This window comes from Coptis chinensis, chromosome 3, assembly GCF_015680905.1.
Source record: "Coptis chinensis isolate HL-2020 chromosome 3, ASM1568090v1, whole genome shotgun sequence".
NCBI lineage: Eukaryota > Viridiplantae > Streptophyta > Magnoliopsida > Ranunculales > Ranunculaceae > Coptis > Coptis chinensis.
The window spans coordinates 2,303,531-2,375,619 of NC_141458.1; the positions used below are offsets into that span (position 1 = coordinate 2,303,531).

Sequence of the window (72,089 nt, forward strand, 5' to 3'; positions counted from 1 at the left end):
GTGGTTTTCATGGTGCAACATTAATGTTGAAGTGATATTTCTCGATGTAACATTCACGTTGCAGTGGTTTTTATGGTGCAACATTGATGTTGCAGTGATATTTCTTGGTGCAACATTCACGATGCAGTGATTTTCATGGTGCAATATTGATATTGCAGTGGTACTTCTCAATACAACATTATTATTGCAGTGGTGGTTTTTCATAGTGCAGCTTTGATATTGCAGTAACACATCACTGTGTCGGTCAACTGTGTCAAATTCTTTGTGTCAATATAGAATTATTGAGAAAAAAATCCCAACGAACACTTGCATTGGTGGGATTCCAACTTGCAGAGTATACAACCAATTGATCTAGAAAAGTTAAGCCATTACTAATTAGTCAGATAAGAATACACAATGAGCAAGTGAGAGATTAAGGATTTATTTCAATGGGCTAAATAATGCACAAGTGACACAGTGAGCTCTTAAAGTACACAATAATATATTTTTTGACTTTGCAAGTACGTACAAGCGAGGAAACAGAAGATAGACCAGCCTATATGTATCCCAAGCTTAAAATCCATAGACTGAACCATATTAATATAGTAAAACGGAGATCATCAGTGTCATAGAAGAGCTAGCTCTCGATCTATTTAATTAGAAGCATGGAGCGATAAGCATCATGGAGAAGTTGTTTGGCGTGGCGGTGCGACACAACAAACACAACATGCTCCTCTTCCCCTAGGGCAACACGAACAACCAGGGCAGCTCATCTGGAGGAGCTCTGCACTAACACCATGGCAAAAGATTATAAATGACAACAGCAGCAGGAAGGAAAAATATAAATTACAAGTTAATAAAATGTCGCCATCCCATGCATGAAAAATGTTAATTTACTAGTAAAGTACTGAGATTTGAGGAGGTTCAAAATCAAACCATAATTCTAGTTACTAGGAGACAATGGTGTAATTAAACCAGCTCACCTCTTTGACCAAACCGAGTAGCATTACATGGAAATACTGGAGAGAAAACAAGGCAAAATATCAGAACAGTAGCAATGATGAATTGAGTTTCCATTCCAGTGAGAATTACTATGGCAGAACCTGAGAACTATAAATGAAAAGATACCGTAATTCGAGTATGAAGGCGAGAGAGGTGAGCTTTATAGGCTTTGAGATCAGTACCACATGCCTTGCTTAAATTTTCTCTCCTATCTTGTCCAGGAATTGTCAACAATAGGGGCGGCAGACTTGTTTGTGACTTTGTGCAGTGTACGCGTGTTTTAATTTTTCAACTAAACGCTAACTCACAAGTGAATGGCAGCGAAGTGGAGTTGGCCCATATTTGGCACAAAATTTTTATTGTTTGATTTTAAATATTAGAAAATTTCGCATTTTGATTATTAAAAAACTATTTTAAAAGATTATTCTTTTCACTCATAATTTTATGACCCATTTGTTTTGTGGTTAGTGTGAGCCTGTGTGGTGTAGGCATAGTTCGTGATTCCGAACGAAACTCCGGAATTCCGCTCGGAATTTCGGTTTTTCAAAAAATTGAAATTTCAAATATAGTGTCAAAATAATTGAAATTCCGAATTCTATAGGGTCGAAATTTACTGGATTTCGGTTTTTGGATTTACCGGAATTCCGAGAATTCCGAAATCCCGAACTATGGGTGTAGGTTCTTGATAAAATCAGCGCATGGTGTCTATGAAAACCCTATTTTTAACCAAGTGATCTACATACAGTTAGGACTACTTAGGAATCTGATTAGTTGCCAAAAATACGTTAGGAACCAGGCATACCATTAGAAAGGTAGGCACAACGGATTTGGTGCCCATCCAGTTTTGCTGTCCCAAAGGAAGCTATCCTAGCTGTCCAACCAATAGGAATTAAGCATTTGAGGAGGTCTTAGTAAATTAAATTTCTATATGCATGTTTACCTATATTCAGTAAAAGCCCCTTCTAGTTACACCAAATCTTGCGAGATTTTCTCTCAATGGTTACCAAAAAAAACCAAACTCAACTAAGAAATTACGAGTGAAAGAGGATTCTCACCCGAATATTGGCACGAGATTTTCTTTTTCCTTGAAAAATAAAACAAACAAACAAAAAAAGGCTCTCTAAGAGAATCTGTCTTTTCCAAATCTATTATATGGTGGAACAAATTGATGACGAATCAGAATATAATCTTAACGAGGAGGAGCATATGTTTGATGAAAATGGTATTGAGTCGGGTGAATTTTGTAGACAAGATGGTCTTGACGAGAATGTGGAAGACGAAATGGGAGAGGATGTTAGTATTCAATTCGAAATGATTTTCCAATAAGAAGAAGATACTTACGAGTTTTACAACTTGCAATGCGTCTTGACGTTGTACAAGTAAAAAAGAACCCCAAAAAAAAAGCAGTCAAGACTGGTTGTCCAAATTATACTTGAGATCAAGATTAGAGAAGATGGAAAATATCACATAACCAATTCATTCCGGTCATAATCAATTTACTTTGGTCCCTCCAACTAGAGTTCATTTATTAAAATCACAAAGACGTGTTAAGCCTACTCAAGCTGCTTTGATGTCAAATATGCGTCTTTTGGGGATAAAGACAGTGAAATTCATTCTTACTTTCGCAACAAAGCTGGAGGATCTCAGAATTGAACTTTAATTTTATTTAATCAGCTGTCAAAAATTATGTAACAAAAGTGCATACTACATTCTTAAAGAAAGGAGATGCTAATTGTCTTCTCGATTATTTTTGCAAGAAGAAATGAGTGAACAAACTCAACTAAGAAACGAACAACGAGTGAAAGAGGATTCTCACCCGAATATTGGCGTGAGATTTTCTTCCCAAAAAAAAAAAAAAACTCTAAGAGAATCTATATTTTCCAAATCTATTACATGGTGGAACAAATTGATAGATGCATTGTGACTTTGCAACTGATTCCATGTTTGTAAAATTTCCCAAGTACACCTCGCATTGCACAAAAGATTATTAGTAGGGATGTAAAACGGGTCGGGCAGGGCCAGTTCGGCCTCAAACCATAAAGCCCATATGACTTGAGAGGAGGGCCGGCCCGACCCTCTCATGAAGTGAGGGGCGGGCCTATGAGGGCCAATACTAAAATTGTGAAGCCCTAACCCTCACCTTAGCCATCTCTTTAGAAAATTGAGGGTCGGGCCAGAGGGCTGGGTTTGAGGGTCAGGCTAGAAGGTCGGGTTTGATTACTCTCTTAAACTCTTTATTTACAGTATAATCTTGCTAAATTGATATGCGATAAATTAATTATCACGTTTAGATAACATGTTTTTCTCAATCTTGACTTTGGTTAACATACTTAATTAATAATTTAGCTAAAATTTGTAAAATAATAAAATTTGAAAGTTTCGTTCTTAAGTTTGATGTGCCGATGTATTATATGAATCAATAAGAAATGTATATGAGACTAAAAATATAATGTGGTGTTGTAGGTTGTAGAATAACTTGTGTTTGATTAAAAACTTCACTACCATGTACAAAGGATTATATATCACATCACTCTAATTTATATTTTACTAGTATTTGCCCGTGTCGTACGACACAGATATGTGCGCCTTCTGCGCCCCCGACGAGTATCTGCCCCCCGGTATGGCACAGATACGCGTGCCTTTAGCATCCCCGACACGCATCCCCCCCCCCCGGTATGGCATAGATACATGCGCCTTCTGCTTCGGCGCCCCTGACGTACATCCACCCTCCTACTCATGTTTCCAGAGTACGACACGATATCATACGCCTTCAAATACTCGACGCATCATCCCCCTAGTGACATTATTGCATACCGCGCCTTGGGCATCCACCCCCTCTACTCATGTTTCCAGAGCCCAACAGCCCATAAAAATTCAATCCAAAAATAGTCCAAGCCTTTTTTGGGTGGGGTGGGTGAGGTGAGAATTTTTTTTAAACTCACCCAAAAATAAAACTTGTTAACTCACCCCAGAAAAACATTTGAGTGACTAGGATTAGGGGGTGGCACGACCAGGTATCACCTTGTGAGGTAAAATTTGTCCACCCACTCCACCCTTCTTTGTTGTATAGATTCTTGTTTATATATGGTGAAGTGACCCGGGTTCATATCATGACAAGAGAACAATTTGTTATTTTGAACTAGATTTTTCATGTAACGTTGGAGGAGCCTACACAAAGCACTAATTTATGTAAAACATATTTTTCATTTTGCTATTTCATTTATACAATTACATACTTTTTAACAAAATAAATAAAATTACGTATAAAAGTTGTGAGGGCCTTAATGTGGGCCTTGTGAGGGCCTTTGAGGGTCAGGCTGAGGGCTGCCCTCATGCTTTCACATCTAGGCCCTTACTCTCCCCTCAAAACATGAGGGTTGGGCCGGGCCGGCCCTCAAATTGCATGAGGGCTTAAATTTGAGGGTTTTTTTTCAACCCATGGACTGGGCCGGGCCGAGCGGGCTGAGGGCTTGAGGGCCTTTTTTACACCCGTAATTATTAGTGGATGAATGTGTTAAGTATCCTTGCCCAAGTATCTTGTGTTAATACCTGATTTCTTTCTTTTAATTTCCTTTTGTTCTTCGAAAGAACGTAATCTATAAAAGCACATAGAATGAACAATGAACAACTACTCCAAAAGAAATACAAAGACACAGACTAGACTAAGTACCAGCAAATGTGAAAAATGGGTTTAAAAAAAAAGAAAAAAAGAGTACGTTGGATGCTTGCAGTTAAAATACGCAAAAGATTTTTTAATTGCTATTCCGATGGAGGGACTTGGACAACGTATGTCACCGGTGGAGTATCGCTCTATTATCTGATACCGTCTCATGATTTCTTTGTACTATGATGGTAGTCTATGTCCTATTTGCAAAATTAGTAGACTAGATGCTTTCAGGGACCATGCAACACATTGTAGACATTTTTCAGATTTCAAATACCGACATGATCATGTCAGAGATATTTTATATGATGCATTTTAGAGGGCTAGGGTACAAGTGAAGAATGAGGCTCCCGTGAATTTTCTCACTGATCTGAATGAGGGAAGATCGACACTTCAACATGCGGATGTATTGATCTACAGTTGGTCTGAGGGGATGCATGCATGTGTTGATGCAACTGGAGCCTCTCCGTTGGTAGGGCTTGGGAATGGAGTATTTGAAGTGGGAGAAACAGCTAATAGAGCAGCAGCATCAAATATTTTCGAGCCTTCATGACACAACAGGGCCAGGAACTTAACACTCGCTAAGTAGGAAAAATTGAGAAACACAAGGAAGCTTGTAGAGTTAACCAGCATTGTTTCATTCCGTTCAATTTTGACACTTTTGGTTTTTTGGCACAACAGTCTGTTGAGCTCTATAAGAGATTGCAAAAAGTTATGGACTGCACGTTTTTCCTAATTATTTGTAAAACTTGTTATCATTATATATAAAAAAAAGTCCACCGATGAAACTGTGAATCCCTAATTATTGCTACACAAATCCACTATTGCTAGCTCGATAGCTCTTCAAGTGTTTCTGACCATGTTTGTAGTAGTCTATCCTTTTGCGCCTATATTAAATAAATTGACGAATACCTTAGTTTTGAGGCTCCGATGGCCTTGGAAATAATAGTCTACGAACAGGGCGCAATTCAAACAACACATTATTTCATTTTAACAATTTCAATTACTTTTTTTCCCATCCCGTAATGACTACGAAAAACTCATCAAACATGTATGTTGTAGATGATGTTGAATTGCATTGAGGACAAGGGAGAAGGTACATATTGACGAACTGGGTGACTTTGATTGACTGAAACTCTCGGTTGTTCAACGCCATTCATTGCAAGAAAAGACCCAAGTTGTGCTCTTCCATTATTTACTAGTACATAAACAATAATAAAAAAAAAAATGTGAACTAGTATTACTCCCCACTAGATGAGCCAATTAGGATCCCCCCCCCCCCCCCAGATGGGAAATTAGGGTCTCCACCCAAAATACACACAAAATGGCCAACCCAATTTGACACAACTCTTTTTTTATTTTGCTAGTTCGGTCTTTTGGCTTTTTTCTGGTCTCGCATAGTGATATGGGCAGAGGGTTCTTCAAAGCTCTCTCTAACTGTATTATATATTTCCACAATTTCGAGAGCTGCTTTGTTTATGCCTTCTCATATTAGGACTAGGAGTGGACTCTATTATCCTCATTTGTTGAAGTTCTTCTTTGCCTGTTTCTGTCAACTCTAGAGTTCTTGCACACTTGATGGCCACAGCTAAAGCAAGATGAGATAGGTCACTATATATTGTCGTAAAAAATGGATCCAAATCTACTATAATTGGTTCTCCATGAGCATCAAACACCTCCCTTTTGCCTATAAAAAAAAACACCTCCCCTTTTGTAGCATCTTTTGACCACCTCTTCAAATAGTACTGTGACGGTAAGCTTTTCACGTTTACCTCACGAAGCACTTTAAGAGCATGTGAACATAATATCCCATCAAATTCAAACTGTTTGCAACTGCATATGATGGTATTATATGAAACAACATAAGTAACCTTCCGTTCTCGACCTCGTACAAAATAGGAAATGGTGTACGATTTACTAGTGTCATCAGCTACATCAAGAACTAGCTAGCCTCAACAATTTTTAGGTACTCCGGCCTGTTGAAATTCTTCAAATATTTTCGTGGTATATACTTTTGAAGCTTCATGTTTGACTTCCCATCCAGAATGAACATTAGGTATTGTTTGCATTGTCCAATTTTCTTCATATAGTTCATCGTCATTTCGATTTTCAATTACCTTCTCGTACTGATCTACTACCTCCCGTAATATTAAGTCCTTCGTAAAATATCTCTTCAAATAATGGTTCACGCTTTCACTTCTTTGGGTAGTTGCCATTCTAGCACAAAAGTGTTCTTTGCGATAAACTTGCGCCCACTTGTCACTTATTATATACAAAGATAGCAACCATTTATTCTCATGTAGATCGTACTCTGTAAGAAACTTGTCCCACCATGACTCAAACTCCTCTACGGTTTCAGGATTGTAAATGCAATTTCTAAAATCATCTGGGAGTTTTGATTGGTTGGTGAAAAAATGAGGCAAGTGTTTTTTAGCATTCTGACATATGTGCCACAAACATAATATATGATGAATTCCTGGAAATACTACATAGATCGCATTAATAATTATGGATTGTACCTAGTCAGTGAAGTAACCTTTGGCTTTTTACCACCCATTGATTCAATGAACCTCTCAAATAAAAACCACACAAATTAAGCTACTTGTTTTCTCATTTGACAATAATGCAACACCAAAAAAAAATATGTTTGATGATGTGAATTAACCCCAACAATTGGCGCAAAAACGAAATTATAACTATTTGTGCCCAAGGTTGTGTCGAAATAAACAACATCACCAAAAAAATGGCAATCTAACCTTGATTTTGCATCAGTCCAGAAATACGCACAAAGTTGATTATCATCATTGTGTTGCGTAGAGTAGTAAAATGATTTATTTGTTCTCTCGTTTTTTCTTGCAAAAATAATCGAGAAGACAATTAGCATTTCCTTTCTTTAAGAATGTAGTACACATTTTTGTTACATGATTTTTGACAGCTGATCGAATAAAATTTAAGTTCTAAAATCCTCCAGCTTCAAGAATGAATTTCACCTGTCTTTATCCCTGCAGCGCACATATTTGACATCAAAGCAGCTTGAGTAGGCTTAACACCTCTTTGTGATTTTAATAAATGAACTCTAGTTGGAGGGACCAAGTCGTGATTGTGACCTGGAATGAATTGTGTTATGTGATATTTTCCATCTTCATCCTCCAATCTTGATCTCAAGTATAGCTGGACAACCAGTCTTGACATTGCTTTTTTTTTTAACTGGAGTATTTTTTTTACTTTGTTTGCCTTCAAATGAACGACATAATTGTCTTCGAATCAACTTGCCATTAGGAAGTTTGTAGAACTTGTGTCGCCTTATACTGAAACCAACGTCGCACGCGTACAAGTTGTAAAAGTCGTAAGCATCTTCTTCTGATTGGAAAATCATTCTCAATTGAATACTAACATCGTCTCCCATTTCGTCTTCCACATTCTCATCAAGACCATCTTTTCTACAAAATTTACCCTAGCTACTCAATTCCATTTTCATCAAACATATGCTCTTCCTCGTTAAGATTATATTCTGATTCGTCATCGATTTGTTCCACCATATAATAGATTTAGATTCTCTTAGAGCCCCTTTTTTTTTTTTGGAAGAAGAAAATCTGAATATTCGGGTGATCCTCTTTTACTCGTTGTTTTTTAGTTGAGTTTGTTTTTTTTTTTTTTTTTGATAACCATCGAGAGGAAATCTCGCAAGATTTGGTATAATTGGAAGGGGGGTACTGAATATAGGTAAACATATAGAAGTTTAATTTACTAAGACCTCCTCAAATGCTTAATTCCTATTCATTGAATAGCTAGGATAGCTTCCTTTGGGACAACAAAACCGAACTCCCCATTTTGCTAGGAAGAAGTTTGGAGTACTATAATAGGCAATCGAGTTGGTTATGGTGGTCTTTATGGTTAAGGGGTGTGAATGTGTGATTGAGTGAATCTTTCTCATGTCGTTGTGTTCATGCTTTATATACTAGTATAATTACATAGTAGTGGGTTGGGAGTGAGTGGAGCCCTTACGTATGCCATGGTTAGGCGACAAAATTTACAGATGGTTGGAAGAGCGAGAGAAAAGGCAAAAAATCATAAGAAATCGTAATATGAACTAATTAAAACAATCACAACATATGAGAATCATAAAACCCAAATGGCAAAGAAAACTGCTATCCAAGATAACCATTCAAGCGGAAGAGATACATAATACATACGCATACAAGTTGAGCATCCCGAAGGCTCATCAACTTGAAGTACAAACAACTATCAATTACTATCCATCAAGACTATGATGCAAATAACCACAATATGTACACCAAGTGGCTTCAAACTGCTGTTGGGACACGAGAATTTCACTACCAAATTAGACTACTAGCTAGTGGAAGAAAAATACTACTGTCATCACTCACATTTGCATGACCTATACTAATTCACACCACCAAATTAAAGTGCTATTCAAGCAACCTGTCCCTACACTACACAAAGTACCTAGTGTAAATGCTATTGTAAACATTTCATCAAACAACTTGCAGCCAAGTTCAATCAAATACCAAATAACACAGACTAACTTCTATTCATTCTCAAACAAAACAAATACCTCAACAAAAGCCCAATAAGAACTTACTATATTGACCCCAAAACAAAATGCAAATCAATAAGAAAGCAAATAAGCCAACACAATTTTCTTCACAAATAACAAATCCAAGTCGTGCTTTGTTGCTCCAGAGGAACAAGTCTTCATACAAACGAAGTGAATGCGACTGAATCAAACTTCTTTCAGCAATTTTTTTGCAATTCCAATCAAGTGTGCTATCCCTTTTGCAATAACCAGGACCAAAACTTATGCTCTTGATACCATGTTGGGGCGTTTCTCCATGAGACAAAACAAACCCGAGAGAGAGAGAGAGAGAGAGAGAGTTTGGCATAGATGAGGCGAAATTGGAGAGAAGAATGCAGAGAGTGAGGAGAAATTTGTGCGGAGAATGAGGACCAAACAATATTTTGGGCCTCATACCCTCTTTGCCCAGAACTTTCACTCCGCTCACTTGATTATACAATAAAACAAGTACAGTACCAGTGACTCTTTTGTGGGATGGGTGCCCAAAATGCATCCCATGACCCGATTTATAAGCTCACTACGGGACCTTATGAATTGTATCTAATGAACTTTTAGTATGGGATTTATTCTGTGTCCATATTTTCCTCTATACCGTTCTTCTCATAATTGGGACAAAATTAGTTCCATTTTTCTTATTTCCATCTTACGGAACTGGACATTATTATGCCGTATTATTATTATTATTATTTATGGTGATGCCGTATTATTTGAAGTTTTAGACATAGAAGTTAGTTCGAGAGCATGTCCCTTTCACCCTTTGCAGCACTCATTCACATACTTTCTAGCTCAATAGGGGAAAAATGAGGAGCAATCCTTTAAAAGCACGGAGTACTCTATAGGGGAGAAAAATTAATAAAAGAAGTTGCACACTTTCGTTGTTTATACCATTAGAAGAAAACAAGCATACACAGAGTTATGGAACCAGCACAATATTACAAATCTAAAATACTGGACTCTTTATTTATGCGACCATAAAAAGCAGATGTTATGGAGAATTCGTTTGAATTTCTACCGATGGAGATGAAACTAAATCACATCTGCAACAGCTTCCCGCTGGATAGGGTGCTTCGCTGCATACACATTGGGGACAATATATTTTATCAGGTCGAGGGAACCGAGCTGCATCACATGAGAAGATTGGACAGAGAACAAGACATAAAATGAGTAGGGTAGCCATGGTAATGGTTTTAGATTTAGTTTCCATTCTCATAAAACTGAATTGAATTCAACTAAACAGTTACTTGGGGATGTTAATCTGATTGTGATATATTGAGTCCTGCTTTTATAGAGGCCTGATCTATAGAATTAGGAGAGTCGCTTAGAGTCAAGTCACAGATATGCACCATTAGACTTAGATCCCTAGCCAATTCTTGAGATTTAGTTATACGATATGGCAATCGTCCAGATATATGTTCCAGAATCGCGCCGTGACATTTACGCCTGTCAAAAGTCATCAGAGTTGACGTTGACTATGCAGTTCTATGTTCCAGAATCGCGCCTTGACATTTACGTCTGTCAAAAGTCATGAGAGTTGACGTTGACTATTCAGTTCAGTATTGCCGTCCTTGACGCTTTACATTTTTTGTTTTATTTTTTCTCATTATTAACCTTTACTGAGAGATTGTAAACTTTTTTGCATAAATTACTATGAAGCATAGACCTCAATCTTGGTTTTTTTTTTTTAACTCAACAGTGCTGGGTGCCCCCTTAAAGTATTGAGGATACATCGTCAATAAGAGCTACATACATTAAGTTCTTTGTAATCTCTATTAGTAAAATACACCATAATTAATCTGGCCTTTTAAATTAGACCAGGCTTTTTTCTACCACCTAATACCCCTAATTAAATACAAAAAAATATTATTCAATGTCTTTAAAAAGGACTATTTCGTCATTTAATTTTGTATTTCTATTTATACCCTTCAATTACAACACACAGACAGAGGAGTTTTATGTAAATTCAGGGCAAAAACCAAATCCACGCCTATATTGACATGTACGCGGTGTTGCCTTCCCATTAATAGCCACTTAAATACCATTAATACCCACTTAACTACCATTAATACTGAGTTCTTTCAACTTCCCCTCCTTTCTTCATGAACTCAACTGATAACAGTTGTGTTAGTATATATATGATGTGATACTGTAGAAATTGTGGCTACATGCTGAATCGGAGGCTGAAAAAGAAACGCTAGAGGCTGGAGGAAATATTTGAGGAATCTATGACTTAGGACCTGCAAGATTTGGTTCTAAAGCTATTTTCGTCTCTCATGAGCCGGGTGTCAAGTGTGAAGAGGATGACGGCTACTTAATATTTTTCGTCCATGATGAAAATACAAGGTAACTTCTCTTCCTAAATGTCGTAATCATGAAAACACTGTCAAAGTAATGTTATCATTATCATTAGAAGCGTTTAATTGGCAACTACAGAGGTATCTTCCTTTAAATCAATAACCTTTCTTGCCTTAGAAAAAGATCCACATGCTCGCATACGGAATGTTGTTCACATTGTTCTAGGGCTTCAAGTTTCTCTTTTGTTGTTGTATAAAGTTCATCTCCATGAATCTTATAGTCTGTTACAGATGAAAATAGGATCCCCTGAATTTATTTAATTAAGAAATTCATAGTCTCGTGGACATATATTATAAGCCTGAATGAGTTGTGATGACCTAGAAAAACTAGATAAGTGTTTGCATCATCACAGTTGTGATATATATAAACACCTACGTTACAATGATTTTTGTCTTGATTAGGTCAAGTTGATATACTGATATAAAAATACCCCTATGTGCTTGGGATATCCCTATACTGATTTATGACACGAAAAGGACCACACCTAGATCATTATGAAATTGAAGGGGAAGTTTGTTTGTGGATGGATTCTGATGAGGTTAGAACAAAACAGGCTGAAAGAATCAAAATCTTAACTCACAGAAGTTTTTGCATGTTATAGTTGAAGAAAGAGAGTTCACCATTTGCTTATTAATGTATGTAATGTCATTAATGTCATTTGCTTTTTTCTCTGCAGAAAATCCTCTGTAAATGTCATTGATGCAAAAACAATGTCACCAGATCCTGTTGCTGTTGTTGAGCTCCCAAATAGAGTTCCATATGGGTTTCATGCTTTCTTTGTAACGGAGGTTTGTATTAGTGACTTTATTCAGGTTTTTATGCAAGATCCATATACTTTAAGGCCTTATTAATATATACCATAATTCAATTAGTAGAGTATAACACTTGCTTAGTGCGATGACACACTAAATTCACTACCACTAAAACTTAAGTGTGATGACGGAAGGAGTTATTTAGTGTCTTAGTGTGATGACAAAAGTTTAAAACTTATCTATTTGGTATACATATACTTTAAGGCCTTATTAATATAGCATCTCAAGTAGTCTAATTGCGAATCAATTAAAACTCTTAATCGGTTCTTGGTTTTCTAGGGTGGATTGCGAGAGCCTTCTTGACTATATAAAGGATAAGGATGCGCATGAGTATCAACAGTCTTGCATCTTCACTAGATACTATTCTTGAGTTGGAGCTTTTACGTAGTCGCTTTTTATTGTGAGTCCGAGGTAATTATTAAGTTCAAGAAATATGCATATATACCGAGAAATTGTTTCAAGCCTATCTAAACAGTGTTTGTTCTCCAACATATCTTGATAGTCTTTGAGTTCCCAATCGATTATAGTACATTATTGGAGTTGGTGTGTAGAACTGATCACATTTTCTAATTTTGGAATGTCAAGCTCCAGATTTGTCCTTTTTGTTACCTAAACAGTTCCTGAAATACCCAAGGTACAGAAGCCTCCGATTTTCTTACAGAATGATTTATATCTTATGAAAGTATCTATTTAGTGGCACCACATTCATTTTGGTAGACCAAGGTTTAGAATATCAGGGGTCTTAGACATGTGGAGCTGTGGAGGAAAGGGAGATTATGGTTGCTTGTATACTTCTGCAATAATTGTATTCTTGACTCTTAACCAGTTTTTGCCTGAAATTCTAACATTTCATATAACTAAAGGCTTACAGGAAGAGGTACTATTGAGTTCATCATAGAGAAGGGATGGTTCAACCTTTCTCCAGATTCTTTAGGCGAATCCAAAAGTCGGTAGTCATTCGGGTTAAGCCATAGATCAAATAGGTTTACTTGCGAGCATATAGGAATGTAAAGTTAAAAAAAAACCTGTTTCATGATTTACACGTTCTCATAATCACACATCCTGAAGCCGTTCTTGTGGTGCCATTTGGTACTCTACACAAATCGCTCTTAAGAAGTAAATACTCTGTGCAGATGCACAATGCCCATTGAATTAGTGCATATCTAGGTAATTACTGTAAAATGTACAGTAAATAAACATATATTAAACTTTTAGCAGTGTAAGTCTAGGTCTTGACCTCATGTATGTGAGTTTTTGGCACAATTTATCTGTCCATTGTCCACCTTGAGGTAGTCTATTAATAAGGCAGTGCTCTGAGAGGCTTAGGTTAGTCACTCTGGTGTTCAAGATGTATGTTAAATTGTTAACACTTATTTTTTTGATAGTTTTACAAATCGCTCTTAAGAAGTAAATATTTTGCGCAGATGCACGATGCCTTTTAAATTAGTGCATAAGTGCATATCTTGGTAGTTGCTTGAAATTGTACAATCAATGAACATTATTTTAAACCTTTTTAAGTCTAGGTCTTGACCACATGTATTTGAGTTTTTGGCACAATCTTTTTGTCCATCTTCCACCTTAAGGTCGTCTACTAATAGGGTAGTGCTTTGAGAGGCTTAGGTTAGTCACTCTGGCACTCAAGGTGTATGTTAACACCTTTTTTTTTTGGATACTTACAACTTTATTTCCCTGAACCCTTGAATCTCCTTTCCCCTTCAATGCGGGACTTGATCCCAACACTGTGGGTCCAACCGTCCAACCTCCCAAGTCTTGACTACTTAACTCTATATTGATGATATTTTTTCATCCTTTCAGGTTGTTATTGATGGATATTCAACCCCTTTGACAAAGGGGAACTTTGCAAAACTGGTAAGGTAGTTGTCCCTCGCCTTGGCCTTTTGGAAATTCATAATGTTTCTTTAACAGGCATACCCGCTTACTATAACCTCTGTTGAGATATGTAGTATATCCCACACAAGGAGTTTAAAGTCTTTCATATAATAAATTAGTTCCTGGAGCCTCTTCACTTATTCCCGCTTTGAGTTGGATGCTCCAAATTTAAGATGGAATAAGAGCACATATTTCAGGCACAACAGAGTCTTTACAATTTTATTTTCTTTTGCAAGCTGATGCCAAAACATTGAAAAAAGATTGCTGCCCTGAAGTGATAGAACGATATTTAGCTGAGTGTAGGGCTAATGAGAACCAGGGCATTTCATTTTCTCCAACATCTTTGAATCTGCAGGATGTTTTTGCAATAGTTACTCAACATGGTGAAACTCTTATACATGTTTGCAATCTTGGTGGCTTTATGTAAACTATTACACACGACTGGCCTTATCTTTGGAGGTATTCGAATACCCTCGGCTACCGATAAAGAACCACTTTTCAACCTGTCATGTGGAGAATATTGTCAGTTTAAGAAATATCTGAGGCTATATGGAGCAGAAGCCAAATGGTGGGAGCGTCATCTAGCAGAGATGTCATGTACTTGTAATCTTTGGAGCTTTATACATGTTATATGCAAATTGAGCGCATTCTCAAGTGTGACATACTTACTCCATTTCTATTTTGTCTATTTTGAAACAATCCCTTCTGCTGAAATGATCATTCTCTTAGTAGCCCAAAGTTGGTGCAACAAATTTTAACGTCAACCAACGTTGGTGCAACAAATTTAAGCGTCAATGGTACAAAAAGATACGAATATGAGGTGCTATACTGCTATCTAAATAATGTTATTTTTTTCACAATTGTTCCTGAAGGCTGAAGCTCTGGCTCAACATTACTCAGACCACATAACCCGCTGTGAGCCAAAAAAAGCAGTCAAAATAAGGTCCTCACCCCAGACCAGAGACCAAATCAAGATCAATTGTCTGAATTCTAAAGTCTAAAAGCATATCTATTGTCGTGTTAAGCTGTGCGAACTCCATTTTGTTTTTGTCATTGACATGCTAATATATCGGAACGTTTCAATCAATGCTCGGTATCTCATTTTATCAATTACCCATATCATATTTTCATGAATCTTCTGATATATCGTAGCATTTTGTTCAACGCTGAACAAGCTTGGAACATAAGAAATCGTTTCACTTTCTAAAACCCCATTATATTTTATAACTCTTCCAAAACTTTGGACACAAAAACCAGTTTCTTTTTTACTTAACGACAAAACTAGGCTCAAAGTACATGTGATTTGGAGCTATACTTAAAAGTTTATTGCTTACGTATGTCTGAAAATCAAATAGAATCGGAGTTCCCTTCAAGTCAACGGCTTCCACTGCATCACGTAATGTGAATTGTAAGTATGCTCACCCACTTCGGTGGGTTTTATTTGGCATCGCGTGCAGAGCACGTGCATCTTGCTAGTTTTACTAATTTATGAAAGGACAGTAACAGAGTAGCTTATTTGGATTTGAAAGTTAAAGCCCTAAGACTTCTTAGCGGAAGTGCGGAACCAAAGAGTTAAGCCATTAGTCAGACTAGCAATTAGCACGTGCAAAAATTACATTTTTTTTTTTTTTTTTTTAAGTGGAAATTTTATTAATATTGATAAGGAATTTTACAAATAATTAGGATAAGCGTGCAACAAGCTGCGCCGCAAGTCCTTTTTGAATAGCAAATCCTTTTTTCTAAAAGCAAACTCGTTAGAACCAACTGTCATAACGTTATTGTTCATAACTTTCTGAAGTCTCTTGAGAAGCTCAACAGCCTGTTGTTCCAAGAAACCGAAAGCGTCGAAATTAAACGGAATGAAACAATGCTGGTTAGCCGTGCAAGCTTCTTCATGCTTCTCCATCTTCCCTGTCGCTGCTCTCTTAGCTGCTTCTCCCACCTCCAACGCTCCATTCCCAAACCCTACCAACGGAGATGTGCCAGTTACATCAACACATGCATGTCTCCCCTCAGACCAACTGTATATCAATACATCTGCAGGCTGAAGTGTCGATCTGCCCTCATTCGGATCTGTGAGAAAGTTAACAGGAGTCTCTTTCTTCACTTGTACCCCAGCCCTCCAAAATGCATCACACAAAATGTCTCTAACATGATCATGTATGTATTTAAAACCAGTAAAATGTCTACAATGTACTGCATGGTCCCCAAAAATATCTAATCTACTTTTTTTGCATACAGGACAAAGACCCCGTCGAGTCTGAGAGGAATCATAAGGCGGTGCCAGGAATGGCACGATACTCCACCTGTGACATACGCTGTCCTAATCCCTCCATCGGAATAGCAAGTAGAAAATCTTTTGCATGTTCCAACTGCAAGCATCCAATGACTGCTTTCTGACGAGTAGAGAACTCAAACTCTCTCTCAAGACTAGCAACAATCTTACCGTAGAAAGCTTCCGCCAAAACTTTTTGTGGTTTTGAGAGGACGGTAGCATTCACAGCCAGAAAATGAAAGTCAAAATCGGGAAGACAGAGACGCAATACACTGGTAGCATCACCAAGGATCTCACCCATAGGCACTAGATCACAACTCCTAAGAATGTGGTTTTGAAACTCTGAAGTCTGAAAACGGGAGGCCACAAAAGCAAAAGCAGAGACATCAGAGGCACAATAGATACCTAACCCACCAAGGCGCAATGGAAGCGTCGCTAAACGCTACTGCAAATCACCGAAGCCAGGACCATCAGAAATTATAATGCCCTGCAGAACCATGCGAATGTGCCAATCAAAAGTCTTAGCTGCCTTCCTAAAAAAAAGTGGTGGACAAGTACGAACTGCAAAAACCAACTTGGAGAGCCCAGCACAAGCTCGTAAAAGTACTAACTCACATTGTGGATCCTCCAATGCAGCTAAACGGTCCATCGAAGCCATAACATTTTCAACACGCTTACGAGCAAGACTCATGACAAAAGAAGAATCAGTGCTAACTGCCCCTCCAAGTAACCTAACCCCATGCTGAGGACAATATAAATCTGAAGGAAAGAGACCAGGAGTGGAACGACGCAGATCCAGTGATGGCCAAAATATCTCTGTCTTGGCCATATTAAGAACCAACCTATAAGAAGGCCCTTCTTCCTGAATGATACGCAGAGCTGCCGCCACTTGTTTTGTATCCCCAACTAGAGTCCCATCATCTAAGTATCAAGCCTGGAGCAATAATTGACAACTTGACTAGATATGTAGAATCAGAGGGTGCAACACCAGTGCAAATAGAAGGGGACCCAAAGGATCACCTTGCTGAACCCCAGAAGTAGACAATATGTAATCATCCTGTAAGACCCCTATTTTATTTTTACATTATTTTCGTAACAATATTTAGTATGTCTGTATTTGATTTTATTTTCTAGTCAACGTGCTAGTATGTGGGTTTGACTTTTGATAGAAAGAGAAATGAGGGAATACCAAATAGTAATTTCGAAGAATGTTAATATAGGAAACTAGTATTTGAATTTTGAATGTTGGGTATAGATTATCTTTAATTTTCGGAAAGTTTTAAATAAGAAGGAAACAAGATATTAACATAAGGAACTTAATAGATATAATACTTTTAATAGAAAATAAGATTTCCATAGTTAGGAATAAGGATATTTAGTAAAATTGAAAGTTAAGCAAAATATATGGTGTCTCCGGAGAAAATAGTTTTTTCTCAAAAACACTAACAGCACACTCAAGCAAAAACGAAGAAGAACGGTGGATTTTGCTAGCTAGCTGGGATTGGTTCTCGCGTAGTCTTCTTCGATATTTCTTTTTCACGATAACAAGAGAGGTGAGTAGTTTAGTTTCATTTTTCTCGTCTATACACAGAGACGAATTTACTGTAGTACCACGTTTACTATATGTTTTCCGTTCATTTTCATTTTCCGCTCATTTTCTGTTCAGCAACGATTCTTCTGGTTAATGTTAAAACTTGTTAGAATTATAGAACTGTCGAAACCCTTAGGTGGTTGTAAAGGGAGCCTCCCATGTAAATATTCAATACTGCGATACTGAGGGGTTGGATATTGTATTTATTTTCATTTTTTTTTTGGAACAGTTTTGTTTGTATTGCGGGTTGGTTGTTTGATGAATGGTGGTAGGGGGAAAGTTTGAGAGTGGTTGAAAGCTTCAAGAACGTTAATGGCGGTCGGATCTAAGAGTTGAGAGGTGTTTTCGAAACTGAAAATTTGGGGTTTCTTGGTGAAGTAAAGTTGTGGGGTTTTTCACCCACACAAATTTCGATGGGTTAGTTTTGGGGTGGTGTGTGAAGGTTTTTGGGTGGCTGGAAGCTAGCTGTTGGTGCTAGGAAGGGGATGACCATGAGAGCGATCTAGTGCTCCCGGTCGGTGTGTAACTTTTTTGATCTAGGAATAATTAGTTGGGCCGAACCACAACAGTTTTTGTTTTGGGCAAATTCTTTTATCTTTTGTTTTGGGCCAATTCTTTTATCTTTTGTTTTGGGCCAGTTTAACATGTTTATGTGGGCTGGTCCATAGAATGTTAAGTGAATCACATAGGCCGGGTTAAATAATTTTAAGGCCTGGTTCGGTTAGTTAGGCCAAATCAGTTTATGGGCCGGGGGTACGGCTTAAGTTATGGAACCGGGTCAGCTTAGCCAAGTCAGTTAGGACCAAAGTTTGATTTGTTTTAAATATGGGTTTGGATGAGGACTAGTTGGGAGGACCACCGATTAGGACTATTGATTGTTGGGTTTGACTGTTGACTTTTTCCAAAATGTTATAGATTGAATTTTACGAACAAATCCGACGATAGGATGTTAGTGACACTTGTATAAACTTGTTTTTCAGTATCTAATATAGATTTGACATTGAACTTACGCGAATATTGGCACGTGAAGAGAGGGAAATTTTAAGATGCATAGATGTATACATTTGAATAAATTACGTAACAAAAATCGTAGAACCTAGCTACCACAACTCATGTGATTAGCTCTGTGTAGGGCGTGTGCAATTTGATTGGCCCTTCTGGCATTTTAGTGAATCTCAATGGCCCTTCTGGCGTAGTTGAATAGTGGCTTGATTATCTCGTTCGCAAACTTTAGAACGAGACGCGCGTTATTTTTATGCCGAATAGTGGATTTCTCACATAATGGCTTCCGTGTGAGGGTTACCCAATATGCAATATCCCGCGTAGGGTAGTTACGCACGGAGTGGTCCAGTATGTGAGGGGAGGCATGTGGATGTACATATTCGGCGTTGGGTAGCGATTGTGATAGCCAGGGAAACTAGGTAAAACATAGAGACGACGTGTTATTAGGGACACTTGATAAATGTTACTGATATGATACTTTTCTTCGGTATGATTATTGATTTAAGACTGTCAAGTTAAGCTTCATTTTATGCTATGATTATTACAAATTGCTTTGCAGGAGAGTGGGTTAAACTAATTATTCTTGTAGAGAGGACCCACTTTGCGATAGAGCATGCATAAAGGTAAGTACTAGGATACCATACGTTTGATTTACTCTTAGTTAGAAGCTAAGGTGCCTTTATGAAGGAACTGACTACCTTAAGCTAAGGCGCCTCGGTGGAGGAACTACCTGCCATATAAGGAACGAAATTTTATGTATATCTAAATGGTTTTTCTAAGGCTACTCATAGTCTCGTACCAACATTATTTAGAAGCTAATAGTCTCATACTCTTAGTTAGAAGCTAAGGTGCTCATAGTCTCATAGTCTCATAGTCTTATACTCTTAGTTAGAAGCTAAGGTGCCTTTATAATGCTGACCCGATTTGCATGCTTGCTAATCGGGTGTGTTCTTATATGAACATAGTCGATTAGCCTAGACAGGGTTAGCTGATGTTCGAGAAGGTGGCGTGCTGCTCGTGATTGATGTTAGCATTTATTTTTAATAAGATGTCGGTTCATTTTCCTCAGAGATGTAGTAGAATTTGTTGGGGACATATGTTTTAATTTATTTTTTTTGAATTCTTAAGTGAAGAAGTTTGTAACTTAATTTTGATTGCAAGTTTTCATAATGATAAGTTATTGTTAACAATATTTTATTATTTAAATTTTTTCCGCAGGTGTTATTATTTTCTTAAGGGTTATGTAATAGATTGGGTTTTTAGGTTGTTGTCACATCTCGGATATCGAGGAGTCGGATATAATTTATATTATCTGATTTATCAAAATTCGGGGTGTGACACATCCCCCAAGTATAATCTTGCAGGCTGACAATACAAATACTCGACCCAAGGGGAAATAGCGGGGTAGCGAATGCGAACCTCTCTCAACATAGTAGTCCAATCAACCATATTAAAGGCATTCTGAAAATCTACTAGAAACATAGAAAGAGATGTATTGTCACCGTTAGCACATACCATGCGATTAACAGCATGCAAAATCGCCTCCGCTCCACCAGGGACACCGACCCCATACTGAAAATCCTGCAAGTACCCTACCACCTCTTTGGAAACCCCTTTCATTGCAATTTTGGAAACAAGACGTCGCCAAACCATACCCACAGCTATCGGACGAATGCTATTATCCGGCTTAAGAAGTGGAGTGAGCGGAGCACTCGCTATGAATTCTGCTAACGGCTGCGGACATTGTCCCTGTAACCACAGATTCACCACCGAAGCCAAGGCATCTAACAAGTTAGACGATATAGCTGCTGCAGCACCACTCATGGCATCTAACAAGTGCTGAGCACGAAGACCATCACGACCACAAAAAGTACCTTTCGGAAACGACTTAATACATGACAATAAGGTGTCTCTCTTTACTAATAAAGGGGGCTCAGCAAAAAGAACCGTTGGTCTCACAGGTGGTTGTCGCATCGGGTGTTTTTCCTTTAATGTATGTACAGTCTCTGCAGTGTTGGAGGCAACTCCTGATGATGATAACACTTGTACCGCTGCAGCAAAATGTCCATCGACAACTTTCTGTAAGCATCGACGGACATTCTGAGTGGGAACGGATTTCCTGGTTGACTGGATTGAAGGAAACTCTATTACAGACTCTAAGAGGCGAAACATCCCACCAGGCTCATTCCATGTCGTCAAAGCATGTAGAATCTGTTTTTTTTTTCCCACTTTTTTGTGGTAGGGCCCAACAAAAAGCAAATCGTGAAAAACAGATAGAACTGAAGAAACAGTTTTGTCCCATAAAACAAATAGAAAAAAAAACTTTTAGAACTGATTTCTTTGTTTGACTAGCTTAGATGGCTATATGGGACACGTGTCCATAAAACAGCTGTCACACCCAAAATTTCTAGACAATATTTAAAACAATTATATTCAATTATCTGGAAATCCGGGGTGAAACAAAACCCAAAACCCTGTTATCAAATACGATATATACAAAACTGAAATCAAAAGAAAACTAAAAGGAACAATCCTTAAATCACATTATTAAACTACAAAGAACTATCCAACTCTATTACATCTGTCTCAAAACAAAACCGTACCCTTCAGAAAATCTTAAACCAGAAGACTCCAATAGCAACTCCAAATCACGTGTCCTTATCCACTGCACTCCACCATCTATGTTCCCAAGAATATACCCACGTTGCAAAACAAAGCAAACATGGGTCAGGAAATTGAATTTATTAGTATGAGTAGACTAACAACAAAATATATATAATAATCTTTCAGATTAATAAATATAACATTACCAACCATTTCAACTTGGAAGACAATATAGTTCTGTTTTTCAAAACGGCGTGTAGTTTCTTCCCAAGTAAGATTTCACCCCCAATATACAAATTCCAAGAATCTCATATAACAGTACTCATCATTCCCACTTTCCAAAATAACTCACAACATAAATACCACTTACATTCCATTTATTTAATGCACATATGATAACCTAATTAAATATGAGTTTGGTATACCTTACCTTTAAACCAACACGTCGTCTTAGGGTAGGATATTTACGTCCCTGCAGAAAAGATTAATAGATTCTACCCTCCTGCAAAACAGAGTTAGACATCATAATAAAATGATTTATCTCAGCCAGTCAAATTTCTATTTCATAACCAAACCTCATTTAAGACATTTAAGTCTAATTGATATAACCTGGTTCGTCCCGCATATTCGAGGAATACCACTTATCATAATACCTATATCAAGGGTAGTCATTCATATGACATCATTACGTCATAAAGTTTCTGCGTGCATAACCATAAATCTCAGACTATCACAAGTCATTACTATTTTCGTAATAACATATCAAGTTATAGTCATTTCGCAGTCACATAGAAATCACAATCATTTATTAATATTATTCACAGTCACACTTCACATCCATAACATCACACAATTCATATACTTTTACTTAAAAACCACTCGTCTACTTATGAGAACGGAGAAATTAATATCACACCCAAGGAGTACATTCATCCCTTATGAGTATCAACTCATACAAACCATATATATATTTCTCATAAGAAATCATATCCATCATAAGCAATAACTCCATCACACGTAAAATCAATATTTTTACTTTGCTTATTAATTATCTTGTTGACTCATTTATTCAAGGACACAGCCCAACCTTTAGTTCCTACTCCATGATTTGCACTGCACACATATCTGTGTGCCTCACTTACACCGAGTACCACTACAAGACATATGTCTCAAGCGGGATATCGCCTCTAGGAAACATACTTTCATCTTGTAAACTCGTAACTTGTGAGTCACAACCATCTCTGGGCTTTCCATACACATAATCACAAAACCTCTTTTGGGTATAACAAAATATCAGGTCATTCATGGCACATTCAATGAATAACTTGGGTCATTCCTGCCACATTCAAGGAATACCCATCATAATACTAACAGGTCATTCATGGCACATTCAATGAATACCTTAGGTCATTCCTGCCACATTCAAAGAATACCTATCATAACACTAACATGTCATTCATGGCACATTCAATGAATACCTTGGGTCATTTCCGCCACATTCAAGGAATACCCACCTACATTCCCGTACATTCAAGGAATACAGCCCACCCGCAAGGCGAATGCCTTAGTTCCTCTCTAAGACGACTTTTCACATGACATCATTAGTCATAAAAATTTCTTTTCATCACAGAGGCGTGGAGAGATCTAAAGATGTGGGCGACACATTAAATTTTCACCTGACATTTTTATACCGGATTTTAACACTCAAGAGTTCTCATTTATTATAATATTTTAATTACAAAACAAATATCGTCTCAAACAATAGAATCATTACTTAATATTCCAAACACAATAACTAATCAACTCACCTCATTATTAATTATATAAATCATAGATATCAAAAGGTTAAATAAAGAATAACGCATTAGTTAAATGTCTCGTGAATATATTTTAAACAACCACAATCATGTACACAATTAAGTACTAACATTGTACATATATAGTTATCACAATAACTAATAACTAATATATAATATAGTGGCTGCACTTTTGTTCAAAGCTGTCTACGTATCCAAATCTTTCAAGATTAGAATTAAGCCTTCGTAGTTCTTATTCGCCACATAGTCAATGTTATAGTTTTTCCTACATTCATCCAAATGACATGTAACTTAAATATTTAGAAACTAGGGTATGTAGACATACTTTTTCATGTAGACCTCGAAGTCCCAACCTCAGCCCATCTAGATGAAAACTTAGGTTGAAAATAGTAAAAATCCTAATATTTAGCGAACAAGATTTCTGACGGACTATCTTCCGAATGACAAAACGCTTTTCAAAGGTGTCCAAATGCATCGAGGCTTTTTGATTTGAAAAGCTAACACACAGAAATTACTGTCTTATGTTTTACAAAAATACTCAATCTCATTCTAAATGTGCCAAAACTAGGCTCGAATACAGTGCGCAGAAACTGATTTCTGACGCAATATTTTCTGCCAGTCAAACTTCCCGACATCATATCTGTCTCTACAGACCTCGGAATGTATCGAGTCCAATTGGGTTGGAAAGAAGACTCAGAAAACTCACTTTTTCATGTTTCGGCAAGAGTTTGAATCCGAACCTAACTATGTGAAAACGTGGTTCGAAAACATGCACAGATCCGGATTTCTGCTGTCAGAAAATTCTGACGTGCTAACTTCCGAACACCTTAACCATATCCACAAACCTCGGAATGCGTTGAGGTCAATTGGGTTGAAAAGCAGACTTTTCAGACCTTACTTTTTCATGTTTTACAAAAACTCTAACTCTCCCCCGAGCTTTATGCAATTTGTGATCAAACCCTATGCAGAAAACTATTTTCTGACGAATAGAATTTCTGAACAAAAAAATACTAACTCTCACTGTAGAATTTCTAGCGCTGACCAGCCCGACATAATAACTATGCAATTCATCAATAATGGGTCACCTTCTAGCACCGACCAACCACCTAAAACTACTGGCTAGCACCAACTAGCCACCTAGTTACTAACAACGCTGTTAACAATATCATGGCGTACAATAACAAATTTGAAACAAGAGAAACTGAGAGAACAAGTAGGAGCCGGCCTTCTTGCTTGCTAATGGGAAGAGCGTTGGCTTCTTGAAATGAAAATTCTAGTGTTCCATTCATCCAATACATCTTCTGCATCATAGGCAATGTCTTTGAGTTATTCCAACCAAAGTCACAGCAATTCGCTTTGTAAATAAAAATCTAATTTTGCGGCTGATACAGAACTAATAGTAATGTAAACTTAAGATAGAGTGACAGAACAGCTGCTTTGTCATCATCCAAGAATTTCAAAAGAAACGGAAGTGCGAAAACAATCTACACAAGATAAATCGTTGTTGAAGCTAACAACAATGAACAAAAAAAATACTTCCTGATCTAAGCACATTTGATTTGGTTTAGTCTCGATCTACGAGTATTACTTTATGTCCATAAGTTTTAGATTATTCCTAAAACCATTATCAACCTCGACTAAAAGAAAGCTCCCAAGATTCCAATAATATAAGCTAGTTGGATGGAATACACAATTCATCTTTCTAAATACAGGAGTGGAGGTCATGGCCTTCAATATTCAATCCTTAATTATAGTAAACGTTCATATTCAAGAATTTCAAACAACAACTAAAACCTGTATCTATTAATTGTGAAGTATAAAATTCTACTAAGCCAAATTCGGTTTGAATAAATCCATATAATTGTGAATACAGAAGATCATTTTCTCCTGAACACAAAAAAAATATGAAACGAGGAACAAACAGAAACCTTACATATTTGACAGTAAAGTTTTTAAACAGCCATAAAAAATAGGTTCAGTGAAAGATAAAAATATCTACTCACCCATGATACGCTCCTGCTATCAGCTATCTATTAGTAAATTTCCAGCAAAAATCCTCCCTTCTCCTTTATGTGTAAAACTCTATTTTTTTTTCTTCTATGTATAAAAACACTCTCTCTTTACTGTTTAAAACTCTCCCTGTAAACTCCTGTGTAAACACATTTTTTTTTTCAAAAACCCCTTAAAAATAGGGAATGGGGTTTATCCTCTTTACTTTATCTCTTTCTAATATTTATCCTTTTATTTTATTTTATATCTTATTATTATTATTATTATTATTATTATTATTATTATTATTATTATTTATTGTACTAGGAAAATATTAAATAAAAACACGAGGTGTTATAACAACAGTTGGCAGAACAGAGTTACAGCTTAAACAGTTAACTCGCCCAGGCCACTTATAAGTAGTAGAGACTAGATTTTGGACCCAGGCATATGCCCATGATCTATTAAATATTTTGTGTGTTGAAAAGGCTTTACAAAATGTCTCACACAAATTTTCGAAGTAGAATATATTTTTATTAAAAATAAACCGAAATATGTTAATGAGCATCGATTATGGTGCATAAGTACTTGGGAACTAAGGGATCAAATTGAGATAGCCTCTTCACTTTGTGGTTTAGGATATTAATCCATAATTTTCAAATAGAATTATCTTAAACTCGATTTAGCTTGTATAATAGTTTTCTTAGATTTATGGTGATTTAGCGGTAAATTTTCAAATCAGAATATATTTTTATTGAAAATAAACCGAAATACGTTAATAAGCAGCGATTATGGTGCATAAGTACTTGGAAACTAAGGGATAAAATTGAGATAGCCTTTTCACTTTGTAGTTTAGGATATTAATCCGTAATTTTCAAATAGAATTTTCTTAAACTCGATCTAGCTTGTATAATAATTTTCTTAGATTTATCGTGATTTAGTGGTAAATTTTCGAATCAGAATATATTTTTATTGAAAATAAACTGAAATACATTAATGAGCAACGATTATGGTGCATAAGTATTTGGAAACTAAGGGATCAAATTGATATAGCATATTCACTTTGTGGTTTAGGATATTAATCTGTAATTTTCAAATGGAATTATCTTAAACTCGATCTAGCTTGTATAATAGTTTTATTAGATTTACGGTGATTTAGTGGTAAATCATCACCGCTCGGCTTACATACTAATGAGTACAAATCACTAAACCAGATTGATTGTTTCCATATTCTCAAAGAATACACTACTCCCACTTGAAAAGATTTATCATATGAACGTGTCCTACGAACGGGTGCCGTTATATTAAATTATTCAAAAAAATATTAGCAACTATGCATAACTATGAGATATGAAAATTATATTAATTACTCATTTAAATTTCTTGCACCACTCTCTATAAAAAGGAAGCATCAAACCTTGATAAAACTCATCAATTTCTTTTTATTGTTAGGTTTAACAATAGAAGTTTGATTGAAGTTTTCTGAGAATGCCCAATGTGGCGAAGATAATATTGAAGCTACTTGAATAGCAATGCATTCCCAATCACAATAAAAGAATTATGATAAACACTACTTAAAATGCAACACTATATTTGTTGAGACATTTATTCCCCATACGTATAATACAAATATGTTTTAGGATTATTAGTTCAATGCATTTGCATCCAGTTTCCAATTTCTTATTAATTATTCTTTGAGGTTAGTTCAATGCAGTTGCATTAAGTTTTCGATTTCCCGTTAATTATTATTTGAGGTTATTTAGTGTAATTGCATCCACTTTATGATTTTCCGTTAGTTATTCATTAAGGTTAATTCAGTACAGTTGCATCCAGTTTTCGATGTTTCGTTAATTAGTATTTGAGATTAGTTCATTACATTTGCATCCAGGTTCCAATCTCCCGTTAATTACTCTTTGAGGTTAGTTCAATACATCTGCATCCAGTTTCTGATTTCCCGTTAATTGTTTTTCTAGGTTAGTTCGCTAGTTTATAATTTCTATACAATTTGCATACATGTAAGAGTCTGTTTTTATAAACTCACTTTGGTTTTGGGTTCCTAATTACTTGTAATTACTCATGTGAGAAGGCTAAAAAATGGACATTTATGCTTTGAGGTCAGTGAGATGCAGTTACATCCGACTTCCGATTTCCAGTTAACTATTTTTTTAGGTTATTTCAATGCATTTGCATTCAATTTCTGATTTCCCGTTAGTTAATTTATAATTTTAGTTTAATACAGTTGTATCCAATTTTTGGTTTTCCGTTAATTATTCTTTGAGGTTAGTTCAATGCAGTTGCATCCAATTTTCAATTTTATGTTAATTGCTCTTTGAGGTTAGTTCAATGCATTTGCATCAAGTTTCTGATTTCCCGTTAATTATTTTTTGAGGTTAGTTCAATGCAATTACATCAAATTTATAATTTCCCGTTAATTATTCATTTAGGTTAGTTCAGTGCAGTTTCATCTATTTTTCAATATTTCGTTAATTAGTCTTTGAGATTAGTTCATTGCATTTGGATCTAGTTTATGATTTCTCGTTAATAACTCTTTAAGGTTAGTTCAATACATCTGTATCTAGTTTTTGATTATTTATGCTTTGAGGTTAGTTTGATGCAATTATATCTGGTTTCTGATTTATCTTTAATTATTCTTTGAGATTATTTCAATGCATTTGCATTTAGTTTCCGATTTCCCACCAATTATTCCATGAGGTTAGTTCAATGCAGTTGCATTCGGTTTTTGATTTTATGTTAATTATTTTTTGAGTTTAGTTCAATGCATTTGCATATAGTTTCTGGTTTCCCATTAATTATTATCTGAGGTTTGTTTGATGTATTTGCATACCATTTCTGATTTCCCATTAAATATTTTTCAAGGATTTGCATCAAATTTCTAATTTCTCGTTAATTATTATTTGACATTAGTTTAATGCAATTGCATCCAGTTTTCGATTTCTAATTAATTACTTTTTGAGTTTAGTTTATTGCATGTGCATAAAGTTTCTGATTTCCCGTTAATTACTCTTTGAGCTCAGTTATGTATTTGAATCTAGTTTCTGATTTCCTTTTAATTATCCAATATGGTGTGTAATACCAACTTCTACTGATCCATCTATAGTGTCATTGCAAATATGACATAAAAAGTAAATTATGCTTGATTTACTATGTGGGATCATCGAAGATTATCCAGTTCCCGATTTCCCATTAATTATTCTTTAAATTATGTATGACTCACTATGTGGAATCTTCAAAGATTACCTACGAACAGGTGTTGTTATATTAATTATTCTGAAAAATATTTGCAAATATGTAGAACTATTATATATTAATATTATATTGATCACTCAACCAAATTTCTTATAACGTGAAAATCTCACTCTCCATTAAAAAAAAAAACTCACCTTTGATAAAGCCCTTCAACTTCATTTTGTTGTTTATTAAAAGAAGTTTGATTAAAGTTTTGTGAGATTGTCTAATAAGGTGAAGCTCATATATATTGAAACTACTTGAATAGCAAGAAGTTCCCAATTATATGGAAAGAGATAAGATAAACACCGGCCAATTTTAAATGTAAAACTATATTTATTGAGACATTCCCACAACATATAACCCAACTATATTTTGAAGTTAGTTAAATGCATTTGTATCAAGTTTTTTATTTTCCATTATTTATATTTTGATGTTAGTTTAATGCAATTGCATCCAATTTCCAATTCCCATTATTTATTTTTTGAGATCAGTTCAATGCAGTTGCATCTAGTTTCTGATTTCTCGTTAATTATTCTTTTCGGTTAAGTCAATACATTTCCATCCAATTTCCAATTTCCTGTTAATTGTTATTTGAGGTCAGTTTAATGCATTTGCATCCAGTTTCTGATTTCTCATTAATTATTCTATGAGATTAGTTTAATGCATTTGCATCCAGTTTTCGATTTCTTGTTTATTATTTGATAAAGTTGCATTTGCATCTAGTTTCCGTTTTCCCATTAATTATTGTTTGAGGTTAGTTCAATGAATTTGCATCTAGTTTCCGATTTTTCGTTAATTATTTATTGAGGTTAGTTCAATGCATTTGCATCCAATTTATTTTTTGAGATTAGTTCAGTGCAGTTACATCCGGTTTTCGATTTCTAGTTAATTATTTGTTAAGATTAATTTCATGCATTTACATCATGTTTCCAATTTATAATTAATTTTTCTTTGAGGTTACATTAATGCAGTTGCATCCAGTTTCCGATTTCCCGTTAATTTAATTTTTGAGGGTTAGTTCAATGCATTTGCATCCAGTTTCTGATTTTTCGACTTTTTATTTTTATTTTTTATTTTTTTTTATTTTTTTTTTATGATAGTTTGATGTATTTGCATAAAAGTTTTGATTTTCCGTTAATTATTCTTTGAGGTTAGTTTAATGTAGTTGTATTAATATTCCAATTTTCTATTAATTACTTTTTAAGATTAGTTTAATCCTTGCATTTGCATCCAATTTCTGATTCCCCGTTAAATATTATTTGAGGTTAGTTCGATGCATTTGCATCCAGTTTTCGGTTCTCCATTAATTATTTTTTTACGTTAGTTTCATTAAGTATTATATATTTTTTAAAATATTTGTCATTATTGCTTTGCCGTTATTTTTTTTTTCATTTTCTATTATATATTTTGTGATGTTATTTTTTGTATAATTGTTTTTAACTATGTTTTGAGGTCGTGTTAAGGATATATTCGAAATAAGTTGGTGTTTTACCATAAAAAAATTGTATGATTTGTAATAGGGAATTAGTTTCTATAAATCACATATTTTTTAGCAATTTTTTTATTTGATCAAATATATAATAATTGGAAATATACTCAAACTCTTCAAATATAAGAATTAGAAATACACACAAACTCTCCAAAAAAGTTTCATGTATATGTGATTGTAGGATATTAGAAAATGTTATCTTTCATATTAGAGTGCCACATAAGAGAGAGAAAAACTAACTCTCATATTAATTCAAAGATTATCTCAATCATACGAAAAGAAATAAAATAAACACCATTTTAAATGCAAAACTATACTTATCGAGACAATTTCACAACATATAACCAAACTATGTTTTGAGGTTAGTTCAATGCATTCGCATCCAATTTCCAATTCCCGTTATTATTTTTTGAGATTATTTCAATGTCGTTGCATTCAGTTTCTGATTTCTTGTTAATTATTCTTTTCGATAGTTCAATACATTTGCATCCAATTTCCAATTTCCTATTAAATTTTCTTTGAGATCAGTTCAATACATTTGCATCCAGTTTCCGATTTCCCGTTAATTATTTTGTGAGATTAGTTTAATGTGTTTGCATCCAGTTTCCGATTTCTCGTTTCTTAATTGATAAAGTTTGCATTTGCATCTAGTTTCCGATTTCCCATTAATTATTGTTTAAGGTTAGTTCAATAAATTTGCATCTAGTTTCCAATTTCCCGTTAATTATTTCTTGAGGTTACTTCAATGCATTTGCATCCAGTTTATTTTTTGAGATTAGTTCAGTGCAGTTGCATCCAATTTCCAATTTCTCATTAATTATTTTTTAAGATTAGTTTCACGCATTTGCATCATGTTTCCAATTTATAATTAATTTTTCTTTGAGGTTAGTTCAATACATTTGTATCCAGTTTTCGATTTTCTGTTAATTTAATCTTTGAAGGTTAGCTCAATGCATTTGTATCCAGTTTCCGATTTTCCGACAATTATTTTTTTTATGTTAGTTTGATGTATTTGCATCCAAGTTTTGATTTTTCGTTAATTATTCTTTGAGGTTAGATTAATGCAGTTGTATCCTTATTCCAGTTGTATATTAATTACTTTTTAAGATTAGTTTAATACTTGCATTTGCATCCAATTTCTGATTTCCCGTTAAATATTATTTGAGGTTAGTTTGATGCATTTGCATCCAGTTTTCGGTTCCCCATTAATTGTTTTTTGACATTAGTTTAATTAAGTATTATATATTTTTAAAAATATTTGTCATTATTGTTTTGTCGTTATTTTTTTTTTTATTTTTTATTATATATTTTGTGATGTTATTTTATATATAATTATTTTTAACTATGTTTTAAGGCTATGTTAAGGATATATTCGAAATAAGTCGGTGATTTATCATAAACACTAAAATTGTATGATTTGTAATAGGGAATTAGTTTCTACAAATCACCTATTTTTTAGCAATTTTTTTATTTGATTAAATATATAAGAATTGAAATATTAAAAGTGTTTGATTCATAATAGGAAATTACCTTTTACAAATCACCTATTTTGTAGCAATTATTTTTATTTAATTAAATATATAAGAATTAGAATTACACTCAAACTCTCCAAATATAAGGATTAAAAATACACTCAAACTCTTAAAAGAGGTTTCATGTACGTGGAATTGTAAGCTAGTAGAGAAACTATCTTTCATATTAGAGTGTCACTTAGGAGAGAGAAAAAAGTAACTCTCATATTAGAATGCCACGTAAGAGAGAGAAAAATCTCACCTAGAACTCTCTGCTTTAGTACATAGATAGTAGATAATAATCCACAATGACCAGGCCAAGTGAGAGATTAAGGATTTATTTCAATGGGCTAAATGCACAAGTGATGCAGTGAGCCCTTAAAGTACACAATAATATATTTCTTGACTTCGCAAGTCTAGTGAGGAACAAGGCATAACTTTGCAAGATTTGGTGTAACTATAAGGAGCCTTTACTAAATATAGGTAAACATATAGAAGTTTAATTTACTAAGACCTCCTCAAATGTTTAATACCTATTGGTTGGACAGCTAGGATAGCTTCCTTTCGGACAACAAAACCGACTCCCCATTTTGCTAGGAAGAAGTTTGGAGCCTTGTTAGCAAAAATTCAATACGAAAATAATTCAAGAATTATTCGATGAGTCAAAAAAATGGTACTGTTAAATATTCGCAATACGGCAATTATGCGGTATTTAATTAATACGCGTTTTAAATGTTTGGTTGCAAAAATTTGAAAGTAAAAAATTTGTGATATTATGTTAATAAATCTATATTAGTAAAGTACACTATAATTAACCTGACCTTTTAAATTAGACCAACCTTTTATCTACCACTAAATACCCTTGATTAGATATTAAAATAAAATATTCAATGCCTTTAAAAAGGACTATTCTGTCATTTCAATTTTTATTTCCATTTATACCCTTAAGTTATAACACACTCACAAAGGAGTTTCGTGTAAATTCAGGTTGAAAACCAAATGCACGCACTATATGAATTGTACGCCAATATTTATTATTCATAAATTAAGACTTAAATTACCATAAATATACTAATCCTATCCCTTTTCGTCTCCCTCTCAATCTCTACGTATCCCTCCCAAAAACCAACAAAAAAATCCAATTCTTCAAAACAGTCCCAATTCTTCATCAAGAACAAAAAAAAAAACAATTTTATTATATATAAATCCCGTTCATGGTCATCATCAATGTCTTCATCACCTTCTACTTCCATGAATTTTAAGACGCATAGAAGACTTCCAAGTTCTCTGTCGACGTCATCTTTTGACTATAGGGGAGATTATGAAGAACCAACCTTGGGATCACCAACTTCAACTCTTTGCTTCAGCAATGTTAGTCGCAAATCAAGTGGTGGCTTCAAAGGTTGTTACTCTATGGTGATCATTAAAAATGCTTTCTCCTCAATGATTGGTGGTCATGGATCTAATGGGCATCGCCAAGGTACTGCATAGAGATTTTGTTTCTGTTTAATTATGATCTTCTCTCTAATATCTTTGTGAGGGTCCCTGATTTTTCATGAAATGTATAATTATGGTACGGTAGTAGCTCAACTACCGTAAAAGCTAGGCAAAAATATTGTGAAACCGTCGTATGGTAGTGAATCTTGTGATCCTATAAACGAAATAATGTTTGTCCAATCTTCACATTATTTTGGTTGTCTTTCTTTGATCGATCTTCTTTGGATTTTGTCATTCAAAAAAATATTTGTATATGTAAAAGGTAACCACGGACTTTATGCAGAGAGTCAACAATTGTAGCTTACTTAATTTGGGAGAATGATATGATAAACTATTTAGATACACCGTATAATAATGACAACTCGGATTGAGCAATGGAAGGTTGCTCACAAGGTAACATCGGAACTTTCCGACTCTGCATGAACCGAGAGTCGGAAAGTTCGAGATCTTTTAGTCGAAAAATATGTGAGCAACCCCGACCTGAAAGCATCCTAAATTATTATTAACTCCTGAACGTATGTTTACAATCAGTTCTCTTTGCTCGCTGTTCAGGATCTTTTAGGAAATCCGTCGACCCATTGTACCCTGGTGGCAGTTTCGACCCTCTAGGATTGGCTGATGATCCTGAGGCTTTTACTGAATTGAAGGTAAATGAGCTTAAGAATGGGAGATTAGCTATGTTCTCTGTGTTTGAATTTTTTGTTCAAGCAATTGTAACTGGGAAGGGTTGAGAAGATAACTAATACTATATAATTGATTACTGGGCCTCATGGTCATAGGGGTGTTGTCAGGGCTCTTGCTTCCGAATCTTAAGGTAACCATTATTTCTCCGCCATATTTTTTTTATGTTAACTTTGATGTGAGAGTTGAGATTTTTTGCGTGATTGTTATGTGGGATACTCCATTTTTTGTCGTTCTATATGTCAGTTGGGTGTTTTAGGGATTAATTAGATTATGTGTTTGAAGTATATTTGTTAATTTGAGTGGTTTGATTTTTACAAATTTTGGATTCAATATACACGCAAAGTAATTGTTACATCACAATTACACACTACATTATATTTTTATTATTTACTGCTTTTATGAGTTTATGGCTGCCATTCATAAAGTCCGGGCCATCCATATCTTCACAAAAAATATGGAGCAGTACTTCCATTAACTTTACAGTTTGCGTACTATAAAATTCAGCATAGTATTAGCTGATGAGACTTGGTGGGTTCACATATTCAAAGATGAAATCAAGCATTATGATAACGGGTGTGTGGGAATTCGAATAGCCATTTACCCCGTATTTGAGCCCCAATGCGGCCAAGTGTTAGACAATGACTCTTAACACTTAGTCTTCATTGCATTGAGAATGTACCTAGACTCCTAGAGAGTAGATACCTGATCGTCCAGTCTTAGGCCCAAATTAAGTATTTTTCTTTTCTTCCCATCTTGAATGCCGTGTCTCCCTTGCTATAATAAGAACTTACCATGGGACAAGGAAACTCCATTGATTTATAGATAAATAACCAAGTTCTGATTGCAGTTGTGATAGCCTTTCCATCTTATGGTCTTAAACATATCAATTTAATTTGCATTTAATAAGTTCCACTTGCCAAGATTTCACCGCTCTATGTTCTTGCTCTTACGCGATCTATTTTTTGTTTCTACTTTAGTTTTACAGTCATCTCAACTTGGAGTAAAACCATGCTCGTTTAGTCCTCTAAACCGACATTGCATTCTTTCGGCTTTTTTTTTTTTTTTTTTTTTTTTTTTTTTTTTTTTTTTTTTTTTGATGCTACCTTTTTCTGTATGAGGCCGAGCTAATCTTAGAATTGTAAGTTCTACATACTGCTTTGGGGAATTAGCTCCTACGGTTTTAAACTCCCATCCTAACCTCGATCCATCTTGCTTGGGAGGTCTTCATTACGCCATTGTCTTTGTCTTCTAAATTTATTTTTATTCATTCAAGAAATGCAGGAAGCTTCGATTGAAGAAGCCAAGCCAAATCTTTAACGTCAAATTCTGCGTCATTGACGCTGCACCTTATTAATTGTCTCAAATCATTCCACCGGGAAAAACAGAGTTAGGATGCTTAGCTACTTAAAATTGTTACGCTCTTCATGTATTCATATTGGTTTTATGGATTATAATTTTGTTACTTTGCAATCTATACTTTGCTTTCGAAGAAATAAATAACCTTTGATTTCCTATACTTTTACCTGTTTTGCAGTCGGAGCTGGTGTATACAACATAGAAATGATGCAATAGACACATTTATGAGTATGTTCTTCATAATAAGATAACCGTGGAGTGTATTAAATTCATTTCGAATGTGTTCTTCTTGGCAATATCATGCTTCTTCTTGCCTCTCATAAGTTTTACCATCCAGAGGTGCATCCAAGAAAATGTGGCCCTATGAAGATGGGTTTTTTTATCCAATGAGAAATTTGTTTCTTGATCTATGAGGCTTTGCAGCTTGAAATTGAAGATGATAATACAAGATTACTCATTTTTGTTTGATATCTTTTTGACAATTTATTATCCCGCCTTCATTTAGTGGATGCCTACAAAGTTTTTCCATCGATGTGGCGGGGTAATGTTCAATGAGTGCATGCTCCTTCCGACAAGATATTTATTAGTAACTGGGACATGAATTTTCCCTTTCCCCGAAGTATACCAGAACCATGACGTTGAATTCGAGGTTGCCACTCTAATTTATCAATGCAAATGCTTGCTCCACTCTTTGATTCTCCAAGCATTCATTTAGAGGAGTTCTTTCGTGTTAAAAAGATATTGCAAAAGTCATTATATAAAATGTTGTCATAGCACTTTTAGATACTGTTTGGTTCGCATGAATCAAGAAAGTGTACCTACAAGCGTTGCAATTATGTGTTCTAGAGATATGAATATTCAAGTTGCTCAATTTCGGTAGGCTTAGTTTTGCACTTTTTTGGTCATTATTGTGGTCGCTGTGCTGAATTATGCAACCTTTTGGCACACGAGCCAAAACAAAGGAGTGCTAAATAGCGGGCCTTTTAAACCAAATATTAGATGGCAGCTAATCGGGGATTCCCTTTTGGATTAGTTTGGGTCAAGCTGCGATCGCACCACTCTAAAATCGTTAAACAATTTTCCGTCATGCGATAAAAGTAAAGAGATGGATATGCTCAAGAAAAACGGAGTTAAGAAGCAAGAAAGATAGTTTGCTCATTGTCTTTCTATGGGTATCCACTTTCCCGGGCTTAGTAACCGCTCCAAATGCACAAAATTCAACTTTATTAAGGCAATCTAATCTGCTTGTGAGCTAATAGGCGTGGCAAGTAATTTAATTTTGGCTTTTATAAAATAATAAAACATGGGTTTATACTTTATATAGCATTTTATATGGTGCTCCTAATTTGTAATGGAAGTGGATGGACTCGGTGTTCAGTTGGGAAACTGCCTCTATAAATACAGATTAATACACTAGCTTCTACACCTTCGGACTTTCATCACGCATGCATATATAGTTCCATATACTACACTTTTCATTTTAATGATTAGGAAAGCTCTAATTAAAACTACTTCCTATTAAGGAAAATAACTTGCTTTGTTGCCCCCACTCACCGCATAAACATTATTCTTTATCTTCAAAGGGCCTTCATACATGGGTCATGGGGACCTTATACATTTGATAACAATACCATAAGTTATTGCAAAGACACTTTTGCTGGTGTGTCAATGTTAGACGGTAATGACATTCGGAAATGCACGAGTAGAAATGTCATTTCCAAAATTTTCTCCATGCTCCTTGCTAAGTGAATTTTTGTAAGAAACACTCACAAGCATGGATAATAAATTGGAGAAAATGCTTTACGATTACACAATAAAATGATCAGAACCATGAATATACACTACATAGTCTTAGGAGCCAAATGAAACAAAAATGTAAGTTTAACTTTTGCAAATAAAATAAATAAGGTTAATCTACATTTGCAGCAGATTTACATGGGAAAACCTAATGAAAAGTTTAATATTTGGAAGCCTAAAGCAGTACATAAACAAAACCTTAGAAAAAATATTTGAAGTTGTAGATACTACAGAGTCAATAAAGCTACCAAATATCCTACGCTGGTTGTGGAATTAGTCTGATCTAAAGAAATGGGTAGGAATATTGCGACACTGCAAGAGCCATAGCATCTTTTTCCTATAAACAACTCAAATGCTTTGGTCAAGCGTGTAGGAATCGAGTAATTATGAAATGCTTTCGAATAAATAAGAGAATATCAAGTTGCAGTTCTCACTTAATAGAAAATAAATTTTATGAAAGATAATCTGTGTTGAAATTTCTTCATGCCCCTTCTGCTATGAACTCTTTGGCAGATGAAACTTACAAGCATGGAGTATAAACGATTTCAATTGCAAGAAGAATATAACTGGCAAGTAAGGATAGTAGCAATAAATTAAACGTCATTTTTTCTCATTTTGAACTCCATCTAGGAGTCTATCTGATCTGCCGTAGGAGAATTCAATTGGTTTTTAGATTGTTCAGTAAGTAGATTCCTAGACTATTGTTCAAGTTGAGTCCTGCATGGATTGGCTAGCTGCATATTTGGCTCCGACATGGTCAAACACAATTCGGTCTTAGTTCCACAACCATTCAATTCGTGTGCTCCCGCTTACTACATACTATGCTTCTCACCATTGATAAAGGGAAAATGATAGAGTCCTACAACTTATTTTTGTTAGTAACAAGCTCAACATATTATGTGGCGTCGAGGTTGCAACTTCATTAATATAGCTGTCGATTACCTCCGATTCTCTAAATGTCGAACTAAATGATGCAAAAGAACAAGTAAAGAAGAGTATTAGCGATTGTAGATGCACCTTACATAACTTGAGCAACAGATTCAGCAACCCCTGTAGCATCACCAAACCAATTTCTTTTTTCCTGATTTGTTTTAGCGCTTTTGATTTTAATTTTTTCCCTGTGCTGTTTAATCAAATTATTCATAGGGTCATTGATTCGTTGTTTGGCCTGTTTTTTCCCCTTGATAGTTTGGAGGCTATGAATGACGTTCATCTACTTATTTTCGGTTAGGCTGATGGATTCGTGTCGATTTTTCATGGGTTTCTAGGACCAGGTGACATTGATGCTGAGCAATGTCAGGTAAGTTACATTTCTTTTTGATTTAGTTTGTTTCATCCCTGTTGTATCTAACTTTAACTTTTTATGCATTAATTTAAATGAACAACAATAAGAACCAATAAGAACATCTGCTATGGAACAAATGCATCTACCGTCCCCGAACTTTCAAACATACACATTTCTCTAGAACGGATATGGTCGCTTCTACCAATTTAATAGCATTACAACCGGATAACATAAACAAAGCAATTGACTTTTACGTTAGAAATATAACCTCGAAGGCAGCCAAGAATTCTTAAAGGGATTCAAAAGTAGCCGTGGCCCCTCTTAATTTCATAGGACATTATGTTTCTAAAACCTCGAAAGAATATCTTGCAATAACTGAAAAAAGTAGCTTAGAGCCAACATTGTTAGCCTCTAACGCACCTTTTAAACATACTATACGCATGAAAAACACATGGAAGCATACCGTAATATAGATTCAATTATTTGTTGATTAATGAATTTCTACCGTTGTTTCGGGGTGATTTTGCGACTTTGCTGACTTTTGTTCCAAACTATTCGTGACGGGGTCAAGAAGTGGGATTCCGTAAGTGAGCCTTCAATCTTGGCTACTCATGGCTACTAAATGGAATTAATGCTCCCGGTAGACGTTCACCACCAAACGCCAACTGTACATCAAAGTAACCAAATAGTGGTTCATGTATGGAAGCCACCTTGAATTGATGCTACTGCAAAGATGTTTTAAGAAGGACCGATGGTGCCCAAACATTTTGATATACAAAAACACCAGGTTCTTCTTATATTTAATAACAATCAACGGACCTATACCTCATGTGAGATCTTATATTTCTATTGCTACTGTGGATCGTGTCATTACATCTCTTCACTTTTCTTGCTGTTTTTCCAAGATATTATTATTGCTTATTTTGTTTTATTTTTAAACGTCATATTGATTCAAGAGACAATACGCGGAGCAAGTTATCATTTCTTGCCAATATCTATATACGTATTTTCAGTTCAATTAGTATATTCGTCCAATTGTTAGATTCACATTGTAGTATACCAACTACGCCTAATGTATACATTTGAACCACAATAGAAGAAAATTTACTAATCTGCACCTCAAAACACAATTGCAGACATAGTAAATAATTGCACGCCAATTTCTTTTTAACATCGCGTGCATTGCACGTGCATCTTGCTAGTATTAATAATAGTTGTCATTCTTTACAACATAACAAACATATCCAAATAATTTAGTTACGAAAACATTGAAACTAATTGAACAGTCCACATAAGTACTTTCATTTATTTGTTCTTGGATTGAAATTACAGTTCAAACTTCATGGCATGACAATTTAAATATTGTCCAAAAAGTATAAAAATAAAACTTTTGGATTAATTTATCACTAAGAATGACAATTTAAATATTGTCCACAAAGTATAAAAACAAAGTTTTTGGATTAATTAATCACCAAGAATGTAAGAGTGGGGGACTTAAAGTAAGAGTGAGGACATAAAGTACATAAAAAATCACAAAAACGCAACCGAATTTTTATTTTTATTTTTATTTTTTTTTATTATTTTTTTTTGACCGAATTTTTTAGCTAAATTTTTGAAAAATTCGCCAAAAACCGTATTATACGTTTTAAAGCAAAAAATCGTAAATTGTTCCGAATCTTTCAAACATTCGGAATTATTAAACGTTTGGCCTTTAAAAAATTCGATTCGCGAATTATTTGTAAATAATTCGGCGAATTGCTAAGAAGGGTTTGGAGTACTATAAAAGTTAATCGAATTGGTTATGGTGATCCTTACGGTTAAGGGGTGTGGACATGGATCGAGTGAATCTTTCTTTGTGTTCATGCTTTATAAATTATACAATAAAACAAGTAAAGTACCAGTGGTCCAATTTTTTGTGGGATTATTTCCCAAAATGCATCCCATGACCCGACTTTTAAGCTCACTACAGGACCTTATGAATTGTATCTAATGAACATGTAGTATGGGATCTATTCTATGTCCATATTTTACTCAATACCGTTCTTCTCAAAATTGGGACAAAATTAGTCCCATTTTTTTTTTTTTTCATCTTACGGAAGTGGACATTATTATGCCGTATTATTTGAAGTTTTAGGCATAGACGTTAGTTGGAGAGCATGTCCCTTTCACCCTTTGCAGCACTCATTCACATACTTTCTAGCTCAATAGGGGAAAAATGAGGAGCAATCCTTTAAAAGCACAGAGTACTCTTAGGGGAGAAAAATTAATAAAAGAAGTTGCACACTTTCGTTGTTTATACCATTAGAAGAAAACAAGCATACACAGAGTTCTGGAACCAGCACAATATTACAAATATAAAATACTGGACTCTTTATTTATGCGACCATAAAAAGCTGATGTTATGGAGAATTCGTTTGAATTTTGACCGATGGAGATGAACCTAAAGCACATCTGCAACAGCTTCCCGCTGGATAAGGTGCTTCGCTGCATACACACTGGGGACAATATACAAGTTTATCAGGTCGTCACATGAGAAGATTGGACAGATAACAAGACATAAAATGAGTAGGGTAGCCATGGTAATGGCTTTTGATTTAGTTTCCATTCTCATAAAAATGAATTGAATTCAACCAAACAGTTACTTGGGGATATTAATCTGATTCTGAATTGGTGATATATTGAGTCCTGCTTTTTTAGAGGCCTGATCTATAGAATTAGGAGAGTCGCTTAGACTCAAGTCACAGAGATGCACCATTAGACTTAGATCCCTTGCCAATTCTTGAGATTCAGTTATACCATATGGCGCGGCAATCGTCCAGATCTATGTTCCACAATCGCGCCTTGACATTTACGTCTGTCAAAAGTCATCAGAGTTGACGTTGACTATGCAGTTCAGTATTGCCGTCCTTGACCCTTTACATTTTTTATTTTATTTTTTCTCATTATTAACCTTTACTGAGAGATTGTAAACTTTTTTGCATAAATTACTGTGAAGCATAGCCCTCAATCTTGGTTTTTTTTTAAACTCAACAGTGCTGGGTGCCTGGAAACGCTTGAAGTATTGAGGATACATCGTCAATAAGAGCTACATACATTAAGTTCTTTGAAATTTTACTAATTTATGAAAGGACAGTAACAGAGTAGCTTATTTGGATTTGAAAGTTAAAGCCCTGAGCCTTCTTAGCGGAAGTGCGGAGCCAAAGAGTTAAGCCATTAGTCAGATAAGAATCCACAATGACCAAGCCTAGTGAGAGATTAAGGATTTATTTCAATGGGTTAAATGCACAAGTGATACAGTGAGCCCTTAAAGTACACAATAATACATTTCTTGACATCGCAAGTCTAGTGAGGATTGAGGAAACAGAAGATAGACCAGCCAATATGTATCCCAAGACTATAGCTTAAAATCCATAGACTGAACCTTATTAATATAGTAAAACGGAGATCATCAGTGTCATAGAAGAGCTAGCTCTCGATCTATTTAATTAGAAGCATAGAACAATAAGCATCAAACCTCTACGTTGTAGATGTTGTTGAATTGCATTGAAGATAAGGGAGAAGGTGCATATTGACGAACTGGGTGACTTTGATTGACAGAAACTCTCGGTTGTTCAATGCCATTCATTGCAAGAAAAGATCCAAGCCGTGCTCTTCCATTATTTAAAACCTTGTTTACACCAAACATAATTTGTATAAGCCTTTTCAGTATATTACTAATACATAAACAATAAAAAAATGTACTAGTATATAAACCTAATTTTGAAGGACCATATTGTTTCCCGACTTGTCAACGTGAAGTGGCAGAAATGCATCTTCAGATGGTAAATCCGGCTGTCCCCTCCTTTCTAGTCTATGTTCTAATAACTGCATCATATAGATGAAAAGTTGGAATAATTAACAAAATATATAAAGAAAATTAGAGTATGCAAATTATTATATATAGAACTAATCTTTGTTTGATTGCGGTGTGGGTTGAGTGGTTCTCTTCTTCCTAGTACTTTCGACACAACTCTTTTTTCTTTTACTAGTTCGACCTTTTGGCTTCTTACGAACAGGGTCTCGCATAGTGATATAGTGATATGGGTTGAGGGTTTCTTCAAAGCTCTCTCTAACTGTATTTCCACAATTTCTAGAGCTGCTTTGTTTATGCCTTCTCATATATATTAGGACTAGGAGTGGACTTTATTCTCCTCCTCATTTGTTGAAGTTCTTCTTTGCTTGTTTTAGTAAACTTTGGAGTTCTTGCACACATGATGGCCACAGCTAAAGCAAGACGAGATAGGTCACTATATCTTGTCGTAAAAAATGGATCCAAATCTACTATAATTGGTTATGTTGTTTTGGGCCTGAAAAAGCCCAAGGCCAAAGTCTGCCCCCAAGGCCTAAGCACGAACTAACCTAATCTTCATCATTTTTTTTAAGAGTAGTATGAATCTTCAACCTTTCTTTGTGAGAGAAATCTTTTTCTAAGTGAGAGAGATTGTGAGAGAACTAAACCAAGAAAAAAAAAAAGTGAACATTCTTTGTGATCAGTGTGAGTGATACATTCTAAGTGAGTGTTGAGTGTTCCTCTTTGTAATCTTGTATCTAGTACATCTAATATATCAAAGGCTCGCCGTGTGGACGTAGGCAAACTGCCGAACAACGTAAAACTTGGTCTTGTGTGTGAATATGCTTTTATCTTCTCTATTTAGTTTATATGCCTTGTGTTGATCTTGGGTTGTTTCTTGGAGAGTTGTTGAATAGTTTTGTTGGTAGTTGTTGTGATAGCTTCCGCATTAGACGCAACAATTGGTATCGGAGCGAGGTGTATGACTTAGGATTTTGAGTTTTGGTGAAGAACCATAGTGCTCAAAATTTGTGTAGGCAAGACATTTGATAAAATTTCCAAGTGAAGTTTCTTGTGGGTTGCTTTGTGTGACTTGTGGAAATGGCTCCTAAGATGTCAAATGCAAGGTTTGAAGGAGAGAAGTTTGATAAAGAAGTACAAGAAAAGACGGCAAGGGTGATGTCGAATGAGATGACTTCTACAAGTAAGTGGAAGGGTAGTTCTAAGAAGCCTTTAAAACATGTACGATGCTACAATTACAAAGAAAATGGGCATTATCTATGTAATTGCACTAACCCGAAAAAGAGTAACAAGATGAGTGGTAAGTTTGAGAATGAGGATGTTAGTGAAGCAAGTCTTTCCTTCGGCTTTGATGGGGATGATGTAAGTCTTACGGTGTCTATACAAGATGACCACATGACCAAAAAGTGGATTCTTGATTCCGGGTGTTCCTACCACATGTGTCCAAATACGAAGTGGTTTGCTGCCTATGAGAACTTGAGTGGAGGTTCCGTTTTGATGGGTAATGACATTGCTTGTAAGACGGTAGGAATTGGAACTATACGGGTCAAGATGCATGATGGTGTGGTGAGGACTTTAACCGATGTGAGGCATGTTCCTAAATTAAAGAAGAACCTCATTTCTCTTGGCACCTTGGATTCCAAAGGCCACAAGTTTGTGGGAAATGGTGGAGTCCTAAAGATCATTAGTGGCTCTTTAGTCATTATGAAGGGTCAAAGATATGGAAACTTGTATACTTTGTTGGGTAGTACAGTAATAGGTGATGTAGCAATGGGTACATGTGGTGATAATTCTGAGTGCACAAAATTGTGGCATATGCGCCTTGGGCATATGAGCCAAAGGGGATTGTCTGAGTTGTGCAAGCGAGGGCTACTGACAGACTTGGAGAAATCAAGTATGGAATTTTATGAGCATTGTGTCTATGGCAAGCAGTGCAGAGTCAAGTTCGGTACAAGTAATCATAAGACGAGATGCATCCTGGATTATGTGCATTTGGATGTGTGGGGACCCTCTAGAGTGGTTTCTAAGAGAGGTCGTAACCGTTATTATGTCTCCTTCATCGATGATTATGCACACTATGTGTGGGTATATATCTTGAAGTCCAAGGATGAAGTTTTTGAGACATTTAAAAGGTGGAAAACAATGGTTGAGAAACACACAGAAAGAAAGGTGAAGACTTTGAGGTCTGATAATGGTACTGAGTATACCTATGATCCTTTCAAGGAGTTATGTGAGCAACAGGGTATTGCTAGACACTGGACAGTGAGGGGCACGTCGCAACAGAATGGGATGGCAGTGCGGATGAATAGAACGTTGCTTGAAAGAGCGAGATATTTGCTCTCTAATGCCAATCTTGGCAAAGAGTTCTAGGCAGATGCAGTGGCCATGGCGTGTTACTTATATAATAGATCACCAGTTTCGGTGATAGACTGCAAGACACCTTATGAGGTGTGGACAGGGAAACCAACTGATTATGATACTTTGCGCGTGTTTGGATCTAGTGCTTACTACCATATGAAAGATAAAAAGCTTGATTCTAAAGCTAAGAAAGATATATTCTTGGGCTATGCAAAGGGAGGAAAGGGATACGGATTGTGGTGTCTTGAGAACCACAAATTATTGGTCAGCAGTGAGGTTACCTTTGATGAGACTTCAGTGCTACATTTTGGCAGGCCTGAGAATGCTGGAAATAGTGGTGATTCTATAGAATCTCAAGTGATTAAGATAGAAGCGTCAGAGGATGCTATAGAGAGTGATGTTTTTAATGAAAGAACTATTCAACAAGATGTAGAGCAACAACAACCTGAGCAGCAAGCTTTGGCTAGATCAAAGCCAAAAAGAAGTGTGAAACAAGTTACGAAGTATGGGCATGATAAGCCAGTGAAGCATTATGGTCGACCAGACTCGGTTGCCTACGCACTGAATATTGAGGGTGATGAACCAAACGACTTCAAAGAAGTTGTTAGAGATGGTCATTGCAAAGATTAGTCGGTGGATATGCATGAAATGATGGAGGCTCGTGACAAGTTTTGTACTTGGGAATTTGTTTCATTGCCTAAGGGCAAGACGGCTTTGGGTTGTAGAAGGTTCACTATGGAGTTGAGTTCCAACATTGGTTGGAGGTACTCCACAACTGGTAGAGGCTCATGCATTGTTGATTGATGCTTTTAGTAGGCATGGCCTTTCATGGGCGTGATTGCTCTTTCTGAGCATGATTCTCTGTGAAGATAGCTCTTTGTGGCTGGCTTTTCGTGGGCAAGACTCTTTGTGGGTATGGCTCTTTGTGGGCAAGGTCCTTCGGGACATTTGACGGCGAGTTCATGATGTGGTTTGACGACTTGTGATTCTTGGTGGATCTTGTGTTCGGCTCGGTTTTATGTGTTAAAACCTCCCCGAGGTGGAGAATGTTGTTTTGGGCTTGAAAAAGCCCAAGGTCCAAGTCGCCCAAGGCCCAAGCACGACCTCACCTAATCTTCATCTTTTTTTCTTAGAGTAATATGAATTTTCAACCTTTCTTTGTGAGAGAAATCTTTTTCTAAGTGAGACAAATTGTGAGAGAACTAAACCAAGAAGAAAAGAGAGTGAACATTTTTTGTGAGTGTGACTGATACATTCTAAGTGAGTGTTGAGTGATCCTCTTTGTAATCTTGTATCTAGTACATCTAATCTATCAAAGGCTCGCCGTGTGGATGTAGGTAAATTACCGAACTACGTAAAACTTGGTCTTGTGTGAGTATGCTTTTATCTTATCTATTTAGTTTATATGCCTTGTGTTGATCTTGGGTTGTTGCTTGGAGAGTTGTTGAATAGTCTTGTTGGTAGTTGTTGTGATAGCTTCCGCGTTAGATGCAACCTGTTCTCCATGAGCATCTAACACCTCCGATCCCCTCCCTTTCGTAGCATCTTTTGACCACCTCTTCAAATATTACTGTGACGGTAAGCTTTTCACGTTCACCTTTTTTTTTTTTTTGCTTAATTTTAATTAGAAATAGGAAAATTACATGGAAGTAAAAAAAGAAAAAAAGAAGAAAGGAGATACATAAATCCCAAGTCATTGGAGTGTAACTCCAAGAACTCATTAAGAAGTAAATCTATAATATGTGGCAGCATGGTCCTCAAGCCTTGTCAGAACTTCCAGTCTACTGTTCCACCATTGTTTAGCTCCTAAAGCTAGTGCACATCCTTGTCGAGCACATGTGTCTGCGGAGAAGTTTACCTCTCTCCATGATGAGGTGATGTTTAGCCATGAGACTTTACTCTTCAATTTGTTCCAGTGGCTTCTAAACCTCCAATGAACATTACCTGATTGAAATGCATGAAATGCGGCTTGAGAGTCAGACTCCACCCAGATGTTCTTCCAACCCATTTGAACTGCTCTCTCCACTCCTTCAAGAATGGCTTGGCATTCTGCAACATAACATGTTTCAATGCCCATTCCACCAATCCTAATACCACACACAAGCCCATTATGATCCCTAAGTTCTACCCCCCAACCGACAAGTCCTGGGTTACCTCTTGAGGACCCATCTGTGTTTGCCTTTATAACATCGGGCGGAAGCAACATCCAATAGCATTCTAAGGCTTTAGGTGTGTGTCTGAGTTTGGGCTGCAAGTTGTGTTGCTGAAGCATATGATGATCAGTTGAACTTGAGTGCATTTAGACCCTTTGTGCTCAAATGTGAGTAAGCTTCTGATTCCCTTGCAAACAAGAGCATAGTTCGCTCATTTCTGATCATAAAGCATCTTATTTCGATTTTTCCATATGGCAACCATACAAGAGATGGAAGCTGCTGCCCATAACTCTTTTGCCAATGGGATATGATTCTTGCAGGCTTCGACGACTTCGAGATGAGTAGTTGGGATTGCTGCAGCTGAAAAGTAGTAGTGATATAGTTCCAACACTTCTTAGCAAACTCACATTCATATAATAAGTGTTGCTGGGTCTCGCATTGTTGTTTACAAGTGATGCATCTTGAGGCCAACTTGAATTTCATGGACTGCAATTTATCATCAGTGTGCATGGTTCCTCTAAAGATTTTCCATCCAATTGCAGCAGTTCTGGGATGTAGTATTGCATTCCAAAGGAAACTAGCCCAGAAAATTTTATTCCCCTTGGCTCTTACTGCTTCATGAGCTGATGCGACAGTAGGGCATTTCATTTTCTATATCTTCATTTGACTGCGGCAGTAAGGCTACATCCACCCCTAGCATTGTGAGAATAACATTGAAAGGGGGGGGGGGGAGTTCCACTGATTGTTGACTATACAGTTACTCAATTTGGCATTACAACCTACCCAGAAATTATGATCAATAGGTAACATATCCTTAATTGTTTTGTTACCAAGCCAGTTATCCTTCCAAACATTGATTTGCTTTCCATTACCAATCACCCAGATGGTGTGTGGTTGCATTTCTTCTAATGCCCATCTTATACCGTTCCAAATGGTCGAGTGCTTATTCTTATTCCATGCTTCTGATCTTTTCTTGTATTTCCTTTGCATAAAAGTAGACCAGTCATTATTTTTCTTGAGCATACCTCAGCCCATCTTCATCAACATCGAGAGATTATGTCTTTGATTTTTCTGATGACCATACCCCCTTCCTCCTTTGGTCTGCAAGTATATATTTTCCCATGAATAAGTTACCATCTTTCTGCTCGAAGGTTTTCCAGACCAAACAAAATTCATTATGATTCTTTCACAGTCCTTTTATTACCAACATTGGCCATTTATAAAAGGTCATGTTATGTATTGGCATACTGTTAAGAACATGTTGTGCAAGAAGAACTCATCCTTGAAATGAGAGAAGGTTGCCTTCCCAGCCAGAAGCCTTCGTTCTGATCTTGTCCACTAGCGGTGCTAGTGCAGCTCTAGTAACTCTTCCTTTGACCAATGGCTAAATAGTTTTTAGGGAGAGGGCCCACTTTGATTCCCAATAAGTTATGAATAAAATTCCTTCTGTCATTTGTCATCGGGCTGAGAAAAAGTTTGCACTTATCCTTGTTTACATATATATTGACCAGCTGCTACTTGATATCTGTCCAAAACTTCCACCACATTCTTGATGTATTTTTTATTAACATTACTAAAAATGAATATATCATCTGCAAACATGAAGTGTGAAGGGCTAGTGTATTGTGAGTGCATGACCATCTTTCTTATTTTTACATGTGAGACCATCCAATCTATGCTTCTACTCAGGCAATCTTCAACAAAAGCAAATAGCAAGGGGGGAGAGGGTCCCCTTGTCTAAGCCCTCTCTCAGCAGAAAAGAAACCTCTAGGGCCACCATTCAACGAACATAATAAAAAGAGAATTATTAATCAGGGCTCCTTGAATCCATTTGATCCAAGTAGAGTTAAAACCAAATTGCTCCATAATCTTTCAAAGGAAGCACCAGTCTAGAGTGTCAAAAGCTTGTGATATATCAAGCTTAAGGGCAAGGTTACCCCCATGCCTTTCAGTTTTAAGCTCATTGATGAGTTAAGATGCTAGACCAATAGCTTCATGAGAGTTTTTATTAGCTATAAAGCCATAATGTTCCTTTGATATGACTCTTGAAGCTATTGGTGCTAGTTGAGCAACAATCACTTTGGTAATAACTTTATAAGCAAAGTTTGAAAGACAAATAGGCATGTACCTCCATAGAGTAGTAGCATTTCTCTCCTTAGGTATAAACATTAGAAAACTTGCATTGAAGCTTGAAGGGACTCTGGATCTCTGAAATAAGTAATTGATTACTTTGACCAAGGCCCAATTTTTCGGGATATTAGGATATATCGGAGGGGCCAAAAAAAGATATATATTGGATATATCGATATGTCGGATCGATATATCGTTTTTGCCTATTTTTGTGATAATATTCAAAAAAATCAAAAAATCGGGATATATCGAAAATATCACCGATATACAATGATATATATCGGGATATATCGGTTAACATTCAACAAAATCGGTCAAAAGTCAAACTGTCCAACAAAGTCAAACGATATATATCGAATATGTCGGAATATATCGTCGATATATATCTTTATATCGGTTTAAAAAATATTAAATTTTCGGAGCCGATATTTCAGATTTTTCAAAGTCAGATTGTTGAAAAAACGATATATATCGGTGATTTTTTGATAAATCGACCGATATTTTCGACCTTGGCTTTGACTAGGTTATTTCCCACAATACTCCATCATGTTTGGAAAAAATGCCCATTAAAACCATTTGGTCCCGGTGCACTGTCAGGACTGAGTGCGAACACATCATGTTTAATCTCCTCCGGAGTTAGAAATCTAGTTAAAACTAGATTATCTTCCGTAGTAATGGACAGAGTGATCATATGGATTAGGTCTGAGTCTTCTATCAAATGCTCCCTTCCAAATTTTCCTTTATAATGATGCACAATATAATCTGCAATTTCATATTGGGAAGTAAGCATAGTACCGTCTTGGTCCAGAATTGACTTCGTGTAAGATCTTGATCTTCTTACATTGACCAGTGCATGAAAATATTTCGTGTTTCTGTCCATATTGTCATCCCAGTTCCCTCTACCTTTTTGTTTCCATAGTTGCTCCTCTTGGCTGAGTAATGCCTCGACTACTGCTTCCTGGTCGACAATGTCCATGGCTAGTACTTCATTCTCTGTGTTCAGTTCAAACTCAAGCTGTAGTGATTTAAGCTTTGAGTTTTCGTCATTAATCTTAGTTTCCAGATGACTGAAAACATTTTTGTTCCATGATTTGATAGCCCTCTTCAATCTTTTTAGTTCTTGAGCTAAGATAAAGATTTGACTTCATTTAATCTGAATTTGCCAATTCTCCTGCACTAGAGTCAAGAGACCTGGATGAGTGGTCCACGTGTTCTGGAATATAAAAGGTGCATTTCTCGGCTTCTGATAGCTCTCATGCCAACCAATAAGAGGAGTATGATCAGATTGTTGCTTACTCAGGGCCTTGTAAGACCATGATGGAAACTTGGAAGACCAGTCAGAGTTGTAAAAACCTTTGTTAATCTTACCCAAAATTCTCTTGTTTCCCATCTTCCTGTTTGTCCAAGTGTAGAAAAACCCTGTACTAGGAATTTTCAAAAGCTGATTATCATCAAGAAGAGCTCTAAAATCGTTCATAGCAGCTGCAATTGGCCACAACCCTCCTTTCTTCTCTAACACAGATAAGTAAGCGTTGAAGTCACCAATAATCAGCATAGGCATGTTAACCGAGCAAATAGTGCCAATATTAAACCATAATCTCCTTCTATGAATATAAATGGAGCTGGCATGAACAAAACATATCAAATAACCTTGAAATTCAACTATTAAATGTTGCCGAGTGTTGCTAAACAAGGTTGGGGGAGGCAGACTTGCTTTCCAAAATACATAGATGTTCTGGATGGAGGTGCCAATGGAATTATTAAGAAAGCTTGAATGCATTCCTAGAGAGTGAAAAAGATGTGTGGGTATGTTGTTGGTTTTAGGCTCAGCAATTCCAACGATATCAAGGTCCCACTTCTTTAAAAGCTTTGAGAATCTTCTCTTGCTTTTGGCAATTGCAATGCCTCTTATATTCCAAAAAAAAAACACCTCATTGATAAAAGGTGTGTTTATTCATTCAGAAGATAAGTCAAGCAGACCTCACATCAGTAATGGACCTAGTCCGAGCTGGTGAGGCCTTGCTTGTTTGCTGCTGGGCGGAGGCGGCCTGATGGTGGTTTGTTTTGAGCCTACCCTTCCTTTTTGGCTGAACCCAACCCTCTTCTTCATCATCTTGTGCTTCTGAATCGTCAGCCCAGCTTGTTGTGCCTTGTTCTAGATGATACAGAACTAGGTTAGCCTCTTTTGCTGCTTGGGATGTTTCTGGCTCTGCTCCTAGAAGAACTGGTATAAATGTTTCAGTAAAAAGTCCCCTTATTGTACTGCCGTTCTCAGTCTCCGAATCTTATGCATGACTATGCTCAGATTGTGCATCGAGATATGGTTGCTCTTCCACATAGTTGTTGCCAGTTTGCAACATATTGGCTTGAGTAGCTTCATTAACCTCCACTTCATTTGGTTCAACAATTCCACATTGAATGACCCTCGTTAACCTCACCACAAACCTCATTTTGATCCTCCTCATATAATACATCAAAACGATTTGAGGTCTCCATATTGTGTAATTTCTTTGGAGAAGCTACCGGTATAAGTATATCTTCAGTAACGGCCACATCGTTAGATGGTGGTGTATCAGCTTCAACCTCTCGAATATCAACAACCTCCTTCCTTACACCTGATGTATTCCCAATTCGTGTTACTACTCGAGGCTACCAGTTTTTATTGGTCTTCTTTTTTCTTGGTGGTGCTAGTTGAGTAGTCTCTTTGGGGGTCACATCCACCACCACACTCTTTCCTGTACCTGTTATGACTCCTTTGAGCTTCTTACATTCTGTAACCAGATGACCTACCACTTTGCAGTGGTTGCATAATTTGGGCAGCTTCCCTACATCCACCGTTTGCCAGAACTCCTTGAGAGGGGTTTTGACATATATCTGGTTGGGGATAGGAAGTGAAAGGGGTCCACATCTACTAAGATATTTGCAAAGTAACCATATCAAGGTCTTATCATCAACCGTTGCCAACTCCCCTAGCAATTGACATGAGGACTTCTCGATCCCAGTATTCCTGCCCAAGTCCAGGAAGTTTTATCCATACCAAAGAGTGGGTTTGTTTTAGGACTTCTGGGTTGAAATTGGCGGTCCATTGCTGCAATCTTAAAAGAGCATCATCGAAGTAGTGTGTTCCACCCATCCAGACAGAGTTGAGGCCGTCACCATTGTAAAATCGAATGAAGAAGAAGCCCTTTCCAATTGGCGTGATGAACATATCCCCCTTTGGCTTCCAAATCTATTTTGCTAAAGTTCTAACTCTATCAAGAGGAACTTTGTATGAGTCAATTCTGCCAATTAGACTGAATTTGCAAAACTCAAGGCCTCTTTCAAGGGCTTGTGGAGAAATGGTTATTGATGGGTATTCACCCATCTTCTCAGGGCAATTAAGTTAAAGTTTTCAACATGGAAAGAAGATTTTTTGGCCATTTCAGCGTAAGTAGCCTTACCTCCATGGTTGTGAGTAGCATCTCCTAATGGGATTCTCGAGTTCGTAGAGATCCATGTGTGTGTTAGTCGATGAATTTCTTACCCAGAACTTACTTAAAATGGAAATTTTGTTGAAGATTTGAGGATAAGATTAGATAGTTTCTATATAAGTTTCCTAAGGAGGCAAAGATTTGGTGTACTGGAACTACGTGGGCAATATAATTAGGTAACACCTGGTTGCCTATATAATCGCCCCATTCTGATATAGCTTATGTATAGAAACATCAACATCACGTTCACCTCACGAAGCACTTTAAGAGCATGTGAACATAATATCCCATCAAATTCAAACTTTTTGCAACTATATATAATGGTATTATCTGAAAGAACATAAGTAACCTTCCGTTCTCGACCTCGTACAAAAGAGAAAATGGTGTAAGATTTACTAGTGTCATCAACTATATCGAGAACTAGCTAGCCTTCAATCAACAATTTTTAGGTACTCTTGCTGAATTTTTCAAATCTTTTCCTGGTATATACTTTTGAAGCTTCACGTTCGACTTCCCATCCAGAATGAACATTAGGTATTGTTTGCATTGTCCTATCTTCTTCATGTAATTCATTGTCATTTCGATTTTCCATTGCCTTCTCGTCCTGATCTACAACCTCCTGTAATATTAAGTCCTTCCTAAAAAAATCTCTTCAAATAATGGTTCAGACTTTCACTTCTTTGGGTAGTTGTCATTCCAGCACAAAAGTGTTCTTTGCCATAAACTTTCACCCATTTGTACTTATTATATACAAAGATAGTAACCATTTATTCTCATGCAGATCGTACTCTGTAAGCAACTTGTCCCACCATGACTCAAACTCCTCTAGCTACAGTTTCAGGATTGTAAATACAGTTTCTAAAATCATCTGGGAATTTTGATTGGTTGGTGAAAAAATAAGGCAAGTGTTTTTTAGCATTCTGACATATGTGCCACAAACATAATCTATGATGAATTCCTAGAAATACTACATAGATTTGGCACAAAAATGAAATCATAACTAATTGTGCCAAAGGTTGTGTCGAAACAAACAACATCACCAAAAAAATGGTAATCTGACCTTGATTTTGCATCAGTCCATAAATACGCACAAAGTTGATTATCATCATCGTCATGTTGCGTAAAGTAGAAAAATGATTTGTTCTCTCATTTCTTCTTGCAAAAATAATCGAGAAGACAATTAGCATCTCCTTTCTTTAAGAATGTAGTACACACTTTTGTTACATTATTTTTGACAACTGATCGAATAAAATTAAAGTTCAATTCTGAGATCCTCCAACTTTCTTGCGAAAGTAAGAGTGAATTTCACCTGTCTTTATCCCTGCAGCGCATATTTGACATCAAAGCAGCTTGAGTAGGCTTAACACGTCTTTGTGATTTTAATAAATGAACTCTAGTTGGAGGGACCAAGTCGTGATTGTGACCTGGAATGAATTGTATTATGTGATATTTTCCATCTTCATTCTCCAATCTTGATCTTAAGTATAGCTAGACAACCAGTCTTGACACTGTTTTTTTTTACTAGAGTTCTTTTTTTACTTGTACAACGTCGCACGCGTACAAGTTGTAAAAATTGTAAACATCTTCTTCTGATTGGAAAATCATTCCCAATTGAATATGTTTGGGCAATGATTCACCTAAACACACTAATGAAGTTGTAAGGGGTGTTGATTGTGGTGGAGGAGAGACTGAACCACGTGGTTGCCTACGTATCCAGAGTGTTTTCCAGAATCAAGTCTCCATGTGCGTAATTCTTTGTTTGAAATGATTGTTGGGTATTTATAGGAAAATGAATATGTTAAGCTTCTTATTGGCTAAGATACCCTTTCCTTATTTGATGAGATATTTCCCTCTTTGTACGAAATCTTTCCAAAAACCTTATATGGAAAAAATCCCTTGACATATTTCCGGACCTACTATATATAACTTGGGTGCTATATTCGTGGGCGGTGTTATTGCTCCAATAGAGTGCATGCCAGAATGCAACACTAGTAGGCAAGCGGGAATGCCACACTAACGGGCAAGCAAGCACGCCTCATTAGTGAGCGGCTCTTATAGTAGTACCCAATGATGGTCGTTCGTAAGGGTACGAGTACACTGGTACATACAGAATACTAGCATCGTCTCCCATTTCGTCTTCCACATTCTCATCAAGACCATCTTGTCTACAAAATTCACCCGACTCAATACCATTTTCATCAAACATATGCTCCTCCTCGTTAAAATTATATTCTGATTCGTCATCGATTTGTTCCACCATATAATAGATTTGGAGAAGATAGATTCTCTTAGAGAGATTTTTTTTGTTTGTTTGTTTATTTTTTGGGGAAGAAGAAAATCTCGCGCCAATATTCGGGTGAGAATCCTCTTTCACTCGTTATTTCTTAGTTGAGTTTGGTTGTTTTTTGTAACCATTGAGAGAAAATCTTGCAAGATTTGGTGTAACTAGAAGGAGCTTTTACTGAATATAGGTAAACATATGGGAGTTTAATTTACTAAGACCTCAAATGCTCAATTCTTATTGGTTGGACAGCTAGGATAGCTTCTTTTGGGACAGCAAAACCGAACTCCCCATTTTGCTAGGAAGAAGTTTGGAGCTTTGTTAGCAATTTGGGATACGGCAAAAATTCGGTACAAAAATAATTCAAGAATTATTCGGTTACTCAAAAAAATGGTACAGTCAAATATTCGCAATACGGCAATTATGCGGTGTTTAATTAATACACGTTTTAAACGTTTGTTGTAAAAATTTGGAACTCAAAAATTCGTGATATTATGTTAGTAAATATTAATAATAGTTGTCATTCTTTACAATATAACAAACATATCCAAGCAATTTAGCTACGAAAACATTGAAACTAGTTGAACGGTCAACATAAGTACCTTCATTTATTTGTTTTTTTATTGAAATTACAGTTCAAACTTCAAAATACATACACCATGGCATTACAATTTAAATATTGTCCAAAAAGTATAAAAGCAGATCTTTTGGATTAATTTATCCCTAAGAATGTAAGAGTGGGGGACTTAAAGCAAGAGTGAGGACATAAAGTACATAAAAAATCACAAAAGCGCAACCGTTTTTTTTTAGCCAAATTTTTGAAAAATTCGCCAAAAACCGTATTATACGTTTCAAGGCAAAAAAATCGCAAATTATTCCAAATCTTTCAAACATTCGGAAATATTAAACGTTTGCCCTTTCAAAAATTTGATTTGCTAATTATTTGAAAATAATTATGCGAATTGCTAAAGAAGGGTTTGGATTACTCTAAAAGTTAATCGGGTTAAGGGGTGTGAACATGTGATTAAGTGAATCTTTCTTTGTGTTCATGCTTTATAAATTATATACAATAAAACAAGTACGGTACCAGTGGCCAAATTTTTTGTGGGATTAGTGCCCAAAATGCATCCCATGACCCGACTTTTAAGCTCACTACAGGACCTTATGAATTGTATCTAATGAACTTTTAGTATGGTATGTATTCCATATTTCTATGTCCATATTTTACTCAATACCGTTCTTCTCATAATTGGGACAAAATTACATTATTATGCCGTATTATTATTATTATTATTTATGGTGATGCCGTATTATTTGAAGTTTTAGACATAGACGTTAGTTCGAGAGCATGTCCCTTTCACCCTTTGCAGCACTCATTCACATACTTTCTAAGTTTCTAGCTCAATAGGGGAAAAATGAGGAGCAATCCTTTAAAAGCACGGAGTACTCTATAGGGGAGAAAAATTAATAAAAGAAGTTGCACACTTTCGTTGTTTATACCATTAGAAGAAAACAAGCATACACAGAGTTATGGAACCAGCACAATATTACAAATCTAAAATACTGGACTCTTTATTTATGCGACCATAAAAAGCAGATGTTATGGAGAATTCGTTTGAATTTCTACTGATGGAGATGAACCCGCACATCTGCAACAGCTTCCCGCTGGATAAGGTGCTTCGCTGCACACACACTGGGGACAATATACAAGTTTATCAGGTCGAGGGGACCGAGCTGCATCACATGAGAAGATTGGACAGAGAACAAGACATAAAATGAGTAGGGTAGCCATGGTAATGGTTTTAGATTTAGTTTCCATTCTCATAAAACTGAATTGAATTCAACCAAACAGTTACTTGGGGATGCAGTTACTTGGGGATGTTAATCTGATTCTGAATTGGTGATATATTGAGTCCTGCTTTTATAGAGGCCTGATCTATAGAATTAGGAGAGTCCTTAGAGTCAAGTCACAGATATGCACCATTAGACTTAGATCCCTTGCCAATTCTTGAGATTCAGTTATACGATATGGCAATCGTCCAGATCTATGTTCCAGAATCGCGCCTTAACATTTACGTCTGTCAAAAGTCATCAGAGTTGACATTTACTATGCAGTTTAGTATTGCCGTCCTTGACCCTTTACATTTTTTATTTTATTTTTTCTCATTATTAAGCTTTACTGAGAGCATCATCAACGCGTTGCTATTTTTGATTTTCAATGTGACAGTTGACAATGTTTATAGCAATTTTAATCACCAACGCGTTGTCAAATTATCGTTTCTATTATAAGAATTGTCAAAACTTGAGTCAAATTGGTTAAGAAAATAGAAATGGTGTGCACGGGAAAACTTGACCCGTCCCAAGAGTGGGACGGGACTACTTTAGCCGTCCAAATTTTTTTTGTTTTTTTTTATTAAAAAATTCAAACAGTTCGATTTTGTACCTTTGGGCTTTATTACCATTGGGCTTTTGCACTGTTGGGCCTGAACGATTTTAGAAGATTTACAAAAATTATACCGTTGGGCTTTTGTACCGTTGGGCCTGAACGATTTGAGAATATTTGCAAAAATTGTACCGTGTCGCTTTTGTATCGTTGGGCCTCAACATGTATTTGGGTGGTATTAGATTATGTTTTAGCGTACTAATTTATTTAAATTTTATGTTGTAATCTATTTTTATTGTTTACGTGTATGTTTTTCTTTAAATAAAATTGTATTTTGTTTTAATGAAAGTATATTTTTTTTTGAAAAATGTGTTTGTTTATAAGTTGAAATTAAAACAAATCAACTCAACTAAAATGAAAAACATTACAACTTAATTTGAAATAAAACACAAAACATCTTATAAAATTCTACTGGACTTAAAACACATGCAAAACAATTAAAGACAATACACTAGGGGAATTAAACAAAATACAAATATTACATTGAAGGATTGCATTGATCGCACAAGCCACACCTAGGCAGCAGAAATCTACTGCTTCCTTGCAAAAAATGACATACAGGTATGTCAACCTTTTTGAATGATAGATGTTGATATTTGAGGGACAATCATCAACATCACACTTTAAGAAGTTTGTCTTCCAATGTGTTCCATCATCATTGATAGTTATGACCACTATCATCATGCCGTTGCATTCAGGGTTTGGGCATTTGATGTTAATGTATGGACATGAAGTAGCGTAATGACTAACTTCCTTACACCACTGACAAATCTCAAGTGTAGAAATGTGGACAATATTTGATCTTCCCATATTGGTAGTTGAAGTTGAGAAAGATTAGAGAATGAAAATGAGAAGCTGAAGTGAGGAATGAAAATGACTTTGAATATATATGCAAAGGCCCAACGGATAGAAATATATCCGTTGGGAATAAATACCAACGGATATAAATTGATCCCCCCTTGGGAATAATGCCAACGGATATAAATTGATTGGAAGAATAATAAATTGAGGCCCATGGGCTTATTAGTCACGTTCACATGGGCTTGATTGTTCACATGAGAATTTCTTTGTCTACATAATAAAAAGCATGTATAGATTCTAAGTAATAATTAACGTAATGTCTTGAATTTAAATTAACGTAATGTAATAATTAATTTAATGCATAAAAAAAATTGGACATAGCCTCCTTTGTTTAATCAACATAATTCATATACCTAAACCTGTTAAGATTCTCAAAAACTTGTTCAAACCCTAAAAAATAACAACAACCAACAACCAACAACCAACAACAAAAACAATGACATAACTAAATTATTACAAAATAGTGCAATATAACACTATGGAGCACTGCCCTGACTGCTCTGGCCACTCCCTCTCCGTTTTCGCCCTCTCTTATTAGGAGCACTGTTTTGTTGCATGATATCAGTAGCAATTCTCTGAAACATCAACACAATGCAATTAAAATATAAAATTGAATATATATTAAAAAAAAATGAAAATGTAAAACATATAATAAAATTACCAAGGCTTCCAATTCGTTTGTCATCTCAGCCATCCTACGCTCAGCGTTTGCTCTTTGCTTTCGTTCTTCGTCCAAATAGCCATAATACTGTTGAGTGTGCTCAATTAAACTAGCTCGAAGCCCCTGGTTGATTTGCCTTTCATCCGTTTCCTGCATTGTGTCAATATTGTATATAAGTTAAATATACATAGTGTGTTTAAATTAACATAATGAAATATAAATATACCTCATTAAACTGTTGTAGATCAGGTACAAGCACCGAACGCTCCAAGTGAAATGTGGTCTCCATTCCCTGAGAACTAACAACGCGGTATGACCATGGGTCATATGGATCACTAGGTGGGGGTGTATAACCATGATATACTCCAGATGTTCTTGTGGAACTTGCAGGTTCTGGGAATTGGACGTCTCGCCTAAAACTCTGACTAGTTGCGACATCCATGTTTGCACCTCTATACAGTGGACCCGCAGATAGGCTTCCCCTAGAAACTTTCCGCCAATAAGTCTCATAATCAAGATTGGAGTTCACATCAACATAATCTCAGTAAAACACGCCACGACTCTCAACGCGATACCGCTCAATCAAATTCTCTCAAACATCCATGGCACGATATCCGTGGGTGGGGGCGAGGAATATATGTATATCCAATGGTTTGCATAGTCACCCTATCTCCAAGGAACCAAGCACGATATCGGGGGCTTGCAATATGAATCTTTTAACGACATTAGAGTACTATGTTTGACAGATATGCATATTCTCAAATTGAGAACCTTGCCACGGACTCCAAACAATAGATTTCATACTTTTTCGTCTCTATTTGGATCCTAGCAGCTTGAAGATCATTATGGACCTCATCTTTTAATCTAGCATGACCAAAAACAGCCCATCCCCTCCGGTGAGGCCATAAGTCCTTATCCCAATCCTCTTTCAAGATATAGGGTTTAAGCAAGCCAAATACTCATACCACCACCGATCTTGAAATAATCAAATGAAAGTGTATCTAATTAATTTAAATTATATAATATTTAACTAACAAAATAAAAGCTTATATCTTAAAAGTTAAATCCTATTGAATTATCTGTAGTATCCAAGTAATTCCGTTGCATTGCTTCCCCATTTGATTTGTTTGTACAAATAAATCAAGCCCTGTATATAAATGTGCCATGAAAGCACCTCCCCAATCAAAATCTTCCAAGCTATCAAGGTCTACCAAAGACGCTAACCAACCAGCCCGAACCCCAGATTTTCCTGTTGTAAAACCAACTTGGCCCAAAAAATATAACAAAAAAATCCTGATAAACTCATCCTCCTCCGCAGAGTTTGGGTCCAAATATAGGGCGTCAACTTCATGTTCTAAACAATATTCAATACTCAATCGGTGCATGAATTTTTCTCTGATGTACAGGTTCAAAATGTATCTGCCATCCATATTCTCTGAAACAAGTCTACCTTCAACATCAAACAACGAAGGCAGTAGAGTCTTCAACCTTTCAAAATCATCTTCGATACTTGAATCAAACAAAACTGGCTTCTTCTCGCCCACACTTAAACCTGTTAGCATTGTAAAGTCAAGTGGTGTGATACCAATCTCACCACATGGAAGGTCAAAAGTGTGCGTGGTGTGCCACCATCGTTCCGCCAATGCAAATATCGATGGACGATCGGTCCAATGCTTCATTATTACGATATCAATGGACCAAAAGGTGTTCCCAAAATTCGAGCTCTTACGTGCTCCATTTCCTCCCCTCTTTCCACTAGATGACTCCGAAGTCTTTAATACTTTCGGCATTAGCATCTCCATCTCGTCGAACTCATTTTCTATACGTTGAGGCATTTAATCAAACAGTTAGTATACGTTAAATTTTAAACACGATTTTAAATCAAAATCAATTGAACAACGTTCATAAACTCATACTTACTCCGTCAGTGTTATATAAACACGAAACATGCATGTTTGGATCGGGAGCCAATGTCGGATGATCAACAATACTTAATCTCTGTGGAAAATTGAAATCATTTTCCGGTACGAGTTCACTCTCATTTTTCGGAGGATTTGAACTCCCCGAGCCACACATAATAGTCTTCTTACGTCCAGCTCGACGACGTTGATCCATCGCAAAAATTTGGTTGAAAATCGAATTTTTATTGGGTGATTGAAGGTTTGGATTTTGAGTTATGTTGGTGAGTTCTTGCGAGGCAAATGTTACTGGAACATTGTTCGCGCGTTTTCAAATAAAATGGGCTAATAGAGTGCACGGGACAACTACTCCCGTTTCAAAAAAAATTGGAGTAGGACAGGACAACTTGACCCGTTCAAATTTTTTTAACAAAATTTAACCAACCCGCATTGTTTCAACCCTTCGTTTTAGAAAATTTTGCTTCCTAAAAATGATGATGTGTCACAACGAAATTTAAAAACGTGTTGATGATGCTCTCAGAGATTGTAAACTTTTTTTTGCATAAATCTTACTATATTAGAAAATTTTGGGGTATGAGGAATAGTGTTTTTCAAGTACATCACAGGAGCAATTTTGTCTTTTTGCTTCCTATTGTGGGGGGTATTTTGGTCTTTTCACAATCGAAAAGAATTTTCTTTACGTTTCTCAATTACTCTTCTCTTTCCGTGTGCTACCTAATCTCGCCATTCACGATTTCTTTCTTTCCTCAATACCAAAACAAAAATCATGTTAGGGTTTTTAGTTACAAAAGTCACATATAATTATATGTTTTCATTAAGTTTAAATGAAGGATTGACTTATGTTGAATTTCGCCTTTAATGAGGTAAGCAATTTTATTTTGGTTTCTTCTCTTGAATTTTTCAGCATCTGGTTTCAATATTTGTAAAACCTAAATACTAATTTGGATAGTTGAAACAGTGAGTTAATCTATGATGGAATTGGTGAACTAATCTTTGCCATTATATCTCTACTGCTTATGAACCTCCCATCAGGTATGATTGTTTCCGATTGGGTATTTTTATGGTTATGGTCTTTCAAAAGGTTTGTTCTGATTGAATTTTGGGTGTGTGGTTTGATATAGATTAGTTCTTTGGATTTAATTTCCAGGTTTCTGTTCCGCCTTTATTTTCCTATTCATCGTTAGTTTTAATTAGAAAGTGAAACTGTTAGCCTAATGAGTGTCTCAGTAATGGGGATTGGGGATTGCACCTGAATATCCAACTTTAGTTCACAAAATCTATGACGCAGCGTCGTCGTGCGTAGGTATTGGTACTCAACTTACAAATATCCTCAAAGACGTTGTAGAAGAGTATGCAATGGCAAGGTATTTATATATAGTCTGGTGAGTGCTATAGTTGAGTTCCAATAATGTTTGTGGCTGGTATATATATCACTGCCGTTCTCGATTATTCCTATCTCTCTATGCACAATCTCCTTCATCGTCATTAAAAAAATAATAATAAATAATAAATAAAATAAAATAAAATAAAAACTAAAATAAAATAAAATAAAATAAAAATAGTAAGTTTATTACAGTTTTGATGATTTTGTAGGCACACTACATGGGGTAAGCTAGAGAATGGCCAAATCTTCGATAGCAGCTACAATCGTGGGAAACCCGTTACATTTCGTATTGGCGTTGGCGAGGTATGCACCCATTGATTGAAACTCTCATCGTTTTTCTTATTAATTTATCAATTTATTGAGCTATATCTCTGTACACAGTTAATTAGTACATAAACTATAACATCCTATTTTTTTTTGTTGAAGATTTGAGGATAAGATTAGGTAGTTTCTATATAATTTTCCTAAAGAAGCAAAGATTTGGTGTACTGGAACTACGTGGGCAATATAATTAGGTAACACCTGGTCGCCTAAATAATCGCCCCATTTGATATAGCTTATGTATAGAAACATCAAAGTCATGTTCAACTCACGAAACACTTTAAGAGCATGTGAACATAATATCCCATCAAATTCAAACTTTTTGCAAATGCATATAATGGTATTATCTAAAAGAACACAAGTAACCTTCCGTTCTCGACCTCGTACAAAAGAGGAAATGGTGTACGATTTACTAGTGTCATCAACTACATCGAGAACTAGCTAGCCTTAAATCAACAATTTTAAGGTACTCCTGTTGAAATTCTTCAAAACTTTTCCTGGTATATACTTTTGAAGCTTCACCTTCGACTTCCCATCCAGAATGAACATTAGGAATTGTTTACATTGTCCTATTTTTTCATGTAGTTCATCATCATTTCGATTTTCCATTGCCTTCTCATACTGATCTACAACCTCCCGTAATATTAAGTCCTTCCTAAAAAAATCTCTTCAAATAATGGTTCACACTTTCACTTTTTTAGGTAGTTGTCATTCCAGCACAAAAGTGTTCTTTGCCATAAGCTTGTACCCATTTGTACTTATTATATACAAAGATAGCAACTATTTATTCTCATGTAGATCGTACTCTGTAAGCAACTTGTCCCACCATGACTCAAACTCCTCTAGCTAGTTTCAGGATTGTAAATGCAGTTTCTAAAATCATATGGGAATTTTGATTGGTTGGTGAAAAAATAAGGCAAGTGTTTTTTAGCATTCTGACATATGTGCCACAAACATAATCTATGATGAATTCCTAGAAATACTACATAGATCGCATTAATTATGGATTGTGCCTGGTCGGTGAAGATTACCTTTAGCTTTTTACCACCCATTGCTTCAAGGAACCTCTCAAACAACCACACAAAACTACTAGTTTTCTCATTTGACAATAATGTATCACCAAAAAAATATGTTTGATGATATGAATTAACCCCAACAATTGGCGCAAACACGAAATCATTACTAATTGTGCCAAAGGTTGTGTAGAAACAAACAACATCACCAAAAAAGTGGTAATCTGACCTTGATTTTGCATCAGTTCAGAAATACGCACAAAGTTGATTATCATCATCGCCGTGTGGCATAAAGTAGAAAAATGATTTGTTCACTCATTTCTTCTTGCAAAAATAATCGAGAAGACAATTAGCATCTCCTTTCTTTAAGAATGTAGTATGCACTTTTGTTACATAATTTTTGACAGCTGATTAAATAAAATTAAAGTTCAATTCTGAGATCCTCCAGCTTTGTTGCGAAAGTAAGAATGAATTTCCCCTGTCTTTATCCCTGCAGCACGCATATTTGACATCAAAGCAGCTTGAGTAGGCTTAACACGTCTTTGTGATTTTAATAAATGAACTCTAGTTGGAGGGACCAAGTCGTGATTATGACCTGGAATGAATTGGTTATGTGATATTTTCCATCTTCTCTAATCTTGATCTCAAGTATAGCTGGACAACCAGTCTTGACACTGCTTTTTTTTTTACTGGGGTTCTTTTTTTACTTGTACAACGTCGCACGCGTACAAGTTGTAAAACTCGTAAGTATCTTCTTCTTATTGGAAAATCATTTCGAATTGAATACTAACATCGTCTCCCATTTCGTCTTCCACATTCTCGTCAAGACCATCTTGTCTACAAAATTCACCCGACTCAATACCATTTTCATCAAACATATGCTCCTCCTCGTTAAGATTATATTCTGATTCGTCATCAATTTGTTCCACCATATAATAGATTTGGAAAAGACAGATTCTCTTAGAGAGCCTTTTTTTTGTTTGTTTGTTTTATTTTTCAAGGAAAAAGAAAATCTCGTGCCAATATTCGGGTGAGAATCCTCTTTCACTCGTAATTTCTTAGTTGAGTTTGGTTTTTTTTGGTAACCATTGAGAGAAAATCTCGCAAGATTTGGTGTAACTAGAAGGGGCTTTTACTGAATATAGGTAAACATGCATATAGAAGTTTAATTTACTAAGACCTCCTCAAATGCTTAATTTATATTGGTTGGACAGCTAGGATAGCTTCCTTTGGGACAGCAAAACCGAACTCCCCATTTTGCTAGGAAGAAGTTTGGAGCTTTGTTAGCAATTCGGGATACGGCAAAAATTCGGTATGGAAATAATTCAAGAATTATTCGGTGACTCAAAAAAATGGTACGGTCAAATATCCGCAATACGGCAATTATGCAGTGTTTAATTAATATGTGTTTTAAACGTTTGGTTGCAAAAATGTGGAAGTAAAAAATTTGTGATATTATGTTGGTAAATATTAATAATAGTTGTCATTCTTTACAATATAACAAACATATTCAAGCAATTTAGCTATGAAAACAATGAAACTACTTGAACGGTCCACATAAGTACCTTCATTTATTTGTTTTTGGATTGAAATTACAGTTCAAATTTCAAAATACACACACCATGGCATGACAATTTAAATATTGTCCAAAAAGTATAAAAATGAAGTTTTTGGATTAATTTATCACTAAGAATATAAGAGTGGGGGACTTAAAGTAAGAGTGAGTACATAAAGTACATAAAAAATCACAAAAACGCAGCCAAATTTTCATTTTTTTTTTGTGGCCGATTTTTTTAGCCAAATTTTTGAAAAATTCACCAAAAACCGTATTATACGTTTCAAGGCAAAAAATTGTGAATTATTCCGAATCTTTCAAACATTCGAAAATATTAAACGTTTGGCCTTTAAAAATTTCGATTCGTAAAATATTTGCAAATAATTCGGCGAATTGCTAAGATGGGTTTGGAGTACCATAAAAGTTAATCGAGTTGGTTATGGTGATCCTTACGGCAGTGCCGGCCCTGAGGCAAGGCCACACAAGCAAGCACTTTGGGCCCCCATTATTTTGGCAAACTAAGGGGCCACCAATCCACCACTAGAGTCTACTGGAACAGTTTAACGCCCACCTTGCAATATACACTTATTAATAAGAACAATATAATTATAGGCTTAATTGAAGCTTATATATGGCTAATGAAATTATTAAATCCACTTGCTATTTCATATATTACAAAGTCAAACGATGCATAAAATCTTAATTGTTACATAAAACAATAAAACAAAAAGAAATTCGACTAAAAAGAGGAGATAACAAATAATAACGCTAGACAAAAAATGCTTTGATTTTTGTTTTTGACATGTGAATTTACACATATAGGGCCACATTTTAAGAGTTGGTTTCGGGCCACCAGAAACTAGGGCCGACACTGCCTTACGGTTAAAGGGTGTGAACATGTGATTGAGTCATTGAGTGAATCTTTCTTTGTGTTCATGCTTTATAAATTATACAATAAAACAAGTACAGTACCAGTGGCCCAATTTTTTGTGGGATTAGTGCCCAAAATGCATCCCATGACCCGACTTTTAAGCTCACTACAGGACCTTTTGTATCTAATGAACTTTTAGTATGGGATCTATTCTATGTCCATATTTTCCTCAATACCGTTCTTCTCAAAATTGGGACAAAATTAGTCCCATTTTTCTGCCCCTTTCTTATTTTCATCCTATGGAAGTGAACATTATTATGCCGTATTATTTGAAGTTTTAGACATACACGTTAGTTCGAGAGCATGTCCCTTTCAACCTTTGCAGCACTCATTCACATACTTTCTAAGTTTCTAGCTCAATAGGGGAAAAATGAGGAGCAATCCTTTAAAAGCACAGAGTACTCTTAGGGGAGAAAAATTAATAAAAGAAGTTGCACACTTTCGTTGTTTGTACCATTAGAAGAAAACAAGCATACACAGAGTTATGGAACCAGCACAATATTACAAATCTAAAATACTGGACTCTTTATTTATGCGACCATAAAAAGCAGATGTTATGGAGAATTCGTTTGAATTTCTACTGATGGAGATGAACCCGCACATCTGCAACAGCTTCCCGCTGGATAAGGTGCTTCGCTGCACACACACTGGGGACAATATACAAGTTTATCAGGTCGAGGGGACCGAGCTGCATCACATGAGAAGATTGGACAGAGAACAAGACATAAAATGAGTAGGGTAGCCATGGTAATGGTTTTAGATTTAGTTTCCATTCTCATAAAACTGAATTGAATTCAACCAAACAGTTACTTGGGGATGTTAATCTGATTATGAAGTGGTGATATATTGAGTCCTGCTTTTATAGAGGCCTGATGACCTGATCTTTAGAATTAGGAGAGTCGCTTACAGTCAAGTCACAGATATGCACCATTAGACTTAGATCCCTTGCCAATTCTTGAGATTCAGTTATACGATATGGCAATCGTCCAGATCTATGTTCCAGAATCGCGCCTTGATCAGAGTTGACGTTGACTATGCAGTTCAGTATTGCCGTCCTTGACCCTTTACATTTTTTATTTTATTTTTTCTCATTATTAACCTTTACTGAGAGATTGTAAACTTTTTTGCATAAATTACTATGAAGCATAGCCCTCAATCTTGGTTTTTTTTTTTTAATTCAACAGTGCTGGGTGCCTGGAAACGCTTAAAGTATTGAGGATACATCGTCAATAAGAGCTACATACATTAAGTTCTTTGTAATTTTACTAATTTATGGAAGGACAGTAACAGAGTAGCTTATTTTGGATTTGAAAGTTAAAGCTCTGAGCCTTCTTAGCGGAAGTGCGGAGCCGAAGAGTTAAGCCATTAGTCAGATAAGAATCCACAATGACCAGGCCGAGTGAGATATTAAGGATTTATTTCAATGGGCTAAATGCACAAGTGATACAACGAGCCCTTCAAGTACACAATAATATATTTCTTGACTTCGCAGTCTAAAAGTGAGGAAACAGAAGATAGAACAGCCAATAATCCAGTATGTATCCCAAGACTATAGCTTAAACTCAATAGGCTGATCCTTATTAATATAGTAAAACGGAGAACATCAATGTCATAGAATAGCTAGGTCTCTATTTAGAAGCATGGAGCAATAAGCATCATGGCGAAGTTGTTTGACGTGGGAACGATGCGACACAACAAGCACAACAACCTCCTCTTCCGCTGGGGCAACACGAACAACCAGGGCAGCTCATCTGAAGAAGCTCTGCACTAACACCATGGCAAAAGATAATAAATGACAACAACAGAAGGAAGGAAAAACATAAATTACAAGATAACAAAATGTCTCTATCTCATGAAAAATGTGTACTAGTTAAGTACTGAGATTTGAGGAGCTGCATAATGTCTACAAAATCAATTGGTATCTACCCATAATTCCAGTAAAAGGAGACAATGATGTAATTAAACCAGCTCACCTCTTTGATCAAACCGAGTAGCATTACATGGAAATACTGGAGAGAAAACAAGGCAAAATATCAGAACAGTAGCAATGATGAATTTAGTTTCCATTGCTGTGAGAAATACTATATATATGACAGGAGCTGAGAACTATAAACTAAAAGGATGCCATAATTCGAGTATGAAGGCGAGAGTGGTGAGCTTTATAGGCTTTGAGATCAGTACCACATGCCTTGCTTATTTAAAATTTTCTCTCCTATCTTATCCAGGAATAATTGTCAACAATAGGGGCTGCAGACTTGTTTGTACTGTGTGCTCTAATTTTAAAAGTAAACGCTTTAACATTTGAGCCAAGTGAGTGGCAGCGAAGTGGCGTTGGCCTATATTTTTCACCAAGTGATCTGGATACAGTTAGGACTTAGGAATCTGACTAGTTGCCAAAAAACGTTAGGAATCTGACTACATGTGTATGCATCCATTACAAAAATAAAAGATGGACCAGGCTATATATCACAAATTCACAATATTATCTATCTAATTTCTATTACAATCATAAAACAGAACAACGTACTACGTGAAATTCCGCTTAAGTACATTCTTCATATATACTAGCCATTTAAATACAATCTGAAGTTCTCCAATCTCCGTTATACAACAACTATGTTCTATAACAGCTATATTTACTACTTCATTTATAGTACCGCCCTAAGAGAAACATAAACTAATTAAAGTATTAAAAAAATATATTAAGCACATTAACTGTGAGATCATTTCTTGCTGAAGTGATCTTCATGTATAGTTGTGATCCGAAACTCTTTTTTATACATTACATTCGAAATAGCTGTCTGCAGGCACCACGGATCGGAGAAGTCGTCTCAACGTGCTTTGGCGAGGTAGTAGCTTGGCTGGTTGACGTTGTTGTTGGATTACTACTGTACGTACACACTACACAGCGGGCGGAGATTGACTTCCACGAGGAAAACAAAGTCCTCTCCCTAATTAAACCTGTGAAACCAGAAACATGAAAGAGTACTTAAATTAAAGTGTAGTCTTTGTTTAAAAAAAATACAAACAACGCTGAGTTAAAAGAGTTGTGTATTTAATTACCTTTTGTCCTACGTTAATGAGAGCAGCATCAACTGTGATAGTGAGTAATGGAGGTGTGGAGACAAAACAACGAATGACATTAGAAAGATAGTGATAGAATGAGAATAGAATGATATGATGAAGATATTTTTAATAGAAGTAAGGGCATCACCAATGGGGCCTGGATACGGGCACTTTTCTTCAAATTTAACCGACCTGAAAAGAAAACAGCTTCCAGTGCAGCCCCTAAATGGGCCTCTAGTTTTGTCATCCTGGATAACTATCTTCATTTCTATAGATGTTTTTAAAGGAGCCGGAAGCCCAAACCTTTGAGTGAAAATCCGCACATGACTCCACTTAAGTGCTCACGTGACTTTACTTCCTCCAAATTTCTTTCTCTCTCACGCGATTTAGAGTGTTTCTATTTCCAGATAACTCTATTAGTTTCTCTGTTGGAACACCCAACTATTATTGAGATTTAGCTCCTCTTTATGCTCCTGGTTAATCCGACGTGGCCCTCCAAAAAAGTGACGTGGATCTGGGTTTTAAGGGCCTGCATTGGTGATGCCCTAAGAGGAGTACAACTAGAGCACGCCCGTGCCTTCCATTCCAGTAGACAACTCTCACCGGCTTGTACAGTTTGTTTAGCTTGCGGATATATATGGTAAATACGTAATATTATTGGAACTAGAAATAAAAGGAAACTGATTAGCTAAAATCTGCAAAGGAGTGGAAGATAGATATCCTAAGCAACAGTGCCATAAATTATTGGTGGTGGAGTTGTGGGATTAGCAAACGGAAGGTAGTTGAAGATGGTAGAGTCCCCCATTAAGCCGTCTGATGCAGTGCAGGTTCTTGCTGAGAAGTACCTTGATGCATATGATGATGTCGTTAAAGTCTTAAGAGTGTTGTTAGCAGAGGTGAAAGCGCACGCGCTTAGTTTACCCTTCTGACAGGCGCGTACGCACTTAGGGCTTTTCTTTGGGCTTTATGAGAACAGTCTTTTGTTTCGTTTGTTTTTCGGTAGGATTGGTTCGGTGAACTCACCGTTGGTTTGTTTTAGGGTTCAAACGCCTATTTAAAGGCTTAGGAGAATTGTGATGATTCATTCATTGATTTTATAAAAGTTATTTCATCGTTTCTTAGTTAAATAGCGATTATTTGATTGTTTGTGAGCTAACGTGCTTAGTATTACATTAGTTGGTATCAGAGCCAACTATGATCTAAATATACCTCGTCAAGCAAGAAGAGGACGTGGTAGACCTCAGAGAGAAGCTAATCTGGACGATGTGTATGCTCGTAATCGAATGGCTGAACTTTCAAGGCAGGTAGAAGCGCTAACCCGCCAGGTCGAGGCCCTTAATCGGCAACCCGATCAACCACAAGACCGTGAACCACAGTTGGTGGAGGACGATCTGGAGGCAGAGGATAATAACCCCTTTGCCAATTTGGAGGAGATTGACAATTTCCTGCGTGTTCCACAACACAGAGAGAACAGACGCTGGGAATCTGGTTTGAAAATTGATCTGCCCAAGTTTCATGGTAGCTTACAACAAGACAAACTGATTGATTGTCTCGGGACTGTGGAAGAAGTTATGGAGTTCAAAGACGTGCCCGACAACAAACAGGTGGCGCTCGTGGCAACTCGATTTCAAAGTCGTGCTATAGTTTGGTGGCAATAGTTGAAGGCGACTCGTGCACGAAGAGGTAAATCTAAGATTGTTGCATGGGAGAAACTTAAGAAACATCTCTATGCTGATTTTTCACCTTTTAATTATACTTGTGAATTGTATCAACGACTTCAGAACTTGTGCCAAGGTCCTAAGTCTGTCGATGACTATACTAAGGAGTTTTACCAATTATTGGCTTGCGTCTAGCTGACAGAATCGGATGACCAGTTGGTGGCGTGATTCATTGGGGGTTTTTGTTCTAATATACAGGATGCCTTGAATTTGTTTGATGTGTTTTCTGTGTCTGAGGCTCATTAGCGGGCATTACTTCTGGAGAAACAGTTGAACCGTCAGGGTGGGGTTACTCCTTCTCAAACCCCAGTTGCTCCTATACCTAGGCCAAGGGGCCCTCCAGACACTGTGGCTCGTGGTCCTAGCTTAGTTAAGTGTTTTCGATGCAGGGAAGTCGGTCATTATGCTAATCGATGCTCTAAACCACCTGCTCCTGGGAAGATTTTATTTGCTGAGAATGAGGATAAGGATGAGGACCCTGTTGGTGGTATTCTGGGCAGCCCCATCTTTGATGCTGACTCTATGGCTGTGTCTGAAGAGTTTATCCAGGGGGACAGGGGTGAACTTCTTATTGTTTGCAGGTTATGTTTGGCTCCTAAAGAGACTGAGGGTGACGGTTGGCTACGTAACCATATTTTTCAGTCTACTTGTACTATACAGGGTAAGGTCTGTAAACTTATTATAGACTCGGGGAGCTGCAAGAATGTGATCTCTTCTGAAGCAGTTCGCAAGCTTGGGTTACCGACTGAGAAACACCCAAATCCTTATTCATTGTCTTGGCTTAAGAAAGGTACTGTAGTTACTATCTCTAACCGCTGTTTTGTTCCATTTTCCATTGGTTCTACATACACAGATAAGGTGTGGTGTGATGTCGTCACTATGGACATGGGTCATTTTTTATTGGGCCGACCATGGCAATTTGACCGTAGAGTAGCCCATGATGGTTGGCGCAACACCTATAGCTTCTTGTTCGGCAATGTAAAGATCGTCCTCGTCCTAGTCCCCAATAGAGAGACGACTCTAGTTCCTCCTCCGACCCCTAAACCCTCTTGTTTGGCTATGCGTAGTTTTGAGACTAAGCTGCTAGAGGCGGGTCAGGTGTTTATTTTAATGTGTGAACCAAGTTCCCTAATAACCACAATTCCCGATTGTGTACAGCGTTTGGTACAGGAATTTTCCAATCTTTTTCCAGCTGAATTGCCTAGGGGTTTGTCCCCATGCGAGACATTCAACATCAAATTGATTTGATCCCTGGTTAAAAAAATCCCGAATCGTCCTCACTACCGCATGAGCCCAACAGAGCATGCTGAATTACAGAGACAGGCGACCGATTTGCTTGATAAGGGGTGGGTTTCTTCGTGAGAGCCTCAGTAATTGTGCGGTGCCCACACTGTTGGTTCCAAAGAAAGATGGCACCTAGCACATGTGTGTCGACAACAGGGCTATTAATAAGATTACTACGAAGTACCGGTTTCCCATTCTGCAGTTGGACGACCTCCTTGATCAGTTACATGGTGCTGGCGTGTTTACAAA

General features: G+C 36.3%; 3 protein-coding genes and 3 long non-coding RNA genes across 7 annotated transcripts; 1 reads left to right on the forward strand and 5 right to left on the reverse strand.

Moving 5' to 3' along the window:
* Positions 1-397: 397 nt before the first annotated feature.
* On the reverse strand, positions 398-1,115 carry LOC147507209 (uncharacterized). The gene is made up of 2 exons (XR_015216156.1): positions 963-1,115; positions 398-763 (listed from the first exon to the last, which is right to left on the reverse strand). It is a non-coding gene; the product is annotated as an uncharacterized LOC147507209 (long non-coding RNA).
* A 31,528-nt stretch (positions 1,116-32,643) lies between these two features.
* On the forward strand, positions 32,644-35,830 carry LOC147507210 (uncharacterized). Its single transcript, XM_086599030.1, has 5 exons — positions 32,644-33,303; positions 33,873-33,967; positions 34,100-34,134; positions 35,539-35,588; positions 35,700-35,830. The coding sequence occupies exons 1-5, from the start codon at positions 33,051-33,053 to the stop codon at positions 35,771-35,773; spliced, it is 507 nt and encodes a 168-aa protein (XP_086455156.1). The 5' UTR covers positions 32,644-33,050; the 3' UTR covers positions 35,774-35,830.
* Positions 35,831-40,705: 4,875 nt separating this feature from the next.
* On the reverse strand, positions 40,706-42,312 carry LOC147507211 (uncharacterized). Of its 2 annotated transcripts, XR_015216158.1 has the most exons (3): positions 42,196-42,312; positions 41,957-42,109; positions 40,706-40,937 (listed from the first exon to the last, which is right to left on the reverse strand). It is a non-coding gene; the product is annotated as an uncharacterized LOC147507211 (long non-coding RNA). The 2 variants fall into 2 exon arrangements; XR_015216157.1 differs by having other exon boundaries at positions 40,706-42,109.
* A 15,920-nt stretch (positions 42,313-58,232) lies between these two features.
* LOC147507212 (uncharacterized) lies at positions 58,233-59,172 on the reverse strand. Its single transcript, XM_086599031.1, has 3 exons — positions 58,876-59,172; positions 58,650-58,799; positions 58,233-58,563 (listed from the first exon to the last, which is right to left on the reverse strand). Exons 1-3 carry the CDS (start codon positions 59,089-59,091, stop codon positions 58,465-58,467), a joined length of 465 nt encoding a protein of 154 aa, XP_086455157.1. The 5' UTR covers positions 59,092-59,172; the 3' UTR covers positions 58,233-58,464.
* A 544-nt stretch (positions 59,173-59,716) lies between these two features.
* On the reverse strand, positions 59,717-60,484 carry LOC147507213 (protein MAINTENANCE OF MERISTEMS-like). The gene has a single exon (XM_086599885.1). The coding sequence runs from the start codon at positions 60,482-60,484 to the stop codon at positions 59,717-59,719; it is 768 nt and encodes a 255-aa protein (XP_086456011.1).
* A 6,688-nt stretch (positions 60,485-67,172) lies between these two features.
* On the reverse strand, positions 67,173-67,963 carry LOC147507214 (uncharacterized). Its single transcript, XR_015217584.1, has 2 exons — positions 67,746-67,963; positions 67,173-67,534 (listed from the first exon to the last, which is right to left on the reverse strand). It is a non-coding gene; the product is annotated as an uncharacterized LOC147507214 (long non-coding RNA).
* Positions 67,964-72,089: the final 4,126 nt, after the last annotated feature.

Coding starts and splice junctions, on each gene's coding strand:
- LOC147507213 (XM_086599885.1), bottom strand. CDS start 60,484: ATGCCTCAACGTATAGAAAATGAGTTCGACGAGATGGAGATGCTAATG.
- LOC147507212 (XM_086599031.1), bottom strand. CDS start 59,091: ATGGATGTCGCAACTAGTCAGAGTTTTAGGCGAGACGTCCAATTCCCA. Junction 58,800..58,875: donor ATCTACAACAGTTTAATGAG/GTATATTTATAT, acceptor GACACAATGCAG/GAAACGGATGAAAGGCAAAT. Junction 58,564..58,649: donor CAAACGAATTGGAAGCCTTG/GTAATTTTATTA, acceptor TTGATGTTTCAG/AGAATTGCTACTGATATCAT.
- LOC147507210 (XM_086599030.1), top strand. CDS start 33,051: ATGTCTTCATCACCTTCTACTTCCATGAATTTTAAGACGCATAGAAGA. Junction 33,304..33,872: donor ATCTAATGGGCATCGCCAAG/GTACTGCATAGA, acceptor CTCGCTGTTCAG/GATCTTTTAGGAAATCCGTC. Junction 34,135..35,538: donor TCTTGCTTCCGAATCTTAAG/GTAACCATTATT, acceptor CCTGTTTTGCAG/TCGGAGCTGGTGTATACAAC.